Source organism: Silene latifolia, chromosome 11, assembly GCF_048544455.1.
Source record: "Silene latifolia isolate original U9 population chromosome 11, ASM4854445v1, whole genome shotgun sequence".
Taxonomy (NCBI): Eukaryota; Viridiplantae; Streptophyta; class Magnoliopsida; order Caryophyllales; family Caryophyllaceae; genus Silene; species Silene latifolia.
Window position 1 is genome coordinate 20,076,819 of NC_133536.1, and position 72,089 is coordinate 20,148,907.

Genomic DNA, 72,089 nt, shown 5'->3' on the forward strand with positions numbered 1-72,089 from the left:
AATTTTTATTTATATTACTGCAGATGGCTGGAGCAGGTCGAGGTAGGAAGCGTGGAGGCGGCTCAGGTTATGGACAGAGTACGCGTGCGGAGGAGGAGGAGTTTGTGCGTGAGGATCCGATGCAGACAGACGGTGACGGTGACGGTGACGAGACTGACGCTACCGACGAGGCAGTACAGGTGCCGATACGGTACACTTCGGATCATCGGATGATACTTGAGCCGGCGGGATTATGGTAAGTCTTATTCTTTATTAGTCTATTATTATTATTATTATTATTATTATTATTATTATTATTATTATTATTATTATTATTATTATTATTATTATTATTATTATTATTTTGTAAAATAATAATTGTTTCTAATTTTACATGTTCAAAATAACTGCAGGTTTATGGACGATTGCGTGATACGAGGTGTCACGAAAAGCACGAAGACTAATTTCGTGGGTCCAATTCCTACATCGTGGACACAAGCTTCTAATGCACAAAAAGAGGCGTGGTTCAATAACTTTCGGGTATATATTTTCCGTAGTTATTTGTTTTAGAAACCAAATAATTAATTTTGATAAATTTTTTAAGAACCAAGGTTAGACTTTTATTTTATACTGAAATGAAATTTTGTCGCCTTTTTTTTTGTAGCTATCATTTTCTTGGGAACCGTCTCAAGAACAGAATGTCCGTAACAGGTACAATGAAGTCGGTACTCGACGATATCGGGACGTGATCTGGAAGACGGTCAGGCGTCCGAAGGAGACAGAGAACATGAAAGGTATTTAATTAACTTGTTTTGTTATTTGTATTAATTAGCATATACTCTCTTATATTATAAATAATATCATTAACTTATTAGTTATGATTTCATATGTGTAATTGCAGGTGAGAAGTATGAAGGCTTAATAAAGCATACCAAAAGTGAAGCTTTTCAGAAGAAGTCTAAGCAAGCATCCCTCAACAAAAAAGGAGGAAAGGAATATGCCGTGGTCGAGCCTACTCATTACGGGGGATCACGATCGTTCTGGGATCGTGTATTGGGTGTAAGTTTGTCTATTATTTCACACTTTTTTTGGTTTTCAATGCAACATGTTTATTTTATGTTAGATTTTTTGTTGATTTTCTAATATGTATGTTTTTTTTTCATTCAGAAAGGAAAGAAGAAGCTAAAGCCGATTGCGACGATACCGGAACTGTTTCTGAACACGCATTCCACGGTTGACCACAAAGGGGTTAGAAGTTGGACTAAGCCAAAAGACAAGGAATTATATGTAAGTTTTCCCTAACACTTAATTTTTATTAATTTATTCTCTTTTAAAATGTCTTATATAAGCTGGTTACCATATTAACTTACTACCATTTGTTTAATATTGTAGGATGCATTTGAACATGAAAAAGCCGTCAATCAAGAAAAACCGGATAATGACATATGGTTTGAGTTGGTGAATGGCTTCAAGAAAGGGTACGTGTATGGTACCGGAAGTTCAATACCGGCTTTCTATGAGAACACGCGTAGGATATCGACTTCAACAATTCCCAGCACCACGTATCAACCGGGAATTATTACTCAACTTCAAGCTCAAGTAAGAGAGCGTGATAAACGTGAAAGAAAACGTGATGAAGAATTCCGCCAAATGAAGGAAAAAATGACAATGTTTGAGACTTGGTGGCAAGGTTGTAACCCCGAACCTAGACCCGACTACGATCCAAATGATCCGCATGGTCCACAAGGGGGGAGTGGAGCCGGTGTTGGCTTCCACGTAAGATGATTTTAGCATGTAAGTTTGTAAAACTTGAACTTTAGACTTGAACTTTAGAATATCTTAGCTTGTAAACTTTCATTTTCAATATATGAAATGAAGTTTGGGAAAATGTGTGGTGTTGGGTTGAAATTTGAAATGTATGGTGTTGTGTGTGTTGAAGTTTAGGATGTATGGCGTTGTGGAACATCGGTTTGTATGCAGGTTGTAAATATTTGACTAGCAATGAAAACGAAAAAAACCACCAAAACATACAGCGGCTTTGGCGACTGAATGAAGGTAGTTGCCAAAATGGCGACTGACTTTCAGTCGCCAAATACCCTATCAGTCGCCAAATTTGACTCAGTGATATTGGCCTAGTCACCCAAATTTGGCGACTAAAAGGGATTTTGGCGACTGAAATGCAGTCGCCAATTTGGCGACTACCTTTAATCAGTCGCCAATTTGGCGACTCCCTTTTCAGTCGCTATTTTAGTCATTTGGCGACTGATTTTTCAGTCGCCAAATTTGGCGACCGACATTAGTCGCCAAAATTAGAAAAGGCGACTAAAATCTGCGACTGGCGTTTGGCGACTGAAATCAGTCGCCAAATTGATTTTAGTCGCCTTTTCTAATTTTGGCGACTAATGTCGGTAGCAAAGTCTATATTCCCCGCATCACCTTGACACCTTCCGACACTACCATGTTTCCAGTTAAGTTCGAAAGGAGACAATTTCCTTTAGCGATTTGCTTTGCCATGACTATTAACAAAAGTCAAGGACAATCTCTATCCCGTGTTGGACTTTATCTTCCTAGACCAGTCTTCACCCATGGGCAATTGTACGTTGCCTTATCTAGGGTTACAAGTAAGAAAGGTCTAAAAGTCCTTCTTCTAGATGAAGACAAAGGAGTGACTAATAAGACATCTAATGTTGTTTACAAGGAGATTTTCGACAAACTATAAATTTGTCTTAGATTTTCGTGATTTGATACACTATTCTATTTTTGTTTGTATTAGAACCTTATTTAAAGTAATTTATCTTTTATTTTAATTAATTTGTTCTTTCATTTTCCTTTCTCATTCGTCTTATAAATCTACTAATTTGATGCAACTAATATAACCACAATATTGACTATAATGTTACATTACGAAAAGCTATACTGGCAATAAGGATGAGCTAATAGAACATATAACAGAGAAGATTACCTTCTCTTATTTGTAAGGCGGGATTGACAATGCTTCTTATACCAGCTCTCCAACACTTTTTTAAAAGTATCACCTCACCTCATTACAAACACAACAACAAACATTTACAATTCTATTCACGACCATAATTTAAAGCTTATTTACAAACTAAAAGTATTGGAAACAGATATTATTACCTCACAAATTGTTGCAGGTTCAGGAAAAGTACAATTAAAATAAATCTAACCCTGCAAATGACAATACTATTATCGATCAATCACATTAAAAATAATAATTATAGTACAAATTAAAAAAACAATTATAGTGTTGGCAGTGTAAAATTGTCACCCAAAAAAAATCTGAAATATTCCTTTATATTCAGCAACAAAGTTAAAGATTTAATTACCATCCACTCCAAGCTTCAGTCCACATTAGTGGTTTGTTGGTTTGTTGGGCTTGAAATAATCACAGTAGAAATCATTGCATGTGTTTATCTATCAGCAATACATATGTAGAACCCGGAAAAACTAATCAGTTGATCCATCTATTAAAATACACTTTATGAAATCGCATTAGAAATTTGAAAGTGCCAAACTTCTGTTAATAACTCTATATAGTTTAAGAAGTCACATGAGAAAATCATCTTACCATTGGGTCAGGAGCATCATCTTCCTTGCACATCAACCACGGAACTCCAGAATTCAGACCAACTGCCATTTTTGCAGCCCAGTTTCTATAGGCTTCGCCTGCATCCCCAAATTCCTTATTTTCTGATCCGTATTCATTCTCAATCTGACATTACAGTTGATGTATGTGAGCATTTCACATATAAGTCAGTAAATCAGGAAAAACAAAACACAATCAAATTAATCACAAGTAACTTGTGAAATGTGAATACAATCAAAATCTAGCCAAAACAAACCCATTACTTCATAGTTGTGAGTTGTGACATCTTCAAAATAAAGCACCATCTATTCTACAATTTACACAATGAAAGAATTATTCTTTCCTTAATTAGCAAATCAACAAAAATATATTAAAAATCAATCACATAAATATATAGACGCCTAAAAATCAAATCTTTACTACACCCAACCAAACAAAATACCAGAATAAAACAATAAATAAACAAAAAATAATACAAAACACATGAAAATAATTAAATGATTACCTAAAACTCAAGCTAAAATACCATTTTCACACCAAAAATCAAATATTTTCTCCAATCACAAAACAAATTCAAACTAATACAATAATTAAACAAAATTAATACAAAACACATGAAAATAAACATAAAAAAATCAAAACTTTACTAAACCCAATCAAACAAAAATCAAAAGAATACAATAATTAACACAATAAATTAATACCCATTTAACTTAAACTCACATACAAGAATAAAATCAATCAAAAACACGATCTGGGTATTCTAATTTTTTTTGATCATATCTTAAACTACCTGAGGAGATTGATTCTAACTACTTTCACTATTTAACTATCATTTGTGTCAGTCTCACGATAATATTATCAAGAGACCGTCTCATATGAGAATTTGCGCAACTTCTGTGAAAAATAATGCCAGACATGAGATAGAATTATAGGACCTCCTCGAGATGCAAATAATCTCTCACTCTTCATCATCTGAACAATCTTCTGAGTGAAACCTTGCATTGCTTGCTGCACAATGAAAAAAAAAACACCCAAAAGAATAAAATGATCGTTTATTTAATCAAAAAGTCTCAATTGCTATAATAGCCCAGATCACGAAAAGTTTACTTCTTCCGTCCCAGTGAGAATACTTAAACAAAAATGCGAAATTTCAAACAACAAAAAGATAAAATCGTATATCAGAAAAAACTAACCTTGATCTACAATAATAACCTTAATATCAACAGATCCATCATTTTAGAAGATCTGGAGTTCCTATTCAACAACTTCCAACAACATGCAATAAAAAAAACAATTATAGTACAAATTAAAAAACGTGGATTGCTACTTTACCGGAATTAAAAAAAATAAAAAAAATAAAAAAAATAAAAAAAATAAAGACAAAATTGTATATCCGAAAAAACGAACCTTGATCTACAATAATAAATTAATAACCTTAATATCAACAGATCCATCATTTTAGAAGATCTGGAGTGCCTTTTCAACAACTTCCAACAACATGCAATAAAAAAAAAAAACAATATAGTACAAATTAAAAACAACTACTACTTTACCGAAATTAAAAAAAAAAAAAAAATAAAGACAAAATTATAGATCCGAAAAAACGAACCTTGATCTACAATAATAACATAATGAATCAACCATTTTCACGATTTTTATTGTCATTTTTCAATGATTTCGTAAATTAATGAAGAATTGTCGAATCTGGTTGAATAATCTTCAATCGTAAAGTGGTGACTGAGATGGATCGAGTTTGAGAACGAAGGATAGAAGAAGTTTGATCGAATTCATTAAGTTGATTTTGATGATGATTTAAGTGAAGGTTGAGGACGAGTGAAGGTTGAGGACGATATCAGAAGGGTGATGAAGAAGATGATATTGATTTTCATAATTTGATTGTAAAAAATGATTGTGTGTAATGAACTCTCGAGAATTATTTGTTTGGGCTGTTCAATTTGGGCTCTAACCACGACCCAATTTGAAATGAAAATGTTGCATACGTATGTCCGACCTCTAAACACGACACATAAACTGTTATTTTTTTTTGTTCTTTCAATTAAAAATTCATTATGAAAAGTTTTTTTTACTTAAAGTACTTAAATTTGTAAGTTATAATTTCCTTTTTCAACTATGTCTTAATTGTTTCATTTTAATCCCGTCTTACAACTTTTACTCCTATTAACATTATCATGTGTTATTTTATTAATTTACTTATCTTAAAGTTCTCAAATTTAAATGTTATAATTTCTGTATATATATTTTTAAATAGTACACATGTTCAGTAAATAAAATTGGTTATATAATTATTTTCACTACGCCCTCGGTTAATATTGTTTTTTACTACTCTTTTTTTTTTTAAGATTAAATTCATTATCTCTTTAATTTTATCAAACTCGAAACCGATCCCCAACTCGACCCGTTATGGACTCGATTCAATTTATAACCCGATTATTATTAAGCTCAATATCGATCAATTTGAAAGCGAATTACTGGTTACTCCTATTAACATTATCATATGCTATCTTATTAATTAATTTACATATCTTAAAGTTCTGAAATTTGAATGTTATAATTTATATTTTTATATTTTAATATTTTTAATGATATTATATTATTTCTTTTTTATTTTTAAAAAGTACACATGTTCAATAAATAGAATTGGTTATATAATAACTAAAATTTATAGTCATCTTTAGAAAAAAAATGTACACAAACCCGTGATTTTTCACGGGTGTTACACTAGTTATCTTTTTATTTTTATTTTTATTTTTATTTTTATTTGAGTTCAGTTCAGTTTAGTTCAATTCAGCTTCATTAAGTTCAGTTTAGTTCAGCTTCATTAAGTTCAGTTTAGTTCGAACAATTTCAGTCCAAAAGAACATGGCCTTAATGTAACAAAGAATTCTTTTCGAATCGATGAGTCGCCATCCGTGACATAAAAACACACAAACCGAAGTGTCGGACCCTAAATAGAACCTGGAGTGGTCGACCGATCGAGTCTGGACCCTCGTGGCCTTGTTCTTTTGTCTTGCAACTTTCCAAGTCGCATTATTTTCCCTTTTTCTTTAGTTTCCACAACCGACCAATCAAAATCAATCACTGCCGTAAAAAACTACGCATTACATTTCCTCCAAATTCTTTCATTTCTTTCTTATTTTTCCAATCAATCGTCAAATAATTTCTTCGCAATCACCAACAATGGCAACTTCTGACGATTCTTCCGACACTACGACCACCGCCGCCGCCGCCGATGAATCCACCACCGGCGACGGCGGAGATGAGGTTGCGGTGAACATACGGTGCTCTAATGGCTCCAAATTTACCGTAAAAACAAGGCTTGATTCATCTGTCCGAGATTTCAAGGTTGTTGTCGCACAGAATTCCGATGTTCCTGCCGAACAACAGCGATTGATTTACAAAGTTCGCATTTTAAAAGACGATCATACCCTAACTAGTTATGGTATTATTTCTCCCTCTTTTTTTTATTGTTTTTTTGTATTTTTTGTGATGTTTGGATATGATGATGTCGCGGATTATTCGTCGTCTGGATGATTTTCGCTTCGAATCGAGTTTTGATAGCTGGTTTGCGAACTGTGCGATTCGGCGATAGTATTTGGAAGAGTTTGTTTGATAATACTCACTCTGCCCCGATCAATTCTTTACGTTTGCTTTTGACACAATGGCCACTGATTTTGGAGAGGACATGCTTTATAAATAAATGACAAAAAGTGAAAAAAACAATTTAAATATGTGAAGGATTAAAACGAGATGCTAGAAAATGACTGAGATAGCAAAATAAGGAAAACGTAAAGTACTGACCGGGACGGAGAGGGTATGTTTGACCTTTGAACTGCTGATATGTTGGCAAACTCTTCATTTTAGTAGTTCTTGATTTTAAGCATTGGAAGGTTAGTTGATTGACAGTGAAGATGATGTTTTCCGGTTCATCTTAATTGGTGAGTGCAGGAATTTCTTGTGACTTATGGAGTAGGAGTATGGTGTGTTCTTGTAAATGTAATGATTGTGACACTTGATTGTTGACGAACTTTAATGACATTTTACTCGATAGTGATAAGAGCTTGCATCTACACTATGCTGTTTAGCCGTAGTAGCAATCTGCCAACTTTTTTAATAAAGAGACTACATTGGAGGAGTGCTTGGTATTGGTGCGTTTCAGACTTTCAGTGCCGTGTCTTGGGCCGAAATCATTGCCTTTTGAGGATAGTCTACATGTCAAATATGATGTAGAAGAATGATAATTCTGAATTCTGAGTAGTAGTCAACATTGTTCTTCAAAATGCATTGCTTAGACGTGAAGCACAGACTCAATCGTCTTTTTATCGTCTTATAATTCTTTCCGTGAAGAAAGGCTGTATACTGTGTTGTCTGGTATGGAACATTTGTGTTTCATTAGATGTCACGTTCTCACTTGTGCCGTGAAGTGAATAGGTTGAAATAAATTTGCTTATACCCCTGCTTTGGTTATGCGCGGTCAAAATCTCCTGTTTCTATTTTTTTAGGGTTTCAGCTTACAACAAAGGCAATCGACTCTTCTGTGTAACTAAGAACAAAATGCCAGGCAGTGGTCTCGTGACATCTAATCTTATGATTGTCCTTTTTTTTTTTTTTTTTGTAGTACCAGTAATCAACCAATTCATTTCAGTACTTGAATTTAATTTTCTTTTTCCTCATTGAATTTAGTACATTGAACTGCATTCATTGTCTTCGACATTCCTGTAGTATTCAGTTTAATTGTTTTCTGGTGAAATTTCCTCGATATTTTGTGGGCACACATTGATAAACTTCTCCCTATTCCTTGGAAGGTTTACAGGCAGATCATACAATTCATATGGTTCGTGGCTTTGCTTCGTCTGCTTCCACCACATCTTCTGGTGCTCCAAATTCTGGGACACCTGGCCAACTTCCACTGAAGCTGCACGTAGTGCGGCCCCTACTGAAGGGAGAGGTTTGGGAGGTCCTGGTCTTGAGTCAAACTTATTTCCTGGGCTTGGATTGGGTGGCCTTGGTGGGACAGGAGCTTCTGGTTTACTCGGAGCTGGAATTCCAGATTTTGGACAGATGCAACAACAACTTAACCAAAACCCAAACATAATGAGAGACATAATGAACATGCCTGCCTTCGAGAGGTTGATGAACAATCCAGATATTATGCGTAACCTTATTATGAATAACCCTCAAATGCAGGAGATCATTGATAGAAATCCCGAGCTTGCTCACATATTGAATGACCCTAGCATTCTCAGACAAACCCTTGAAACAGCTAGGAATCCTGAGCTCATACGCGAGATGATGCGCAACACTGATCGAGCAATGAGCAATATTGAATCTTCTCCCGAAGGATTTAATATGCTTAGGCGCATGTATGAGAATGTGCAAGAGCCTTTTCTGAATGCAACCACAATGGCCGCGGATTCAGGCAACAATCTGAATTCAAATCCGCTCGCCGCTGTTTTTGGGACTCAGGCAGCTACTGGTGGACAGCAGAGAGATGGGTCGAACAATCCATCTACTCCTGGATCTGATTCTGGTGCTCCAAACTCTAATCCTCTGCCAAACCCATGGAGCAATGTGCCTGGTTAGTTTCTTTCTTTTTTCCCTTTTCTTTTTCCCATTTACTCTCGTCGTGTTAGCTCTTCGGTTTTGGTTGCTTTCTATGTTTAGTTGCACTTAGGGCTGGATTAAGTATCTTGTAAAACCGCTGACGTGGCGCAACAATATTTCAGAAAAGTACTCTACAAGGCCTCTCCTTTACTCTCACAATTTCAGTCTTTCTCAGCCAATCACATTGCCATGTCAGCGGTGTCAAGTTATTGCCTTTTGAAACCAATTTTCTATAAAAAACGAGTAATTGCAATGCACATAATAACCGTGTGAAGTTAACCCAATTTTCCATAAAAAACGAGTAATTACAATGCACATTTTCTATAAAAAACGAGTAACTGCAATGCACATAAAAACCGTGTGAAATTATTGCCTTTTTAACCCAATTTTCCATAAAAAACGAGTAATTACAATGCACATATTAAACCGTGTGAAATTATTGCATTTTTAACCCAATTATCCATAAAAAACGACTGATTCAAATTCACATAAAACGTCTCCATTCTTCACCATTCAGATTTCAATTTTCCACAAAAAACACAATCATCACAATACCCATTGCAGTACCCAATTAAAAAAAAACCTATTTTAAAAAGCGAGACAATTAATAGACATGAAATTACACATTAAAAAAAAAAACAACCTATATAAATTACATATAAAACAACAAACAACATAAATTACACATAAAACCCTTAATCTACCCTATTAAAAAACCGTCAAAAAAAAAAACAGCCCATATAAATTACATATAAAACAACAAACAATATAAATTACACATAAAACTCTTACTCTACCCTATTAAAAAATCGGTCCATAAATCTTTATATTCTCCATAAACTTCTCGGAAATCACAGTTGCCATAAACCTCTTTATTTTCCTCTTAATTCCCCTTCACTTCCTCTTCATTCGTCCTCCATCTTTCAACCTGTAAAAAAATTTCTAAAAAGCTATTCTCAAAAATTTCTTCTCAATTTCTCAAATGGCCATGACAAATGTTCTTACTATTAGTCAACTCAAATACGGAGTTAGACTTACTCAAATGAATGTTAGGGTTGTTCACAAATGGTCTAGGCTAGAATTTAGCAACAAAAACAACAAAGATAATAAGAAGAAACTCGATGCCATTGAACTATTATTTGTTGATTCAGAGGTATGTCTATTTTCTTTTCAAAATATAGAGGTTGATTATGTATATAACCAAATTACTACCTTAGTTTTCAAAACCCTTCATCTACACAAGAAGGCCAAAAACCTTCATCTACACAAGAAATGCAAAAACCGACAGGAAGGGCAAAAACCGACAGGATAGGTACCGAAGAAGATCATTTGTAAAAACCTTCATCTACACAAGAAAAGCTAAATAAATGCACAACAGTGAAAACGTACCTTTACAATTCTTAAAATATCAGCATCATTAGTATTTTTTTTTTGTTAACAATTTTTTTTGGCAATTTTTATTATTACAGAATGAGGTTATCCAAGCAGCTATTCGGAAACAATTAATTTTCCATTTCGGATCACAACTGTCTGTTGGTGGGGTGTACACCATTCGCAACTCAACAGTAGATAACAACACCGGCCTAGACAAGGCAACCCCTCATCCATACCGTTTAAAGTTTGAGTATTCAACAAAAGTTCATTCCACAAATGATCCAACAATTCCAATAAGACTATCGATTTGCAAGTTGCAACGACATCTTGGAGGGTAAAATTCCCAATACACATTATATAGGTATGACTCTCCAAATTTAATATTTATCATCAATTTTTTTTTATTTTCGAGCTGCTGTTTTTTTTTTTTATAAAAAAATATTTCATTTTTTACCTTTGCAGATGTTATAGGAAAGCTATATGAAATTGGTCCGATAACAGAAACTCCAAACAAATATGCATGCCGTACTATTAAGCTTGAAGATTTTCAGTAACCCTCATCTCTATTTATCTTGAATTCGAAAATATTTCACCTTCATAAATTTTATATATCTTAAACTAAAATTTTTTTGTTTAAAATTTTAGGGGAACAAAGCTTTCATGCACATTATGGGATCTTTTCACGGTTCAAATACCCGATATCATTTCCAAACTTCCCAATCCAGAACAGTCAAAGGTCATTGTCATCCAATGTGTTCAAACAAAAAATATGAAGGTACTGTAATTCATACATTATATGATCAAAATAATTTTAATGTTGATATAAGACTCTAATATTGAACCTCTTATACTTAATTTTTTAGGTAATTGACGCCCAAACAACTTTCAACGCGTACGTGTGGAAAGACTTAACAAAATAAGTTAGCGTAAAGGAACCATAGAGTTCAGGTAACTGCCACAAAATCTTTGATTTCAAATTATTTTAATCATATAATAGTTGCTGGTAGTTAAAATTGTGGAAAAAAAATATAAAAGAGCGATACTTTTGCTCTCTTTGAGTTCTGGTATGTCGGGATTGACTTGAAAAACAGTAGCAGAGTTACCTGAACTCTATGGTTCCTTTACGCTATTGTTTTTTAAGTCAATCCCGACATACCAGAACTCAAAGAATTTGAGCAAAGGTATCACTCTTTTATATATATATTTTTTTTTTCACAATTTTAACTACCAGCCACTATTATATGATCAAAATAATTTGAAATCAAAGAATTTGTGGCAGTTACCTGAACTCTAGTTCCTTTACGCTAACTTATTTTGTTTAGTCTTTCCACACGTACGCGTTGAAAGTTGTTTGGACGCGCCAATTACCTAAAAAATTAAGTATAAGAGGTTCAATATTAGAGTCTTATATCAAGATTAAAATTATTTTGATCATATAATGTATGAGTTACAGTACCTTCGTATTTTTTTGTTTGAACACATTGGATGACAATGACCTTTGACTGTTCTGGATTGGGAAGTTTGGAAATGATATCGGGTATTTGAACCGTGAAAAGATCCCATAATGTGCATGAACGCTTTGTTCACCTAAAATTTTAAACAAAAAAATTTTAGTTTAAGATATATAAAATTTATGAAGGTGAAATATTTTCGAATTCAAGATAAATAGAGATGAGGGTTACTGAAAATCTTCAAGCTTAATAGTACGGCATGCATATTTGTTTGGAGTTTCTGTTATCGGACCAATTTCATATAGCTTTCCTATAACATCTGCAAAGGTAAAAAATGAAATATTTTTTTAAAAAAAAAACACAGTAGCTCGAAAATAAAAAAAAATTGATGATAAATATTAAATTTGTAGAGTCATACCTATATAATGTGTATTGGGAATTTTACCCTCCAATATGTCGTTGAAACTTGCAAATCAATATAGTCTTATTGGAATTGCTTGATCATTTGTGGAATGAACTTTTGTTGAATACTCAAACTTTAAACGGTATGGATGAGGGGTTGCCTTGTCTAGGCCGGTGTTGTTATCTACTGTTGAGTTGCGAATGGTGTACACCCCACCAACAGACAGTTGTGATCCGAAATGGGAAATTAATTGTTTCCGAATAGTTGCTTGGATAACCTCATTCTGTAATAATAAAAATTGTTAACAAAAAAAAAAAAAATTACTAATCATGTTGATATTTTAAGAATTGTAAAGGTACGTTTTCACTGTTGTGCATTTATGTAGCTTTTCTTGTGTAGATGAAGGTTTTTACAAATGATCTTCTTCCGTACCTATCCTGTCGGTTTTTGCATTTCTTGTGTAGATGAAGGTTTTTGGCCTTCTTGTGTAGATGAAGGGTTTTGAAAACTAAGGTAGTAATTTGGTTATATACATAATCAACCTCTATATTTTGAAAAGAAAATAGAAATACCTCTGAATCAACAAATAATAGTTCAATGGCATCGAGTTTCATCTTATTATCTTTGTTGTTTTTGTTGCTAAATTTTAGCCTGGACCATTTGTGAACAACCCTAACATTCATTTGAGTAAGTCTAACTCCATATTTGAGTTGACTAATAGTAAGAATATTTGTCATGGCCAATTGAGAAATTGAGAAGAAATTTTTGAGAATAGCTTTTTAGAAAATTTTTTACAGGTTGAAAGATGGAGGAAAGATGGAGAACGAATGAAGAGGAAGTGAAGGGGAATTAAGAGGAAAGATGGACCGATTTTTTAATAGGGTAGAGTAAGAGTTTTATGTGTAATTTATATTGTTTGTTGTTTTATATGGGCTGTTTTTTTAATAGGGTTTTATGTGTAATTTATGTTGTTTGTTGTTTTATATGTAATTTATATGGGCTGTTTTTTTTTAATGTGTAATTTCATGTCTATTAATTGTCTCGCTTTTAAAATAGGTTTTTTTTTTAATTGGGTACTGCAACGGGTATTGTGATGATTGTGTTTTTTGTGGAAAATTGAAATCTGAATGGTGAAGAATGGAGACGTTTTATGTGAATTTGAATCAGTCGTTTTTTATGGATAATTGGGTTGAAAATGCATTTCACACGGTTTAATATGTGCATTGTAATTACTCGTTTTTTATGGAAAATTGAGTTAAAAAGACAATAATTTCACACGGTTTTTATGTGCATTGCAATTACTCGTTTTTTATAGAAAATGTGCATTGTAATTACTCGTTTTTTATGGAAAATTGGGTTAATAAGACAATAACTTCATACGGTTATTATGTGCATTGCAATTACTCGTTTTTTATAGAAAATTGGTTTCAAAAGGCAATAACTTGACACCGCTGACATGGCAATGTGATTGGCTGAGAAAGACTGAAATTGTGAGAGTAAAGGAGAAGCCTTGTAGAGTACTTTTCTGAAATATTGTTGTGCCACGTCAGCGGTTTTACAAGATTCTTTTATAAGTAGGTGCTCCAAACTCTAATCCTCTGCCAAATATTGTTGCACCACACATGATGTTATAGTGTTTGATTTCACGCAAGTATTTCAAACACCTCCACATATCCAACGGCAAACATCAATTCAACAAAGTAAGGGTAAAACACCGTTGTATAACTCCCTAAATGGTATGTTTCTCAATTAAGGATTTCTATAAAAATAAGTACGTACCAATCACTCTGATTTTTATGTTACTAACTTATTTATTTATTTATTTATTTTTTTCCTCATTATCTTAAATTGACTAATTTTACTCAAACACTTCAACCGCATCCAAATATTCAAAGTCAGTTGTCAATTCAGCCACATAAGGGTAAATCACAATTGTATCAATCTCAAACTGGTATGTCTATCACTTTGTGAATTTGTTTTTAAATAAAGTATAGCTGTGAAAATGAAAAATTATTCTTTTTCGTTATCTGAATAATGTACTCAACAATTTTTGTTGTTTTAAAAAAGCACCAGATAGGACGAAAAATAAACTAATGGCAGCCTCTATAAGCAACTTTTGGAATGGTAATCGACTTACTAACTCTTTGAGAAAAAATCAACTTATAACTATTTGATTTTTTAATAACCCAAATGTGTACCTTAATTTTGTCTCATAGATTATAAGTTGGGAAAAGGTGTAAACGACTACCTACTTGCACAAACCTCAAGGAAACAACGGAAACAAAAATTGTCCGTCAAAAGATCCAATGCAAATTTGGTAGTTTTTACGGGCCATAATATTTATTTAACCCAACAACAACAGGCAGCAAAGTTAGCGAAGGAAAAGAGAAAGTTTATCTTACGTCAAAGAAGGATTGCTAAAAATTCTTCCAGCTAAAGAAACACAACTCCATCCAGCACTATCACATTTGGTAAATTTCATCAAAACCTTACACTTTATTCAAATAAAGGAAAAAAAATTAACATTTACAAAATTTATACATTTGTACAGATAATATTGAACAGCAACTTTCGGGGAATGAAAATGAGATCACCGATAACACTTCACTACAGCGGCATTTTGAAAAACAAAACATGATCCGAGATATAGCAAGGTATCTTTCATCAGCATATGAATCTTATGAAGCTAATAATCGTTTAAGAATGGAAGATGATGACCTTCAAGGTCATATTATTTTCATATTTCAAGCACAATTATTTTTCATTCTTTTCTATTGACATTTCTCTTTACTAACAGATCTTGAAGGATACGATGATATCGGGGACCCTATTTACACTTGCACTAAATGCGGAGCTCAGATGTGGTATGGTGAAAGGGATCGTATGGATAGCAAGCCCGTGGTGCCCTCTTTTACTATGTGTTGTAAAAATGGAATAGTAGAACTTCCGTTTATAAAAAAAACCTCCAAAGTTGTTATGTGATCTCTTAATGCGAAAACACCCCAAAAGTAAACATTTCATTGAGAACATACGTAGTTACAATAATATGTTTTCATTTACATCTATGGGTGGCAAAATAGATCATTCAGTGAATCGAGGTAGGGGTCCTTACACATTTAGAATAGGTGGGAAAAATACACATTTAATTGGAAGTTTCTTATCTAATAATGACGCACCGCCCAAATTTTCTCAACTTTATATTTACGACACCGAAGAGGAGTTCAAGCACAGGAAGAACGCTCTAAGGTTAGCCTTTTTTTTCTATTTCAAAGTTTTAGTCAATTTTTCTTCTATTTAATATTTTAATATTTAACAATTATATATGCAGCTCTACTAATAGTATTCAGTTTGACGATGGTCTAATGAAGGATTTAAAATAAATGGTTGATCGTTATAATGTTTTGCCAAAATTATTTAGAATGGCTAGAGATCGGCTACACCAAGGTGTTGATGATGAGGTTAAGGCTCATTAGTGCACGTAATACAGATGGGAGGACATATAAGTTATCTACTGTCTCAGAGGTGGCTGCCCTTATTGTGGGAGATATGGAGAACACAGTTGATAGTAGGGACATTGTGGTTGAGGAACGCTCTAGTAGACTACAACGTATATCAGAGCTACATGCTTCTTATTTAGCCTTGCAGTACCCCATTCTCTTTCCGCGTGGAGAGGATGGTCATAGACTTGATATCCCTCATAGTCAACATTCTATAGCATCTTCAAGTAGCAATGAGAACACTAGGGATAAGTTAACCTTGAGGGAGTGGTTTACTTTTCGCATTCAAGACAGATATTCGGCCAAGGAATATCCAACTATTTTGATGGGAGGTATATTCTTTTGGACCTAATTAGTTTTTTTGTGCTTATTAATTTTTTCCTTTTTTATTTAAATTTTTTATTATTTTAACCTTCAATTAATTTTGTGTTTAAATATATGGTTTCTTTAAAAAAAATTGTTCTAACTTTATTTTTTTGTGAGGAAAACTATTTCAATAATTCGTTGCTGACGGTTGCACGATGATAGAATCTGACCGCTTAAAGTACATCCGTTTCAACCAACCAAAGTTGCGGTCGGAGAACTTCAAGAATCTAGAAAATGCAGCCGCTATAGAACAAATGAATCCGTCCTCCGCTGGTGTTCGTTTCATTGTCCCCTCATCTTTTAAAGGGAGTAAGGGTTACATGAGAGAAACATATCAAAATACAATGACCATTTGAAGGTGTTGTGGGTATCCTGATTTGTTTATTACCTTCACATGCAACCAAAAATGACCTGAAATTACTAGGTTTGTTCAAAAGAGAGGACTACGGCCAGAGGATAGACCTGATATACTTACTCGAGTATTTAAGTTGAAACTCGACTAGCTCATGCGGGACCTTAAAGAACGACATATTTTTGGACGAACAAGGGCAGGTGAATTTATCATTTTAATTATTTAGTTTACTTTTTAAACATATCTTTTATAATCTTTAGCTGGAATAATTTTGATAATTAACTCCATTTAATCAACTAATTTTTTTTTCGGATTTTTTTTTCCAGTTGTTTACACTATTGAATTCCAAAAACGTGGCCTCCCTCATGACAAGTTCCCAGAAGTCGTCGATGTTGACCGTATTATAAGTGCTGAAATTCCAGACCCCTTAGAAAACCCAACCCTTTATGCAGCAGTCAAAGATTGTATGATTCATGGTCCATGTGGAGAACTTAACCCAGATGCGCCATGCATGATTGATGGAATTTGCTCTAAAAAGTTTCCAAAGAGGTTTAATGAAAGAACTACTGTTGACGGTGATGATTATCCAGTTTACAAGAGAAGGGAGAATGGAACAACAATTGAGAAAAATGGTAAAACGATTCATAACGGATATGTTGTTCCATACAATGCAGATTTATTGTTGAAATATCGTGCTCACATTAACGTTGAATGGTGCAACCAAGCAAGATTCATCAAGTACTTATTCAAGTATATTATTAAAGGATATGACCGTGTCACTGTTAGTGCAACTCGCAGCAATAATGGTATTCAATTTTATTCATTTATTTTCTATTTCATAATTTTTGGCATAAAAATTTACACTTAAATGTCTTATGATGCCTTTTTTTTTAATAGGTAGTCAAGACCCAAATCAAAATGATCAAATACATACGACTGCCGTTATATTTCACCATGTGAAGCAATTTGGAGAATATTTGCCTTTCCTATTCACTATAGGATCCCCCTGTTTTAAGGTTGGATTATCATCTACCTAATGAGCAAAACGTTATTTTCCATGATGACGATCCATTTGACGAAGTGGTAGAAAGGTCTTCAGGAGGTAGGACAAAATTCACAGCTTGGATGGAATATAACAATTTGAAATCTGATGGTATAGATCTAACATATTGTGAGTTTCCACAAAAATTTGAATGGAAACAAAAGGAAAAGGTATGGAAACTGAGGGAAAAAGGATTTACTCTTAGCAGAATGTATCATATGTCTCCAAATGTTGGTGAGAGGTACTATTTGATAACTCTACTGAACTTTGTAAAAGGCAAATCATATAAAGATATTCGAACTGTAAATGGAGTCCCTCACACAACTTTCAAAGAGGCCTGCTACGCTTTAGGCTTACTTGGTGATGATAAAGAGTACATTGATGCCATTGAGGAAGCGAGTCATTGGGGGACGGGATTTTATCTTAGGAATTTTTTCACAACCCTTTTGCTCACAAATAGCTTAGTGAAGTCGGAATTAGTGTGGGAGAAGACGTGGAAGTTATTATAAGATGATATCTTACACAGAAGACGAACGGAACTACGTAACCCAGGTACTTGGATCCATAATTTACGTTATTCAGTAGTTCCATATAGTAACGTTCTCTTCCATTAACCGAAATTTTTGTATTTTTCGTGATTACAGATCTGCAACTCACAGACGAGCAGTTGCAGACTTACGCACTATCCGAGATTGAATCTTGGTTGCAAAGAAATGGTAGTTCCCTGCGTAAGTTTGACAACATGCCATATCCGGACGTTGACATTCTTGCTACGTGCTCGAATAGGCTCTTGGCAGATGAGTTATCTTACGATAAAGATGTTTTGAAGAAGGAACATGAAGTGCTTACTTCTTCAATGACAGTGTCCGCCCTCGCCCGACTAAGCATACCTATTAATGTCGATGAAAACTCCACGTGTTATGGAATACGACCAGGAACCGATTTGATAGAGCTATTAAAAAGGGCAAAGCTTATCATATGGGACGAGATACCTATGGTTAATCGTTATTGTTTTGAAGCTCTTGATAGAAGCTTGAGAGATATCATGAGAACTTCACCGGAAGGAGACCTTGAAAAACTATTTGGAGGAAAAGTTGTGGTCTTTGGCGGTGATTTTCGACAAATCTTGCATGTTATACCTAAAGGAAGCAGGCAAGATATTGTTGGTGCTGCTATCAGTTCTTCTCCTTTATGGAGATATTGCAAGGTTAGAACATAATGTCTATTTTATTTTACCATCAGCTTTTACTATAATGCTACTATAGTTACATTTACTTCGTAATTCAATTCTGACCCTCTTATTTAATTATTAAATTTAAGGTTTTAAAACTCACGAAAAATATGAGACTCCAAGTCGGAAGTGCAGAGTCAGACGTTGATGAAATCAGATAATTTTCAGAGTGGATTCTCGAAGTCGGTGATGATTTAGCTGGTGGCCCAAATGATGGTGTATCTAACATTGAATTACACTACAAGAAAAACTAAAACAGGCGACCGAAATTTGGCGACTGATAGTGGTAGTCGCCAAATTGGCGACTGATTTTCGGATTACCAGTCGCTACTTTTTTAAAAAGGGAATCAAAAGTGGCGACTGATTTTTTACATTTGGCGACGGATTTAGGGGTAGTCGCCAATTTGGTGACTGAAATTTAGTCGCCAATATGAATTTCAGTCGCCAAAATTTTTAATAGAAACAGCCGCTCCTCTCTCTTACTTTACTCTTTACGAAACAAAAAAAAAAAAAAAAAAGAGCGACGATAGCGGCGACGACACTAGCAACGAACAACACCACACAACCACCCTTCCACCGCCACTTCCACTCTTGTAATTAGGTTAGTTTTTTTTGTTTAATTTCAGTTTAATTAGTTTAATTTGTTAGATTAATTTGTAGTTAGTTTGATTAATTTGTGATTAGTTTGTTAGATTTATTTGTAGTTAGTATATTAGATTAATTTGTAGTTAGATTTAGTTTAATTTGTGTTTGAATTAAAAGGGAATGATTAAAGGGGTTTGTGTTTAGGTTTAGGGTTATGGGTGGGGGTTGGTCGGCCTTGGGTGGGCCGTGGTGGGACGTGGGTGGGGTGGGTCGTGGGGTGGCCTTGGGTGGGTCGTGGGTGGTGTTTGGTGTTGGGTAGTTAAGTGAAACCGTCTCATTATCATTAGTATTAAGCTAAGTGGAACCGTTTTAATTAATATTATTATTACTATTATTATTACTAAGTTAAGTGAAACCGTCTTATTATTATTAATATTAAGCTAAGTGAAGCCGTCTTTTGCATTAATGGAATTAGCTAAGTGGAACCGTCTTTTGAATTAAGAGAAATTAGCTATTAGCTAAGTGGAACCTTCTTTAGGACTTGATTTTGATAAATTTAGTTTGATAATTCATGTTATTGATGAATTGAGGTTGAATAACCCTGTTTTTTTTTCTTTTCTTTTCTCCTTTCAGGGTTGTCACCGTGCTGCTGAGCACCACCGTCCGCGGTAGCTGTTGCATCTTTTTTTCTTTTCATTTTTGCTTTTAGTTGATTAGGTAACCTCCTCTTACCTGTTACCTTTTAAATTTAGTAATTTTAGTTCAAATTATGCTACGGACTTTAGGATAGAAACCTTTATTATGTGGTTGAATTGTGCTATTGATTGACTTAATTAATTTAGTACCAAGTGTGTTGTTGTTTATCTTAAACTTTAAATTAGTGTTAGTTTGATTTGATGTTGACTTAGTACCCGTTCAAGAATTACCGTTCAAGAATTACTCATTAGGAGTAATTCTTGAATAGTCCCCATTTTGGGACTGTCTTTGTACGTTTCAAGTTATTTAGGTAGTAAACACGTACTTGTGATTTATTAATGAGGAATGAGTTTGGTGGCGATCCCTTTAATGTTCTCCGAATACATGTATATGTGGAGTAATTAGATATTCTACATTGATGTGTATTTGGACAACTGAAGGGAATTGCTGCCAAATTTTTTCCCCATTAATAAATTACAAGTGTGTTTGTTAGTGACTTGAAACGTATATTGACGGATTTAGGTTGGAGTGATAAGGACCCCATTCGAAGATGGATTACTTATTGACAATATTTATATATTGTTTTCATATGTTTATTGTATAATGTTTAAATTTTGTATGTAATATTATTGTTATTTTTTAAAAATGTTTAAATTATTGTGGGGTCTTCTTTAGATTAAAATGAAGAGATTGGAACGTTCATGTATGTATGAAGGAAAATTAGACCATTCCAATAAGAAAAGACGTCTTACCGCTAGATTTATAAAGGGTGTTAGCGAGTTTATTGAATTTGCTAAACAACAAGATGAATATGACTTGGTAGACAAAAAACTTAGGTGTCCTTGTGCCAAATGCAAAAACCTGAAATACCAGCTTCACATTGTAGTAGAAGAACATCTCATTATAAACGGGTTTAAGCCAAATTATTACAATTGGATTTCACATGGAGAAGCATATTATCCAATTCATGAACAAGCTCACACCCAACAAATACAAAATGATGAGAACCCATATAGAGAGATTGTTGTTGATGCTATGGATTCCACTATTTTTAATAGTGATGACCATACAACCATTTCTGAAGAACAACCGCCACACCCACAAGCAAAAGCCTTTATTGACATGTTAAAAGCCTCAGAAAAACCCTTGTATGAAGGAAGCAGAATGACATTGTTACAAGCCGCTTCTAGGCTAGTTACCTTGAAATGTGAGTTTAATATGTCATTTCTTGCTGTTGATGGCATTGCCTCGTTCCTTGAGGAATCTTTCCCCGATGATAATATCATGACCCGAAGTTTCTACACTACCAAAAAAGTAGTTAAAGGTCTTCATTTACCGCATGAAAAGATTGATGCATGTCCTGAATGATGTATGCTATTTTGGAAAGATAATGCTTTGCTTGACAAATGTAAAGATTGTGGGGCGGATAGATATGAGACAAGTGAAGGAGATACAGTTTTGGTGTTGAAAAAAGGCAACGGTAGTAAGAGGGCCAAAAAGAGTAAGAAACCAATAACATGTAACCAATTGTTTTACTTTTCTCTCGCACCAAGACTTCAAAGAATTTATGCCACCAAAAACATTGCCGAACAAATGAAATGGCACAAAGAAAACCCACGTGCTCCGGGGAAGATGAGTCATCCTAGTGATGGGGAAGAATGGAAACGATTTGATCAGATGTATCCTGAATTTGTCAAGGAACCCCGCAATGTACGACTTGGCTTGTGTACGGATGGATTTGATCCTTTCGGTAATTTTGGGAGGAAGTATTCTTGTTGGCCCGTTATGGTCACACCATACAACTTACCACCTTGGTTATGTATGAAAAGACCATTTATCTTCTTGTCACTTATTGTTCCCGGACCAAAAAGCCCGAAACGTAATTTGGATGTTTATTTACAACCATTGGTGTAGGAGTTGAAATATTTGTGGGAAGTTGGGGTGGAAACTTATGATGTGTCTAAAAAATAAAATTTTCAACTTAAAGCTTCCCTTTTATGGACAATAAATGATTTTCCCGCCTATGGTATGCTATCTGGGTGGTCTACACAAGGACAAAAAGCATGTCCTTGTTGCATGGAGGAAAGTAAAGCATTTTGGCTTCCCAATAGCAAGAAAATAAGTTGGTTTGATTGTTATAGATGCTTCTTAGGAGAGGGAAATCCAAATAGGAGGAACAAGAAAGCTTTCAATTCACAAAAGGTAAAGAGGTGCTTGATGCCCCTCCGAAACGAGTGCCTGGGGATGAGATATGGAAGACGGTATGTGATTTACCATCCCCTGTTGATGGTACCAAAGAAGAATTTAAAGAATTGAAAAAGCAGAAAAACGGTTGGTTTAAAAGAAGTATTCTTTGGGACCTTCCTTATTGGAAGACAATGTTGATAAGACATAATTTGGATGTAATGCATATAGAAAAGAATTTCTTTGAGCAACTAATTGACATGATCATGGATGTAGAAGGTGGAAAATGTGATAGCATTGCTTCTAGAAAAGATTTGCAGAAATTTTGTCATCGTCCCAAATTACACATTCGCGGCGACGGGTCTAAGCCAACATCCATTTTCACTCTCGACAAAGCTAAGAGAAAGGTATTGTGTGAGTGGTTACAAAATTTGAAGTTTCCTGATGGGTATGCATCAGATTTTAGTCGATGTGTTGATCTTAAGAAGCTGAAGTTGCAAGGCTTGAAAAGTCATGATTGTCATGTATTCATGGAGCGATTATTAACCGTTGCTTTGAAACACCTCGTGCCGACAAACGTTTGGAATACAGTTGTTGAGATTAGTCAATTCTTCCGAGATTTATGTGCCTCTTCAATATGTGTGGATGACATAATTCGTCTGGAAGAGCAAATACCACAGATATTGTGTAAGCTTGAAATGATCTTTTCTCCTGCATTTTTTAACTCCATGGAGCATCTACCGGTTCATTTGCCATATGAAGCCAAAGTTGGAGGACCCGTCCAATATAGGTGGATGTATCCATTTGAAAGGTAATTAAGATAATCTAGCTACTTTTAAATTAAAATTAATAATAATAACTAATCTATTTATTATATGTTCAAACTTTATTATTAATAAAACTCATCATTAACTTTTATAGGTTTCTTAATCATTTGAAGAAAAAAAATTGGTAATAAAGCTAGGGTGGAAGGTTCTATATGCAATGGTTATTTAACGGAAGAGATTGCAAACTTTTGTTCTCTTTACTTTGAAAAACATATAGAAACCAAAGCAAAAAACTTGAATGTTGAGAAACCGGATGAAATAGACGGAAGTTTACCCGAATTTTTTCAAACTCAAGATGATGAATGGTGTTCATCAAAGGGGCAAACAAGATATTTGGATGATAAGGAGTATAATCGTGCCCACCTTTACGTGCTATCTAATTGTGACCTCTTGGAGTCATATGAAACACAATTTGTTAATGATTTCATTGAGAGGAATCCTAATAAGTAAGGATGATGTTTGGGACAAACATGAGGACCAATTTCCAACATGGTTTCAGAAACATGTAATTGAGTTGAATAATCAAGATGATTTGATAAGAAGTTTGACTTTTGGTCCTTCAGAAATGGTAAGAAGGTGAAATCGATACTCGGTTAATGGGTTTAATTTTCAAACATTCAACCACGGTAAAGGTAAGGCTAGGTGCAATTGGGGGGTTACTATTTCTACTCTTAATGACAACGAATACTATGGTATAGTTGAAGATATCTTTGAAATTAGTTATAATGGACGTGACCGAGCTTATAAAACTGTCTTATTCAAGGTTGACTGGAAGGATAATTCTGTGGCTGGAATGAGAGTACATGAACAATACAAGCTTGTAGAAGTGAATCGTACTAGAACATACTCTAAGTATGATCCATTTATACTTGCACATCAGGCTCATCAAGTGTATTTTGCTACTTATCCAAGCACAACAAATGATAGAAATCAAAATGCGTGGTGTGCAATCTTTAAGACAAAGGCACGGTCACAAGTTGATACAACTTTTTTCCAAGAAGAAAACGTTTCAAATGAAACACTTTTTGTCTCCACCCGATGAAATCAACTATGAGCATGAGAATAAAGATGGTGAAGACATGGAAAAGGAAGAATATTATGATGTGGAAGAGAGACTGCCGGGGGAGGATGAAGCGGAGGAGGAGGAGAGAAGGGAAGAAGAGGAGGAGAGGAGGGGGGAAGAAGAGGTGAGGAGGAGAAGGGAGGAGGAGAAAAGGAGGAGGAGGGACGAGGGGTTTGAAGATGAAGATGATTATGATGATGACGATGATGAGGATGAGGAGGAGGACAACGACGATGATGAGTATGATTAAATTGGTATAATTTTGTATTCCTCAAGAGTAAATAATTAAAATTTAGAAGTTCGTATAATTTTCATTTATCATTATTTGTGTTAATTTTTATTTATATTACTACAGATGGCTGGAGTAGGTCGAGTTAGGAAGCGTGGAGGCGACTCAGGTTCTGGACAGAGTACGCGTGCGGAGGAGGAGGAGTTTGTGCGTGAGGATCCGATGCAGACAGACGGTGACGAGACCGACGCTACCGACGAGGCAGTACAGGTGCCGATACGGTACACTTCGGATCATCGAATGATACTTGAGCCGGCGGGATTATGGTAAGTCTTATTCTTTATTAGTCTACTATTATTATTATTTTTTTTTTGTAAAATAATAATTGTTTCTAATTTTACATGTTCAAAATAAATGCAGGTTTATGGACGATTGCGTGATACGAGGTGTCACGAAAAGCACGAAGACTAATTTCGTGGGTCCAATTCCTACATCGTGGACACAAGCTTCTAATGCACAAAAAGAGGCGTGGTTCAATAACTTTCGGGTATATATTTTCCGTAGTTCTTTGTTTTAGAAACCAAATAATTAATTTTGATAAATTTTTTAAGAACCAAGGTTAGACTTTTATTTTATACTTATATGAAATTTTATCGCCTTTTTTTTGTAGCTATCATTTGTTTGGGAACCGTCTCAAGAACAGAATGTCCGTAACAGGTACAATGAAGTCGGTACTCGACGATATTGGGACGTGATCTGGAAGACGGTCAGGCGCCCTGACACGTCTGTCGTGTACCTGTTAAAAGTAAACTAACTAAACTAACTATATAGCTAGGGAAGTCAGGTCGATCTCCTCAGGGAGGCAAGATATCTGTAGAAGTCCGTCTATTTGGTCACAAATGAGGGGGGAGGGGTTGTTTGAATTGTTTTTTAAACTACGAAGTATAAAGGAAAGAGAAATAAAGGCAGGAGCAATAAAGGCAAGAAATAAGGATTAAACTATCAGATAAAGAGGAACATGTCGGGAATTCAGTTCACTACGGTAGTCCAGTGACTCAGCTGTAAATGACTCAGACGAATTAATGTAAGACGGATGTTGAAAGGTCCTTTCGGTCCACTTTCTATCCTAAAATATCACTAACTTAACTTTCATTCTCGTCAGGGTAGTCTACTGTTCATAGCAGGCCTATTTTGTCCAATCTTTCGATCTAGGATTAATTTTAGCCAGATTAAAGAGGTAACTCAGAAGCGTGCACTCAACTAAGTTGATAAATACAATTAAATTGCTATGGTGACAGAATCTCACAATTAATTCATCTATTTCATTTACTACATCGTCACATTCCTACCGCAGATTCCTTAATCCCAACATGAAAGGGGTTTAGCTACTCATGTCGCTAATTAAACTAACAATACTAACAGCAGATAAATTACCAGCATTCAACATATTAAAACTATAATAAAATCGCATAAAGAGTAAATTAGGGCAAAGGAAATAAATGAAGTAAATAAAGAATTAAAGCAAACAAACGATTAATTATTATTAAGAGGAGAGAAAAGGAATTACAATCTTGCGAATCCGGCGTAAAGAACACAAAATCCGAGCAAGATAAATCCGAAGAACAAGGTTACAGTGAAGAAGAATGTTTAACGCAGTAAAGTTTGATAAAAGCTAAGTAGTGAATAAAATCTGATGCTAATGACCTAACTAATGCATGCTTAAATAGGAAAATAAGTAAGTTTTGCAAAATAAAACAAAACACGGGCTAATTAAAGCCCATAACAGCGAAAACCACTCGATCGAGTGGAATAAAACCACTCGATCGAGCAAAACCTCAGCATAATCTACTCGATCGAGTAGATAGTTACTCGATCAAGTAACCTCTCTTTCAGCATCTTAAGGATCGAGTAGAAAACTACTCGATCGACCATCAGAGGACGTAAAACCCACTCGATCGAGTGGTAAAACTGCTCGATCGAGTCCTTTGTCTTCAAATCAACTCAAGTCCGTGCCCGACTGCCTCGTAAACCGTGCCTCGACGCCTCCCAACGCAGTATCTCACTCTGGAAAATCCCGTCTCCTCTAAATGCATGCAAAAAGGACTAAAAAGAGTACGATTCCACTACTTTCGCGTTCATTTCTACAAGATGGACAAAACGAACCAAAGTAGCCAATTCGGGGCAAAATACTATAAAAACAGTATAAAAATACATAGAAATACGTGCTGAAATAGGCTAAAAAGACTATACAAAATGCACGTATTAAATCTCCCCAAACCGAACCTTTACTCGTCCTCGAGTAAACTAAAATGCAACTAATGGAACGGAAATGATAACTCAGAGCTAGCTTAACTTGTCTACTTGAACCAATTTAATGCAACAAAAACTAACAGTTAAAGCTAAGCAGTCAAAACGCAAACGAATTATAAGCTGTTCAGAAATATAGCCAACCTATCGACCTTGCAAGACCAACAAAATCGGACTCTCTCGTGGCACTCTTCTCTCATGAAGCAAAGGGTAAATGTTATATGTAAAAGAGAGAAGAAAAGACAGACACTCACCTAACTGCGACCTACATAGCATACATGCAACAAAAATGAAAGACAATTCAAGTACTAATGCACACACTCCAACCAATAATGTTCGTCACAGCCGAGGGCTTACAAATAATATGGGAATAGTGAGGTTCAGGTGAGAAAAGGCAAAACAAGTTATGGAAATGTGGAGGTAAAAGCGTCAAGCTAGTTCCTAACAGGACCATAATAAACCATCCGAATCTCAACTGACTGAAAAACTAAGTATAAGTGCCCTTCATTTGGCACACAACTCACTAAACTCAAACACAATCTCCTCAAAAATATAGAATAAGAATGGAGGAGTCAGACGGTCACAACTTTCCTTTTTTTTTTACCGTCCGAATGAACTAACTGAAACAAAACAAACTTTTTTTTTCAAACTTTTTTTTTTCTTCTTTCTCACGTTCCAGCTTTTTTTTTTTTTTTTTCATTCTTCATTTTTTTTCTTTTTCTTTCCTTTCTTTCACGTCTTTCTTTTTTTTCTTTTTCAATTCGCTTTTTTTTTTCTTTTCTCCTTCCATAATTTCCACCAACTCCAAACAAAGAAATACGGGCCAAATTGCAGCCGAAAAAACATACCACAAAAGACATGCTAACTAGCTTGACTGGGCAGGCTTAGTTTGGGATGTAGCTAACGGGTCAAAAAGGCAAATTTTGGCTTATGTGGAGCTAAATGGGTGAAAACTATAAGGGAAGGGAAATTTGAAAGCACCTCCCTGCATGTGACAACAACCACAAACCCGAATATGTGCATTTGACGAGAAATTGAATGTCATAAAAGTGCAAAAAAAGATGAACATGCTATGCAAGGAGTACTACTCTCAATTCCTATGAAAACTGGTCATGAATGTCACCAGTTATGGCTCTAAAACTCATAATTTTTCAAATAGTTTGCCAATTTATCAGGTCAAGTCTAAACAGTCAGCTATATTTGAACAGAAACTCGTAGATATGCGCAAGACTCAGCTAATAACTGTCAATAAAGTGCAAGATTCAAGTAAAATGACAAGTTATAGTGCATTATCATCACGGAAATCTACCGTTCCGACTCAACCTATATGCAAAAATAAACGTGAATTTTTTGAATTTTTTTGAAATTTTCTAATTTTTTGGATTTTGATTTTTTTAATGAAATAAACAAACAATGCAAGCTGAAGAATAAACGTGAGTGCAAAACAAATACAAATGCAGACTCAAAAAGATGCAATACCCTCCCCAAACCAAAACGGACAACGCCCTCGTTGTCCTCCAGCATACACCAGCAGATATATACAGGGGAACGAGAATAAACAACCAATAAGAAAAAAGCAATAAATAAAAAGGAGACAAAATAAAAGAGTAAGAGATACATACAAAATGCGAACTTCCCCAAACCAGCCAGAAAACTGGGGAAGTGAGTAGACCAGTAGCTACCCATCAGCGTCGTCGTCCACCACCGTGTACTCCGGATCTCTCTCCTCCTCTGCTCCTCAGCGCGAGCTCTCTCCACAGCCACCTCAGGGTCCTCGTCCTCCTCCTCCTCCTCAGCAGACTCCGGGTACCCCTCAGCTGGGTACCGGTAGAAGGAAGGGTGTGGCCAACCCTCTGGGATCGGACGGTGTCACCGCAAGTGGTACTCGTACAGAGGGTGCAAGGCTAGAGTCATGTCCCTCTCCATACGAGCCTGACGCTCTGCAATCTCAAGCAACAAACCGTCACGGCGCCCTTGGTCCATGACCGCGGACGCCACAAAGGGGGGAGATGGTACGAAAGTAGCCGGTAGGACCGGCTGAGCCTGTGTCTGGTCAGTGGGAGTGGGAGTAGGAGTGGTAGTAGTAGTGGGAGTAGGGGTTAGGATGAGAGTAGCCGTGGAAGGCTGGGTACTCCCTGAAGGTGTGAGCCCCTCTCCAGTCTCAAGGCGCCGCTTCTTGGCGGCGGGTGCAGCGGGAGTAGGTCGGAGTGGAAGGTGAAGGTCAGGCAGTGGTGGAAGTCGGGCACCCATAGCAACAGTAGGCATGGGCTCTAGACGGGGGAGAGTGTCACAGGGTAAGTCAACAGACAATGAGCCGTCTATCTTCCATGTCTGGTAGTGTGGGATAAGCCAATGCTGAGAAAGCATGGCATTCAGACTCAATAGCCTCTCTCCCTCGAGGTATTGCAAGTCACGAGGCCAAACGGGGATAAGGGAACGGACAAGAATGGTGGCTATGCGCCACCGCAGGCAATGGTCCCCGTCTCCTTCAGCCCCTGGCTCTGAAGGTACTGGGCGGTTAAGTAAGCTATGTTGAGGGTAAAAGGACCCTCGCAGTCAACGTTCAGGTAACCACCCAGGATGGAGAGCTCGGTGTTTGTGATGTTGTTCGGCTCCTTTCGGCCGAAGATAGTGCTCCCCATCAATCTAAGAAAACAACGGACAGGGAGAAGGTGGACCAGTTGGAGCTTTCGCTCCGCAAAAGTGGTCTGGGCCAGGGTCCGCCAAAGCTGACGAAAGACCCTCCTAGGGGGTGTAGTCTCCCCCGTAGAAGAGAGGCCAAGTCTCCTACCGAACTCCTCTAAAGTCATCTGAAAAGTCCGGTTAAACAACCGGAAGGACACTGAAGAAATAGTGGGGTCAGCATCGTGTGCCCCTGAGGAGAAGGTAAAGGAGCTGAGAACCTCAAGGCTCAGCTCCGGAAAGGTACGGCCGCTCATAGTGATGAGTCCGGCCATCCCCGTGCCCCGTAGTAAAGCACAAACCGACTCGTAGATACCGAGTCTCTCAAGTGCCGATTTCTCTAGAAATCGGGAAGGTACTAACACGCAACCTAGCAGGTGATAAAATTTCTTGCGATGTAAAGCGTTAACAAAATGTACCTGCGGATAGTCTGGGTGAGGGTCGAGGGAAGTGTCCCCTCGAACTGTGACCGTGCCAGAAGTAGAAGGAGCAGCAGCTGAAGTAGAAGTAGCAGCAGAAGTAGAGGTGACAGGAGCTGGCGTAGAACGGGACTGTCTACGAGCTTGGCCCCGGCCTCTGGAACCCAAAGCAGAAGCCCGTGCAGTGACGGTGTGAGGAAGCAGGGCTGCTCTAAAGGCAGCTGCAGCTGCTGGCGAGTCCACCACAGGTGTAGAAACAGCGGCTGTTGTAGAAGTAGTGGCTGATGTGGCCACCACTGAAGAGAGACTAGCAGCAGTGCTAGCAGAGGTAGTGGCCGTAACTGAAGTGGCAGCCGAAACTGAGCTAGCAGCAGAGCTAGCTGGAGCGAAAACTGTACTTGCAGCTGAAACTAGGAACACTGGGGCTGCGGTACTGACTAAAGTGGAGGCGGTGGCAGCAGCAGGGGCTACCGTCTCACTCAAGGACGGGCTAGAAGTGGTGCTAGTAGAAGGTAGTGAGCTAGATTTCATCCTGTGAACATAGGGCAGGGGGTATGATAAGAAAACAGCGGCTAACAGCATGAAAACCAGCAGTATACAGCATGATAAACCCCTAACAGTCGAAATTTCGACTTCAGCCCTAAAAATTCCCAACAATCCTCGAAAAATTCGAATCACAGCATGCAAACGGCGATAAGGCGGGCATAACAGGTAATGACAACAGCAATTGAGCAACAATAAAGTTACTAGGCAAATTACAGCAACAAGAACCATAATGACAGTCGAAAATTTCGACTGTCCTGAACCCATATCGCAAATTTTGCGTAAAATTCGAATTGAAGCATGCTAAACAGTGAGAAGTGGGGATGATCATCAAGTAAGATAAGTAAGGGCAAACGAATACAATTAAAGTCGAAAAATTCTACCAACAGTGGATTTTCGAACCCTAATTCCAAATTTACCTCATAAAATTCAAAATAATCGAAATTAAAATGCATAGAGGATGAAGGAATCACTTACTTGACGAGAAAAACCTACAAATTGCAATTAATCTTCAAAGAACAAGCAAGAAAAGGCGATTTTTCGATCTAAAAACCGCGAACCCTAACCCGCTTTTAAACCGTGAAAACGAGCACAAATCAAGAGGGAATTAAGGGGCTTTGAAAGATTAAGTAGCAAGCAACAATTTGTAGGAGGCGGATTTGGTATTTAGAGCAAGAAATTGGAGATTTGGGGGACTTTTCACAATCAGAGGGGAAGAGGAACGAAAATTAGGGGAAAATGGGATTAGAAACAAAACAAAAGAGTTTAAGGAAGAAAAACTCCCTGTGTCCTTCCAAATTTACTCGATCGAGTGGTTTTAAACTACTCGATCGAGCACTTTGATGGCCTATTCACTCGATCGAGTAGAATTCTACTCGATCGAGAAGTCCCTTTTTGTGCTTTACTCGATCGACTGGGAAAGAAGTACTCGATCGTCCACATTTCACTCGATCGAGTTTAAAAGTACTCGATCGAGCTCTTTTCTTGCGTAAGCTCTTTAATTTCGTCATTTCTTCCTTTGGAATGCGTAAAAATTCCCCAAACCTGCATAAAAACACGTGCAAAAATATCCCAAAATACCAAAAACGCATAAGAAAAGTCTATAGTCTTAAATCTACGCTAAAAATTGTCTATAAACTAATTGTCCTAATTAAAAGCAATAAAAGAAATTCAACGGAAATTTTAAAAATTGTTTATTACAAGGTGTTACACGGGGCATTTCCCCGCTCACTTTCCAATGCACTTCAGTAGCCTCTGGGAGGGCTCCTGACTGGAGGACGTCATTTCAGCAACGTTGACTGTCCTCTTCAGCTTCCATGAGCTTGAATTTGAATCGTTTAATTCTCTAGGAGGGGAATAGTTCACATCCACATAAGCATGAACTTTCCTCATCCTTGCTCCTTTATCACCGTCCTTAGCATCCTTACTCCCAATTTGATTGACAGTAATTGCACAACACCCTTTGACAACTCCTTCATTGCTTTCATCTGTACCTGCAGCAAAGAAAACAGACGAACTTTCCTCCTTTTTGCTCTCAATCTGAGGCGGAGGGGTAACAATAGCAGCACAATACTCCAAATTTTCATCTGGAGTGTCAATAATAGGGTCAATAAAAGATAGAGCATTGCAAGGCTGAGCTTGCATAGGAGCCCTCCGGAACTTAGACTGATGAAAAATCAGCTCCTCGTCCCCTACCTGAAAGGTCAAAGTCTTCCCCCCGACATCTATAACTGCACGGGCAGTAGACAAAAATGGTCTCTCTAAAATAATAGGGGTGTGTGCATCTTCGGGGATGTTTAAGACAACGAAATCAACGGGAATAAAGAACCTCCCGATCTGAATAGGTATGTCTTCTATTATACCTAGTGGCCGTGATATACTACGGTCGGCCATCTGGACAGTCATGTTGTTGCAACTCAACTTTGTCAAACCAAGTCTCTTAGCCAGAGATAACGGTAAGACACTCACGCTAGCGCCTAGATCGCATAGCGCGTTATCAATCAAATGGGTACCGATATGACACGGAATTGAAAAACTACCCGGATCTGACTGTTTTGGAGGTAACTTATTTTGAAATAGGGCTGACCCCACCTCAGTCAAAGCTACTGTCTCATTATCACTAATATTCCTCTTACGCGATAAAATTTCTTTCATAAATTTAAGGTAAGAGGGTACCTTTGTCAGCAACTCGGTGAATGGCACAGTGACTTCCAAGCTTTTCAGAAGTTCGACAAAATTGCCGAATTGTTGATTGGCTTTAGTACTCTGCAGACGCCTCGGGAAAGGAACCGTGATAGGTATCTCGAGTCCCTTGTTTCTCTCTTCCAATGTATCACCCGAAGCAAGCTCTGTATCTTTTGGACGATTCTTACCTCTCGAACGAGGTCTTTCCGGTGATTTATCACTTAATCGAGCACTAGCAGGCTCTTGAATAAGCTTCCCGTCATCAAAACTACTCGATCGACCAAATTGCCCATTCGATCGAGTAGAATCTTCAACAATATCACTCGATCGAGTGAAAATATCACTCGATCGAACAACTCCACTTTCCTGTTCACTCGATCGAGTAGAAAAACTACTCGATCGAGCACTTTCATCACCAACCTGCTCGATCGACCCCCAGAAACCAGTCGATCGAGCACTTTCTTTGCAGTCAGCTCATTTTCTTCGGCAGAACACTGTTCACCATCAGTTATAGCCTTCCTTGGGTCTGATTTTTACATTTCCGGTCCCTCATATGAGCGACCGTTTCTCAAATTTATCAAATTTACCGTCTCATGTGGATTCTTCTCATTTTGAGTCGGTAATTGACCCTGCTTTCTTGAAGATTGATTCGTGGCTAATTGGGCAACTTGAGTTTCAAGTGCCTTAATGGACGCATCTTTCTGTTGATCACTCAGCTACCACTGCTTTGTGAAGGACTGCAACATAGACTTAAGCTCACCTATTTCACTCACCCCACTGGAAGATGATGCACCGTGATTAGGAGGAGCAAAGGAAGGAGGCTTCTGATAGCCTTGTTGATTCTTATGTGGAGGGACATATGGCTGTTACTGGTGCGGAGGAGGAGTAGGATTGAGCACATTTTGACTAGTCCACCTCAAATTGGGATGGACTGCCCCTTGGTTATTGTAATAGGAACCCTCTCCTTGCCTATATTGCTGAAAGGTAAGGACTTGTTCCTTCTCCACAAGACAGCCAACAGCAGTGTGGCCATCATTACTCCCACATCTCTCATATGAAACAGTCTCACCTCTAGTAAGAACATGGACCGTCTGAGGCTCCCCAGCAGCTTGTAACTCCAACTTGTCAAATCTAGCATTCATGGCCTCCAGCTGAGCCACAACCTGCTTATCTACTGCATGAACTGTTCTAATCCCATCCCTCGGTTTTCCATACTCAGCACTATGATTCGCCATCTCTTCAATAAGGGACCATCCCTTATCATCATCGGTGTTTTCCTGGAATCTCCCACTAGATGCCGCATCAAGTATGGCTCTGTGGTCGTCATACAGCCCATTGTAGAACTGATTAGCTATAAACCATGGGTCAAAAACATGGTGAGGAATAGACCTCACCAACTTCTTGAATCGTGACCACGCCTCATATAAAGTCTCATCGAGAGCCTGTCTGAAACTGGTAATCTTAGCCCTCAGCAGATTGGTGCGTTGTGGAGGGAAATATCTCTTGTAAAAGGCAAGAGCAAGAGACTTCCAATCTGTAACTCCTGCAGCTGTGCGGTCCAAGTCGATCGACCACTCCCCAGCCGAATCGCAAAGAGAAAGGAAATAAAACCTCCTTAATCTTATCTTGAGTTACCCCCTTAGTGGCGGGGATAGTAGAACAGTAGTCTGTAAAGACCTCCATGTGCTTCCTCGGGTCTTCACCAGCCACACCTCTATAGATATTTCTCTCCACCAGATTGATATAAGAAGGACGGATGTCGAATGTATTCCCATCCTCAGTCTGGAGATTGAAACCTTTTGGAATAGAGGATGCTTTAGGCACCGAATGACTGGAAAGCTTTGGCATCTTTACTGTAGAAATCGGACTGTCTTCTTCGAAAAGAGAGTGATGTAGCTCTGGCTCGAAAGTACTCAAGTCTTCCTTTCGTGATTTTCTCTGCAGACGGAGTCTATGCCTGAATAATCTCTCTGGTTCAATCACCAAACTAACTCAAACCCGTCTCGACACAGGCATAAACAACACTGAAAGAAAATGAATAAGAACTGCCTCAAGGAATAAAAATTCCCAGAGACGGATAAAATAAACGAAACAAAAACAGATAGGGCAATTGCCTCCCCGGCAACGACGCCAAAATTTGACACGTCTGTCGTGTACCTGTCAAAAATAAACTAACTAAACTAACTATATAGCTAGGGAAGTCAGGTCGATCTCCTCAGGGAGGCAAGATATCTGTAGAAGTCCGTCTATTTGGTCACAAAGGGGGGGGGGGTTGGGGGTTGTTTGAATTGTTTTCTAAACTACGAAGTATAAAGGAAAGAGAAATAAAGGCAGGAGCAATAAAGGCAAGAAATAAGGATTAAACTATCAGATAAAGAGGAACATGTCGGGAATTCAGTTCACTATGGTAGTCCAGTGACTCAGCTGTAAATGACTCAGACGAATTAATGTAAGACGGATGTTGAAAGGTCCTTTCGGTCCACTTTCTATCCTAAAATACCACTAACTTAACTTTCATTCTCGTCAAGGTAGTCTACTGTTCATAGCAGGCCTATTTTGTCCAATCTTTCGATCTAGGATAAATTTTAGCCAGATTAAAGAGGTAACTCAGAAGCGTGCACTTAACTAAGTCGATAAATACAATTAAATTGCTATGGTGACAGAATCTCTGTGGACAGCGGGCCGCCCACAGGGGCGCTTGGTGAGAAACGAGACAAGCGTTTGCATTTTGTATGGAGTCGCCACCAATTTTTATGGGAAATTGGAACCGTTCGAATACCTCGTGTCATGTCAAGACACAAAGTAATGACATGAACACTAAGCAATCGTTACCCTTAGCATTCTATGTCTAGAATGACTCTCGTGGATGCCAATGAACACGGGTGCTCACGGAGATCTGGAGTAAGGGGTGAGGGTACGTATTAGGAAGCTCTTTTGATCGAACACTTAATCCCGCCCGCCTCGATAGCGGCCTCTACTAATGATTAGGGAAGTTATTCGTACTCGATATATCGTCGATTATATGCATGCAATGCAACATCCAAGTTTTAATCCTAGCATGTGAGAACTGGACTAAGTCGGTTGACACATAATTAGCAAACAATTTAGTCAAAATTGGATTTAAGGTTGATTTACATGTGAGAACATACAAACAATAAAAGAAATACAATAATTATGAATTACGATAATGAAAATTACATTAATTACAATGGAAAAGGCGATTTATGTCGAAAATACCGCTAAAACGGATGATTTGAGAAAAAGAAATAAAAGAATAAAAGAATAAAATTAATGAAATAAACGAACAGGAATTAGCGTGATATTACGGATAATAGTTAGTTAATACGCTTACTAAACAAACTAGGTCAAGGCAGAAACGGAGTTGGAGCGTAACTCATCCTGAACAGCAAGCAGAGAGATCTGCGCCCTCTGGAAGAGGCGCAGCAGACGCTGCGTCTGTTCCAAGGGTGAGTTCTGGCTGTGAAGCCGGAATTGCAAACCGTTAATGTCGATTGGTAAATTTAATGATTGATTGATAATATTTACTCGGATGAAAGTGATTAATAGGTTATTTGACATATGAATGGGTCATAAAAGCAGTAAAGCATGAATGAGACGGATGCAAACGAATTAATTACATGATGGAACGATGTTAATGAATGAGTCCTCTATTGAAATCGATTAACCAACATTAGATACGATGAATTAATGACGAATATGACAAAAGACAGATTAAAACTATGTCAATGACGAATTCCAGAAACTCAATATGAACAAATTGAATTTCTACAACCCGGGTTTGAATTTAATGACGAAAACCCGCAAATATGATTTATAAGGGATTTAAGTCGGATTAAAGATAATTAAAGCATGATAATGATGATGATTAATATACATGTGAGTTATATGCTATCACGATGAAGGATTAACGAAATAAACAAAAGAAAACAAGAATCAAATAACAAACGAATTTACGAGGACGGAGGAAGAAGAAAAGAAGCGAGAATCTGCGGCAGCCTCACGAAGAGGCGCAGCAGGTACTGCGCTCCTTCGAATAGGCGCAGCAGTTGCTGCGTCTTTTCTCGACGTCTGTCTACTGGAAATCCGTAAAAAGGAGTTTTAAAGCACGGTTTTAGAAATCGGTTTTAATGGTGTTTTCGACATAAATCTTACAATGGTGATACGATAAATAAAATACAATAAATAAAAGGAGAGATTACACCCTCAGACTTACATGTTGACGAAACGAGATGAACTAAGATATCGACTAGTGAATGCTCGACGCGAATGCAAAGAGAGTGCCCTCGTAGGAGGAAAACGATTGATTAATTAAAGTTGATTGAGTGTAGTTGGTCAAATTGGTCGGTCATGCAACGGAGAGGCTGGTACCCGGAAAGATCCGAGCTTACGTGGTCGGAAGTCCAAGCACGTAGGCGCCAATTAGTAAGAACGAAGTCTAGAATGCAAAGGGAGAAGAGAAGAGCGGACACTCGCGTGAGAAATATGAGGAACGAAAGCTCCTATTTATACTAATCACGTGAAGGAATAGGGTTTCGGAGACTCTTTGGAAGTGAATCTCGGAAAGATATGAAAAAGATACGTAAGACATGCAAAGAAGGGCACGGGAAAAGGCGCGGCAGCCCATGCGTCTCTTGGAAGAGGCGCAAAGACTGGCCTTGCGTCTATTCCCGAGAGGTTTCCTCTGCTGAAGAAAGATTTCCGCGTTTGAGTTATGGTAGGACGGAAATAATTCGATTATCTTATGAATATTACGGGATATTATTTGCCAAAAGATAAAATTTGTGAAATATGGAATAGAGATATCCGGAACATTCCAGAATATTCGACTCGGGATTTAACATTATCGAAATGGAGACGGTTTTTGACCGGACTCGAATGTACTCTAATTACTGCCAAAACGACCGTATCGGGACGTAGATGACAACTAAGAGGTCGACATTAATATTTGAGCAAACACTTGACGATAATCTTACGAACTGTCACAAATCATTCCGCGTATCAAACATGCGGCCCAATCATCACCGGGTGGTTTGCGGGAGGTGCAGAAATGAGGTATCTACAGAGCCCCCACTTTGACTGAGGCTTGGACAAGGCGAAAGTCAAAATATAGCCATCAGGTCAATCGAAGATTACAACCTGACGACTATGGCGACGCGAGGCGGCTCAAGGGGTCTGAGCCAAGGACCTGTCGTCGGAACATTTTAGAGTCTGTCGACTATCGGAGAGGGTCGTTTAAAGTCCATTAGACTACGTAAGGAAGCTCTCCAGCCATAAGAAGAGACCATACCTGAGATACCCCTGGGTGAAGCGGGACTGAAGACGCTTCGGCAAAACTCTTTGGTCTGAAGATAACTTGGTGTCTGAAGGCATTAGGGGTCACAGGTACTTTGGTCGAACTCTGCTCGGAAACAAGAAATATTGAAAGCGGCAGGACGTCGGTAAAATGCTGGGAAATCCGCTTGCGTCGGTCTCAAGCGAACTCCGGCAAAACTTGAGGTTGAATCTGCTTGCGTCGGTCTCAAACAAACTCTTGCTGGGGAATATTTTGACGACTAGGAACATCTAGATCGTCGTGGGAGAAATCTTGAGTGAGCAGTACTGCAAAATACTACTGCGCTGGATATAATGATCTTGAGCAATACTGCAAAATATTGCTGCACGGGATAAAACGTGGGCCGGAACGAAAGAAAATCATCGAAACGGACCAAAAGAATATAATAGCGTCGAAGAAGAGGCGCACCAAAGATGGGCCCACAAATAACGAACTCATAACGAATTTTTGAAAATCCGTATGGAGGGAACACAAGGAAGAGGCGCAGCAAGAGCTGCGTCTCTTGGAAGAGGCGCAGCAAGAGCTGCGTCTCTTGGAAGAGGCGCAGCGCCTGCTGCGTCTTTTCCCCAATTTGGCTATTTCTGCGTAAAAACGCGAACTCAGGAGGATTGTGTTTCATTATTTCGAAACACAATTCTTGCAATTTCTCTCTCAAATCTTCACCACTTCCGTCAAGGTTTGATCCAAAAGCTTGCTTTGAACATGACTAAACGAGGTATGTGTCTTAATCTTGCATTAATCTTCTGCATTTGTCGAATTTTGAGCCGCGAGATTTAGGGTTTTCGACCCTTTTGATCGAAAATTTGGGGCTTTTCCCCCAAATGGATTTGCCTTGCCAAATTGATGCTAGAAATGGATAGTAGGTGATGTTAGGAACATAATCATGTATTTACTTCGAATTTTCATCAAGTTTTGAGCCTTTGAACGAATTTGAGACGGTTTTACAGCTAGACCGTAAATTGCTTCGAAAATAGCCTTAGGATTGCCCATCTGCGATGAAACTTGTTATTTGGGATCCTTGGATGATGGGTAAACTTCCTACCATCTCGGAATTTTGGTTTGTGACAACTTTTTCAGGACACCTTTTTAGGGCATAATCGCCGTTATAACGAAATGCTGCCGAATTTTCGACTCGAACCCGGAACTAGGCCTTGAACTGGACTTGACTTGACCCAATTTATCACATGAGTGATTGGGTTGGCGGGAATATGGCCAAATATGGCCAGAAAGGGGCGATTTCAGGGCCTTGAGGGCTCGAAAATCCCTTAACAAAGGCTTGTCGTCGTATGACGCGGCCTGAATTTATCTTAATGTTGCAGGTGATGAGGCTTCTACTTCTGGGAGAGCTCCCATGGAGATAGACGCCACTGTTGTTGAGGAGGCTTTAGAGCAGGCTTTCACCGCTGCGGTGATGGCTACTGGAGACGAGGCTCACGAGGAGGAGGCTGCCGAGGAGGAGGAGGCCCCGAGACGGGCCAACGTCGGGCGAGGAGGTCGACAGCTGAGAGGAGCTCCTGCGTGGGCTGAGACCTGGGAGAGTAGGCACCTCGTGTGGGCTGCAGAGGGTCACCTGTCCTACAGGACGGTGAAGAGCTTGGTAAATAAGAATTCACTACTCATTACCTATTCTCTTTCATTCTTTTTTGTCCAAACTTCTTTCAAATTTCATTCAAAACTAAAGATAGCTTTGTTTCAAATCATAATAGGAGGCCGGGAACATCAGGTCGTTCTCGGGTTACACGACAGCGATGGAGCACTACGAGCGGCTGTCGGCGGAGGAGAGGGCCATGATCGAGCGTGGAGCGTTCGGTCCTCTGGTTCAGGTCTGGAGGGATATCGTGAAGAGGAAGTTGCGGGCTAACCTTAGCCCCGCGCTTTCTTGGATCGATTCTGGGATACGACTTCCACGTTTCACCTTCCTTTTGGTGAGGTGGGAGTCACTCTGGAGGATTACGGCATGATTTCTGGTGCGTGCGGGATCGAGGAGATGGTGTGGCGGAGACGCCATGAGGGCGGATTCGGCCGAGGCGAGGAGATTGATCGGTTGGAACTTGTCGCCGAAGGTCTGTTGCGATCTCTGGGTTTGGTACCCGACTTACGTCCGAGACTACTTTGCGGGGAAGACCCCGGCGCTGGTGACGATCGATGGGAGGGAGACAGCTCCTCCTCTTTGTACAGCCGAGCAGAGGGCTCGTCTGTGGCTTTGGTGGTTCCTGTCTTCGATTTACCTCGGAGACAAGGGCGAGAGGCTATCGACGAAGCTTCTTCCCTTCCTTTCGACCCGAGTTCCCTAGGGCGTTGGGGCCCGGTCATCACGCTGTTTTGCGGTCCTCATCCGCTTCATGAGGGCCATGGTTCGTCCGGAGTTGATGGAGAAGGGGACTTCTCTGGCGCCGTCGGACACAGGATCGCTTGTTGGAGGTATGAACCTTCCTTTAGACCAAAGTAAATTCCTTTCTTTATCAAATCACGAAAGATCATTATTGATTATTCTGTTTTACAGGCGTGGGTGTACTCTTACTTCCCGAGTCTCGCGCCCAAGAGGACGGAGCCACTGGAGAGGGCCTATCCCGTGGTGAGGGATTGGGTCATGTGCCGGACGAAGAGCAAGCGTTATTCTCACAACGTCTACCGGCGGGATGTGAACGCCCTTCAGCTGAGCAACGTGAGTACTCCATTTACTCTTCTTATACTTTGCTTTTAATTGATCATAGGAATGATCTTTGCCTTTATATTGTCGCAGTGGGTGCCCAGACCTTGGGCGGAGTACGCTAGAGCGCCTCCTTTTGTCGCTGAGGTCCTTCGACCTAGGAGCCCGAGCCGGCTGCTGCTGCGGACATCGATGGGTCCTGTGTGGTATCTGGGCGAGCGGTTGGCTCGTCAGTGCTCTCGGGACGTGTTGACGGTTCCCGTCGATCCTCCCAGACGATGTTTAGGAGCCTTCGAGGCCGAGAGGAGGCGGACTTGGGCGGTGCCGGGCGACGACCTTCTTCTGCCTGGCGAGGACTACTCGGCGTTCCTTTACGGGAGGTTGGCGTACTGGCCGGTAGTGGTGAGTATCTTTTACTTTTTGCTTGATTTGATTTCGAGAACTGTGACGAAAGATCATCGATTAACGAGAACTATTGGTCTTTGCAGGAGGTTGAGGCGGCGGGCATCGAGCCCCCAGAGTACCCCGAGACCCTTGAGTACATGGACGCGACTGGGAGGACGACGATCTCCGAGTTGCGTGACTTCGACGTAGCTGTGACGGATGCTGGCCTAGATGATTGGCAGCATCTGATCCGGAGGGTGAGCCTCTGGCTTGCATGGTTTTCGTGTAAGAACACATTTGATTGAACTTGTTCAATTTGCTGAGAATTTCTTTTGAAAATGCAGGTTGCGCCGTCTCGGTTCGTGGCACTATGGAGGGTGGCCAACCGGCTGCGAGCTATTGCCATCGAGGCACTCGTCGGTGGTCGAGGTCGTCAGGTATGAACCTCATTTGATTTCTTTTGATTTTTTTTTGATTTCCGATTTTTGATCTTGCTTGAATTGATTGACATGAGCCAATTTCTTGTTTACAGGGTGACCGCGAGCTGGAGCGAGAGTTGGCCCAGTCTCGGGAGGAGACGGCTCGCTTGCTGAGGGAGCTCGAGTTTCGGGATGCCGAGAATGCCGTTCTTGCGGCCAGAGTTGCCGAGTTGGAGGGCGCCCAGCAGTAGTTTTGTGTAGTTTTGTAGACTTGTACATTTTGGACATTTGATTTGAACATTTTTGGACTCTGTTTGGGGCGCAAGCCCCCAGTTTGCTTGGACTTTTGGACTTTGTTCGGGGCGCAAGGCCCCAGTTTGCTTGTACATTTGCTTCATTTGGTGTATATACGGTGGCCTGAGTGCCTTTGCTGCTGGGTTGTGTTGCTTGTACCTGCAGGTTAGTTCTTGAACAGGTTTGGTAGACAACGGTTTATGCCGTCATGCTGCCGAAATTTACATGGAAATTACGCAAAACATATATTTTATATACATAAGGCCTTTAATTAGCGCAAAATGAGACTCAAAAGAGCACAAAAATGCAAAAATTTGCCGTAAATGACCGGACGGTAGGGAGGGTTACCCCCTAAAAAAAAAGAAAAAAAGGAAATTTATAAGTGTAGAAATGAAAACAAAAGAAAATTATTTCCAAAAAGAAAATGAAATTTACTTCCTAAAAATGAAAAAAAAAATGAATATAATTTCCTAAGAATAAATAAATGAATTAAAATAATGAAAAAAAAGAATTAATTGTGATTAAAATGGCGAAGGTGTCGACGTCGCCTCGAAATGCGTGCCCGTGAATTTAGGAAGCTTGAAACATGGTAAACTGCTCGTATTTACCAAAATAAAATCCCGTAGGAATAGGAAATTATTCGTTATAGAATTAGGAAAGATCCAAACGCGGAAATCACAGAAAGTGAGCACGAGGAAGAGGCGCAAAGATGAGTGCGTCCCTTGAATAGGCGCAAGAGGGCGCTGCGCCTGTTCCCAAGCCGGTCTGTTCTGGCGGATATTTGGAAACAGCAATTAGTATAAATAGAAGCGTCGACGAAGCTTTAAATCATATAATTCTTCCGTCTCTTCCTCGTCTATTCACATAAAACTCTCAAAATAAATCTTCAAGAGAAATTAGTCATCATGAATACCTTGGAGATCCGCTTGAAGGAATGGACCAATGAGTTTTCGAATATGGAGAAGCACGACATGGGTGCTTATAACCTTGGGTCTTTATTGAGTTTGAAACTCATTAAGATAGTAAAACCGTTCTTGGATGCTTGCCTTGACTATTGGGACCCGAATTATCATGTTTTCGCGTTCCCGGGAGGTGATATTTGTCCGTTTCCCGAAGAAATTGCTGCTATTGGTGGGTGGGACCCCGAACATTTACCTGCCATTCCTTCCACTTCACAAGGGTATAAGAGCAAATTCAGAGACTTGCTTGGACTGACCAGACTTGAGGTGGATCGCTTAGTTACCCCGAAAGGCGTGAGAATGTTGGACTTTGTAGACCGATTCATTAACGGGCCGACCCTCTGTTTCCTATGTTGCCAGGAGGAGAGCATTTGGCTTTTGTTTGCTGCATGTGTATGTCTTCCAAGGACACGTTGATGAAGACTTGCGAGGTGATCCCCGTTTTTTGGGTCTTATCGAGCAAATGGAGTCACGCAGAGCCCACTTTGCTTATGCTTAGGGGAGATCATCTTGGGTTTGGATAATAGGAAATCCAATCGCGATCTGCCGTTTTTGGGAAGCCCCGTCATTTTGCAGGTAAGAGACATCTTTTTTTTTTTTTTCGTTTGTCTTTTTTCGATGTCTAATACCTGCTTTTGGTAGGTTTGGCTTATGGAACGGCTCCGATTGATCGAGCCCCCAGTTCATGCACTTTCCTATCATTCCCGTATGATTGCGATGAGGACGCGGTTGTACATGGTGGACTTCACTCGGGTCTGCGACTATTGGAAGAACAAGCTGAAGAATGATGATGGTCCGTTGATTAGGTGGGTCGTACCGTGGTGGCACCTCAAGTCTGTCACTGGAGTGTCTTCTTTGGATCCCACTAGGTCCGTGCGCATTCCGGGATTGGAGTTCATGGTATGCATCTTTCCGGAAAGGTTGATGAGGCAAGTCGGGTTGAAGCAGACGATCCCTAGGCTTGATACTGTTCCGCAAACTGCTGTGGCGCTTACTACAGAGAGCCGAAGAGAGTGGGCCATTAAATGGGCCCAAAGAAACATGTGGTTCTTGAGCTTCTCCGCCAATGCTTTGTGGGTGTCGGATTCCTATCTGAGGTGGAGAAAGGCTGCAACTCCGGAAGAGCGCGAGAGACTGAGGAAGCGTGAGCCGGTTGATTACAAGGTGCGCGAGGGAGAGAAAGAGAAGGAGAAGCATCTGACAGAGGGAGAAGAAGAAGCTGGATTTCAGGTCATTCATCCTTCGAAGAAATCAAAGACTACTCCTGTTGCGGAAATGGTGGTTGGCAAGAATGGGAGAGTCAGGCCTCGAGAAAGACCGTTGGTGATAAGGTCTGAAGTGGTGCAAGAGCGTCCGGCTCGAGGTCGTGACAAGAAATATGACAAGAATGACAAGGGCAAGGGGAAGATGGAGGAATAGCCCGAGTCTTTATTTATTATTTGATTATTATTATTATTGTTGTAATAAAAAAGGAGGGATTTTTAGAATCCTAGCCCATTCTATTTTTATTATTTGTCGTATTATTATTATTAGAAATTGAATGAAATAAAAAGGTTAAGTGGTTATGAAACCGCTGGTGTTTTCTATTTATTATTCTTGTCGAATTTCAAATGCAATGCAGATGTCCTTCTATTTACATTTTAGATATAATGGGTTGAATCCCGTGAAGGATTGCCTACGTATTCACTTAAAAAGCGAAATCAAACCCTTGCGCGTAGTTCAAGTAAATGTAAAAGAATAATTGTTCGAAGCAAGAGCTTGTAATGAACATAGAAAACAAGCATGAGCTTTTGCTTACTCTGAAGGTGCGAATTTAGTTTGTTTGATGATATGAGGATGACAAACTTGTCAAAATGCAAGAGCACGGTGACTTTTAGCTTATTTCACTTGCAAGGGCCGTTTATTTAGTGCCACAAGAGCGACACATGGGTTTACGCGAGGCGCGTTTTTGTCCTATTCTAGGCATAGTACCGCTTCAATTGGTCAAGGTTTGTGGGGTTTGAAAACTCATTCCCATCTAGGTCTGTGATTCTAACCGCACCCCCTGGGAGTATGGATTTGACTAGGTATGGTCCGGCCCAATTAGGTTTGAATTTTCCCCTTGGGTCGAGAGGTAAAAGAGCTCTAACCGATTTGAGTACTAAGTCTTCTTCTTTGATGTTTCTTGGCCTAACCCTTTTGTTGAAAGCTCGTTTGATACGGGCTTGATATGTTTGGACATTATGTAAGGCACGTAGCCTACGTTCATCCAGGAGGATGAGTTCTTCATACCTATCCTTCTTCCAATCGGCTTCTGGGATTTGACTTTCGAGTAGAATACGCAAGGATGGTATTTCTAGCTCCACTGGTTGTACGGCTTCCATCCCGTAGGTCAAATAGAAAGGAGTAGCCCCAGTGGGCGTTCTAACAGATGTACGATACCCCCATAAAGCAAAGGGTATCTTGCTTGGCCAATCTCTATAGTTGTCAGTCATTTTCTTGAGAATTGTGACAACGTTCTTGTTTGCTGCCTCTACCGCGCCGTTAGTCTGTGGTCTATAGGGCGAAGAGTGGTGATGCTTAATCTTGTATTTGGCTAGCAATTGCTCCGTTTCAGCCTGAAAGTGCGACCCATTATCGCTAATGATCTCATGTGGGCAACCATATCGACAGATGATGTTGTTTTGTATGAACTTGGCCACATTTTAGCCGTAAGACCAGTGTAGGAAGCCGCTTCTACCCATTTGGTGAAATAGTCAATTGCCACTAGGATGAAACAGTGACCTCCTGTTCCGGCTGGGGTTATTTTCCCGATTATGTCGATTCCCCATGCAGAGAATTGCCAAGGAGATGTCATCGTGTAGAGCAACGAAGGAGGGACATGTTGTACATTCCCGAAGATTTGACAATTGTGGCAATGTCTCACGTATTTGATGCAATCGGATTCCATTGTGGTCCAATAATACCCTAAACGTGTGATTTTCTTTGCCATCATGGGCCCACTCATGTGAGGACCGCATTCTCCGTCGTGGACTTCTTCCATCACCTTTCGTGCCTGTGAATGATCGAGGCAACGTAGGACTACACCAAGAGGTGTTCTTTTGTATAATTCTCCTTGCATCAGGACGTATTGGGAAGCTAATAGGCGTATAGCACGTTGTCCCCTCTTGTCCATATCCGGCGGATAGGTACCATTAAGCTTGAAATTCAGGATTGCTTGGAACCAGGGTTCCTGTGCGATTTCCTCTTCATCGGTGATTTGATGGACATAAGCCGGCTCTGACCGTCGTTCGATACACAAGGGCATTTCCACCATGTGATCTGGCATATTTATTAGAGATGCAAGTTTCGCGAGAGCGTCTGCAAATTGATTTTCCTCCCGAGGTAGGTTTAGGTATGTTACGTGATCAAATAATTGAGCGACTTGGTCTATCCTAGCCTGATAGGGTGCGAGGCTTTCACTTCGGATTTTCCAGGATCCTGTAACTTGGTTGATGATCGGATGAATCCCCATGTACTCGGAGGTTTTGATACCTAAGCTTACTCGCCGCTTGTAGCCCAATGAGGCAAGCTTCGTATTCTGCGGCGTTGTTTGTCACCTCGAAGTCGAGTTTGACAGCAATCGGTGTATGCTCACCTTCAGGAGAAATGAGCAACACTCCTATTCCGAATCCTCTTAAGTTTGATGCTCCGTCAAAGTATAGGTCCCAGGAGTCTACGTCTGTTTGAAGTATATCCTCGTCGGGAAATGACCAAGTATCTATGGTTTGTGCGTCGTTGATGGGATTTTCTGCGAAGAATTCGGCGACGGCGCGACCTTTATGACTTTCAAAGGCACATATTTAAGGTCGAATTAAGAGAGCATTAGGGTCCATCTTGCCGGGCGTCCGTTGAGGACGGGTTTCTCGAAGAAGTATTTGTTGGATCCATTTTGGAATATATCTTGACGGAGTAGCTAAGCATGTAGTGACGTAGCTTCTTCGTTGCCCACACAAGAGCGAGGCATGTCTTTTCGAGTTGCGAGTATTTGCACTCATATTCCAAAAACTTCTTACTTAGATAGTAAATAGCTCTTTCTTCGCTTCCTACAGTTTGAGCCAACATGGCACCCATGGCGGTTTCGATTCTTCGTGAGATATAAACCAAGAGGTTGATCTTGTTGTGGCGGCATGAGCACTGGTGGTTTAGCCAATATCTCCTTGATTCGGTCAAACGCCTTTTGACAATCATCATCCCACATGGTGTGGTCTGTTTTCTTGAGTTTCTTGAAGATAGGCTCACAAATCATCGTGAGTTTCGATATGAATCGACTTATGTACTGTACTTTTCCCAGGAATCCTCTGACTTCTTTTTCTGTTTGGGGTTGTGGCATTTCAATCAGAGCTTTGATTTTGGAAGGATCTATTTCTATACCGCGTTGGCTAACGACATATCCCAGGAGTTTTCCGGATGTTACCCCGAATGTGCATTTCTGAGGATTGAGCCTCATGTTGTACTTTCGTAGCCTTGCGAAGAATTTGCGAAGGTTTGCAATATGTCCCTCTCTTTCCTTGGACTTGACAATCATGTCATCTACATATACCTCAACTTCTTTGTGCATCATGTCATGTAGGAGTGTAGTTGCGGTGCGTTGGTATGTAGCTCCGGCGTTGATCAATCCGAATGGCATTACTGTGTAGCAATATGTTCCCCATTGGGTGACGAATGCGGTCTTATGCATATCTTCCATGGCCATATTGATTTGGTTATAACCCGCATATCCATCCATGAAGGATAGTAATGCGTGGTCCGCAGTATTTTCCACCAATATGTCAATGTGAGGTAGAGGGAAGTCATCTTTTGGACTCGCTTTGTTCAAGTCCCTGAAGTCAACACAAACACGGATTCTCCCATCCTTTTTGGGTACGGGTACTATGTTAGCTACCCAGTCAGAATACTCGGAAACTTTGATGAACCCGGCTTTGAATTGTTTGTCCACTTCTTCCTTGATCTTTAGAGCCCATTCTGTTCTCATTCGTCGAAGCTTCTGTTTTACAGGTTTGAAACCCGGCTTAATCGGAATCCTATGTTCGACAATGTCTCTGTCGATCCCTGGCATGTCTTTGTAGGACCAAGCGAAAACGTCTTTGAATTCATTTAGGAGGTCTATGAAATCGGCCCTTTCGGTAGAGCTCAAGGTAGTCCCTATCCTAAGTTCTTTGGGTTCTAGTTCGGTTCCTACATTAATGGGTTCGGTGTCCTCTATTACTGGTCCCCCTTCCCCTTCTTGTAATATTTCTTTGGCTACGTAGGGAGGTATTTCGGTCAAGTCTGGGTCTTGGTCATCCTCAGTATCATCATAAACCGAATTGCACTCGAAAGAACACAGAGAGTAAGCAGAACCTGATTTATTCATATTAAGATTTGAGTAAAGTTGAAACAAAGAAGCCAACTGATCCATGGTCAGTGGCGGCAAAGGGACAGTAGTTGGGGCATTTCCCGAACTACCGTGACTACTCGAGGCTAAGCTAGGAGAAACGAAGGGAGTGGGGATGACAACAGGAGTAGATTCTCTAATGACTCCTCTGACTCGACTCGACTCCGACTCCGACTCCGACTCGAACTCGTCGTCTTCTGGTTCTCCTTTGAACATCTCTCCTTCTCCAGTGGTGAGCTTGAAGAGCCTTCCTTGGTTGTTGGTCCATTTGATAGATTTTATCCACCCTTTCTGCCGCTTTGTGTCGATTTCCGTGATCAACGCGTGGGGTTGAAGCGATCGTCCCAAGTATCATAGTAATGATCTCATCTCGCGCGCCCTAATGAATCGATCTTCTCCAAACAATAGGCTAACAGCTTGTTCGTCGAAGCAAGGTGCTTGACGGGTTTTGACGGTAGGAACCGTTTCGGGAGGAATGAAGTAGCAATCGTGAAAGATCTCGATTCCGGCTAACTTCCTCTCAAGATAATGCCAAGGTTCGGGAAATCCATGAAAGGGTTCTGAACTTCCTTCTTGGACAAAGTACCCATTTAGAGTGGGGAGATATGGCCTCATTTGGACTCCCACGTGCTTGCGATTTTGGACTTGGGCAAGCATTTCGAGAACTTCTTCTTTTGTGGGTTTGTACCCTAGTCCAAGTGGTATCCTTGTCGAGTTGCCTTCCTTGTATGGTGCGAAGGTGTTCTTCCGAATTGGGTTTAAAGGCATTCCAGGGAAGTATCCCTGGGATTTGAGTATGTGGTTGACCACCAAGTTAGAGTAGGGATTATAGTATAAGGGTGCCAACTCACTTTCTATGACGTTTACACTTTGGAAGCCCCCAAGTTCGTATATGGGATCCGCAAGGACTTGATTGTTTGATTGCTTCTCGATTATTGCCTTGATGGGTGACGAAGTGATCGTCACAACTTTGTCATTTAGTGGAATCTTGATTTTTTGATGAAGGGTGGATGTTACCGCTTTGGAAGCGTGAATCCAAGGCCTTCCCAGAAGTATGTTGAATGAAGCTTCGATGTCCACTATTTGGAAGTTAACCTTCCGTTCGATTGGTCCCGTGGCTATGGTTAGGTTAACAAGTCCTACCACTTTTCGTCGCGTACCGTCATATGCACGAACACCTTGATTTGTAGGAGTCCAATCCGACTCTTTTATCCCTAGTTTGTATGCCGTTTTGAGGGGTATGACGTTGACCGCGGAGCCATCGTCTACCAAGGTCATTGGCACATTTTTCTTTAGACAAATGACAGTGATGTATAGAGTAAGGTTGTGACTAGCGCCAAAAGGTGGCAAGTCTTCATCCGAGAAAGTAATAGGATTACTTAGCTTAGGTGATTCTTGGAAGACCAAGTTGACTACATCTTCAGGAGTGGAGTTATGTGCTACATTCAATTTGGCCAAAGCTTGCAGTAAAGCTTGGCGGTGTGGAAATGAGCTTGCCACTAGTTGCCAGACTGAAAGATCAGCCTTGGTTTTCTGTAATTGCTTGAGCAAATGATCAGTGGGGTCATCTTCGTTGTCATTTGGTGTGATGACGTTGGTTGGACCGTTTTGAGTAGTGATTTGATATGGACGACCCGAACGAGTTAGGTGATCCACATCTTGGTCTTCACCATTTTGGACTATTTCCTTGACTAGGGAGTTTTCAATGAGATATTCGTCCTCATCGTCATCGGCCCAAACCCCATTAATCGCACTAGTTCCCTCATTCTCATGATATCACTTTCTAGTCGTATGATTTGATCGACTAGCTTATCAACCACGGTGACTACTTCTTGCATAGTGGCATTTTGAGAGAAGATCAATGGTACGCGTTCTTTGGGTATTGTGTTAGGATTGCGTAAGGTCGTTACCATGTTTTCTAGTTCCCACACTTGTCTATCTACGCTCCTTGCCCATGTGATGAAGTCGGAAATGGTAGGGGAGATAGTGGAGTAGAGCCTTTCTTTCTCAATTGCATGAATTTCATTTTCGGTGGGAGAAATGAGGTGTGAGCAATCTAAGGTAGATTCGTCACTTGTAATCACTAGAACTCCAAGAGGATTCTGAGTGTTGTTGGGTTTACCTCCTGGTGGTATTGAAGCCACCATCTTCAATCATATCTTGAAGTACGTGTTTCAACTTGTAGCATTTTTCTGCGTCGTGCCCTTTGCCCCTATGGTATTCACAGTATGAATTTTCATCCCAAAACTTGGATTTCTTTTCGGGTTCGGGAGTAGGTCCAATGGGTTGGAGTTTACCTTGCTTCATTAACCTTTTTAGAGCGTTGGAGTACGTATCCCCAAGGTTTGTGAATTTCCTTGGTGGAGTAGTTTTCTTGGATGGCTCGAGAAGGTTAACTTCGTCGGTCTTGCTAGTAGAGCCGTATGAACGACTTGTGGACCCTTGATATCCTCGACCTACCGTTTTGGACAAGAGTCCTTTACGGATGTCATCTTCAATTCGTGTCCCTAATACGGTTAAGTCCTTGAAAGTCTTGATGTTTTGATATCTCAAATGGTTGGCATATATGGGCTTGAGATTATCCACAAACTTTTCCACAAGAGTAGCCTCGTCCGGGCGTTCAACTAGTTGAGTACTAGTCTTCCTCCACCTACTTAGGAAGTCGGTGAATCCTTCTTTGTCATTTTGGGTAAGAACCTCTAGAGTACGCATGTTGACTTGGATCTCGGCATTATCCGCGTATTGTTTCGAGAACTCGATTGCGGCGTCTTCCCAAGTAGCGACCTTCTTGTTATCTAAAGTGTAGAACCATTGCTTCGGGATGGTGTCAAGAGATGAAGGAAAGATCCTTAAGAACATCTCAGGTTTAATGCCTTTGATAGACATGTAATCCTTGAAGGCACGGGTGTGGTTCAAAGGGTTCTCATGTCCTTTAAACTTAGGGATATCCGTCATGCTAAAGTTAGTTGGCAATTTGGAATTGACGGCTTCATACTTGCGATTGTTTTCCCTATAAATGTCATCCCCCTTAAGGTACATCAATTGCTCCTCTAGGTATTGGAGCCTTTTCTCAGCTGCAGTCGTCCCTATGATAGGATTCTCATCCCCAGACTCGTCATCGGAGAAACGTAGTACTTCACTTTTAAGGGGAGGCAATCTTCCCTCTACATCAAAGATACGGCCTTCGATGAGCTCAAGGCGGTCATAGGTTTGGTTTTGGGTAATTTGCATTTGGGCTATCGCGGCTAGGATTCGATCATTACTATCTTGAATTTGTTGGAGATTCGTTTCATCACTTGATCCGGGCATCTTGGAAACTGGATAAGAGATCGGCGACGAATCAAAACACGATCGACCATTCTATCACACTTGCTAAAAGGGGAAAAGTTTTGACTCGTGAAGTGGGTGTGTGCCACTTGTGTTGAGTGAGTTTTGAAGAAAGACAAGGTCTTTGAAAATGTGTGTCCTAGTCAACTGTAGTGTAGTTGTAGGAGTGGACTTGAAGTGAGGTTTGAAATGGGCTTGTGGCCCGAATTTTGACACGACAAACGGACAGAGTTTTGACCGGATTTTTGCGCTAACTGAAGGCCCTATTTTTCGAAATTCTTGTTTGAAAAAAAGGGGTTTGATTTTCGAAAATTCGTCATGATTTGTTTAGAAATGGCGATCACGTAAGGTTTACACATTTATACAAGCATTATAACGGGATGCTGAGTGCATTTAAAAGGGTTTTGGTTTAAAGGGTGGGTTGCCATACCGAACCATCAAACCCGAAGTCTGTGGAGAGGCTCGTGCCAAACAAGAGTAAGGCCGATTCCTAGTCCATTTCCTCAAGTAGTGAAGGCCCTTGATACAAACAAGAGTAAGCATCATGGTATAGATGACGTCAATCGCTATTCATCCTTAGGCCCAAATAAGAATTAGGACCGTTTAGACGGGACGATTGGTCGAATGAGTTGGGTTGGGCCTAGGAAGGCCGAATAAACGATCTAGGAAGACCGAGTTATGAAAACCGACAATTGTCTTGTACAAACTTATTCCCTAACCTTGTTCAAGTTTCACCCTTGCTACACGTAAGTGTATTATCCCCAGCGGAGTCGTCAAACTGTGGACAGCGGGCCGCCCACGGGGGCGCTTGGTGAGAAACGAGACAAGCGTTTGCATTTTGTATGGAGTCGCCGCCAATTTTTATGGGAAATTGGAACCGTTCGAATACCTCGTGTCATGTCAAGACACAAAGTAATGACATGAACACTAAGAAATCGTTACCCTTAGCATTCTATGTCTAGAATGACTCTCGTGGATGCCAATGAACACGGGTGCTCATGGAGATCTGGAGTAAGGGGTGAGGGTACGTATTAGGAAGCTCTTTTGATCGAACACCTAATCCCGCCCGCCTCGATAGCGACCTCTACTAATGATTAGGGAAGTTATTCGTACTCGATATATCGTCGATTATATGCATGCAATGCAACATCCAAGTTTTAATCCTAGCATGTGAGAATTGGACTAAGTCGGTTGACACATAATTAGCAAACAATTTAGTCAAAATTGGATTTAAGGTTGATTTACATGTGAGAACATACAAACAATAAAAGAAATACAATAATTATGAATTACGATAATGAAAATTACATTAATTACAATGGAAAAGGCGATTTATGTCGAAAATACCGCTAAAACGGATGATTTGAGAAAAAGAAATAAAAGAATAAAAGAATAAAATTAATGAAATAAACGAACAGGAATTAGCGTGATATTACGGATAATAGTTAGTTAATACGCTTACTAAACAAATTAGGTCAAGGCAGAAACGGAGTTCAGAGGCAGAACTCATCCTGAACAAAGCAAGAGATCGCGCCCTCGGAAGAGAGCGCAGCAGACGCTGCGTCTGTTCCAAGGGTGAGTTCTGGCTGTGAAGCCGGAATTGCAAACCGTTAATGTCGATTGGTAAATTTAATGATTGATTGATAATATTTACTCGGATGAAAGTGATTAATAGGTTATTTGACATATGAATGGGTCATAAAAGCAGTAAAGCATGAATGAGACGGATGCAAACGAATTAATTACATGATGGAACGATGTTAATGAATGAGTCCTCTATTGAAATCGATTAACCAACATTAGATACGATGAATTAATGACGAATATGACAAAAGACAGATTAAAACTATGTCAATGACGAATTCCAGAAACTCAATATGAACAAATTGAATTTCTACAACCCGGGTTTGAATTTAATGACGAAAACCCGCAAATATGATTTATAAGGGATTTAAGTCGGATTAAAGATAATTAAAGCATGATAATGATGATGATTAATATACATGTGAGTTATATGCTATCACGATGAAGGATTAACGAAATAAACAAAAGAAAACAAGAATCAAATAACAAACGAATTTACAGAGGACGGAGGAAGAAGAAAAGAAGCAGGAACTGCGGCAGCCTCACGAAGAGGCGCAGCAGGTACTGCGCTCCTTCGAATAGGCGCGCGAGCATTCTTTGTTTTCTCGACGTCTGTCTCTCACCGGAAATCCGTAAAAGGAGTTTTAAAGCACGGTTTTAGAAATCGGTTTTAATGGTGTTTTCGACATAAATCTTACAATGGTGATACGATAAATAAAATACAATAAATAAAAGGAGAGATTACACCCTCAGACTTACATGTTGACGAAACGAGATGAACTAAGATATCGACTAGTGAATGCTCGACGCGAATGCAAAGAGAGTGCCCTCGTAGGAGGAAAACGATTGATTAATTAAAGTTGATTGAGTGTAGTTGGTCAAATTGGTCGGTCATGCAACGGAGAGGCTGGTACCCGGAAAGATCCGAGCTTACGTGGTCGGAAGTCCAAGCACGTAGGCGCCAATTAGTAAGAACGAAGTCTAGAATGCAAAGGGAGAAGAGAAGGGCGGACACTCGCGTGAGAAATATGAGGAACGAAAGCTCCTATTTATACTAATCACGTGAAGGAATAGGGTTTCGGAGACTCTTTGGAAGTGAATCTCGGAAAGATATGAAAAAGATACGTAAGACATGCAAAGAAGGGCTCGGGAAAAGGCGCGGCGCCATCGTCTCTTGGAAGAGGCGCAAAGACTGGCGTCTATTCCCGTGAGGGTTTCTCCTGCTTTGAAGAAAGATTTCCGCGTTTGAGTTATGGTAGGACGGAAATAATTCGATTATCTTATGAATATTACGGGATATTATTTGCCAAAAGATAAAATTTGTGAAATATGGAATAGAGATATCCGAACATTCCGAATATTCTCGACTCGGGATTTAACAGATTATCAGAAATGGAGACGGTTTTTGACCCGGACTCCGAATGTACTCTAATTACTGCCAAAACGACCGTATCGGGACGTAGATGACAACTAAGAGGTCGACATTAATATTTGAGCAAACACTTGACGATAATCTTACGAACTGTCACAAATCATTCCGCGTATCAAACATGCGGCCCAATCATCACCGGGTGGTTTGCGGGAGGTGCAGAAATGAGGTATCTACAATCTCACAATTAATTCATCTATTTCATTTACTACATCGTGACATTCCTACCGCAGATCCCCTAATCCCAACATGAAAGGGGTTTAGTTACTCATGTCGCTAATTAAACTAACAACACTAACAGCAGATAAATTACCAGCATTCAACATATTAAAACTATAATAAAATCGCATAAAGAGTAAATTAGGGCAAAGGAAATAAATGAAGTAAATAAAGAATTAAAGCAAACAAACGATTAATTATTATTAAGAGGAGAGAAATGAATTACAATCTTGCGAATCCGGCGTAAAGAACACAAAATCCGAGCAAGATAAATCCGAAGAACAAGGTTACAGTGAAGAAGAATGTTTAACGCAGTAAAGTTTGATAAAAGCTAAGTAGTGAATAAAATCTGATGCTAATGACCTAACTAATGCGTGCTTAAATAGGAAAATAAGTAAGTTTTGCGAAATAAAACAAAACACGGGCTAATTAAAGCCCATAACAGCGAAAACCACTCGATCGAGTGGAATAAAACCACTCGATCGAGCAAAACCTCAGCATAATCTACTCGATCGAGTAGATAGTTACTCGATCGAGTAACCTCTCTTTCAGCAACTTAAGGATCGAGTAGAAAACTACTCGATCGACCATCAGAGGACGTAAAAATCACTCGATCGAGTGGTAAAACTGCTCGATCGAGTCCTTTGTCTTCAAATCAGCTCAAGTCCGTGCCCGACTGCCTCGTAAACCATGCCTCGACGCCTCCCAACGCAGTATCTCACTCTGGAAAATCCCGTCTCCTCTAAATGCATGCAAAAAGGACGAAAAAGAGTACGATTCCACTACTTTCGCGTTCATTTCTACAAGATGGACAAAACGAACCAAAGTAGCCAATTCGGGGCAAAATACTATAAAAACAGTATAAAAATGCATAGAAATACGTGCTGAAATAGGCTAAAAAGACTATACAAAATGCACGTATCACGCCCGAAGGAGCCAGAGAACATGAAAGGTATTTAATTAACTTGTTTTGTTATTTGTATTAATTAGCATATATTCTCTTATATTATAAATAATATCAGTAACTTATTAGTTATGATTTCATATGTGTAATTGCAGGTGGGAAGTATGAAGGCTTAATAAAGCATACCAAAAGTGAAGCTTTTCAGAAGAAGTCTAAGCAAGCATCCCTCAACAAAAAAGGAGGAAAGGAAGATGCCGTGGTCGAGCCTACTCATTACGGGGGATCACGATCGTTCTGGGATCGTGTATTGGGTGTAAGTTTGTCTATTATTTCACACTTTTTTTGGTTTTCAATGCAACATGTTTATTTTATGTTAGATTTTTTGTTGATTTTCTAACATATATGTTTTTTTTTTCATTCAGAAAGGAAAGAAGAAGTCAAAGCCGATTGACGACGGTAATCAAGTTTACGGACACGCATTCCAGGGTTGACCACAAAGGGGTTAGAAGTTGGACTAAGCCAAAAGACAAGGAATTATATGTAAGTTTTCCCTAACACTTAATTTTTATTAATTTATTCTCTTTTAAAATGTCTTATATAAGCTGGTTACCATATTAACTTACTACCATTTGTTTAATATTGTAGGATGCATTTGAACATGAAAAAGCCGCCAATCCAGAAAAACCGGACAATGACATATGGTTTGAGTTGGTGAATGACTTCAAGAAAGGGCACATGTATGGTACCGGAAGTTCAACACCGGCTTTCTATGAGAACACGCGTAGGAGATCGACTTCAACAATTCCCAGCACCACGTATCAACCGGGAATTATTAGTCAACTTCAAGCTCAAGTAAGAGAGCGTGATAAACGTGAAAGAAAACGTGATGAAGAATTCCGCCAAATGAAGGAAAAAATGACAATGTTTGAGACTTGGTGGCAATGTTGTAACCCCGGACCTAGACCCGACTACGATCCAAATGATCCGCATGGTCCACAAGGGGGGAGTGGAGCCGGTGTTGGCTTCCAAGTAAGATGATTTTAGCATGTAAGCTTGTAAAACTTGAACTTTAGACTTGAACTTTAGAATATCTTAGCTTGTAAACTTTCATTTTCAATATATGAAATGAAGTTTGGGAAAATGTGTGGTGTTGGGTTGAAATTTGAAATGTATCGTGTTGTGTGTGTTGAAGTTTAGGATGTATGGCGTTGTGGAACATCGGTTTGTATGCAGGTTGTAAATATTTGGCTAGCAATGAAAACGAAAAAAACCACCAAAACATACAGCGGCTTTGGCGACTGAAAAGGGATTTGGCGACTGAAATTCAGTCGCCAATTTGGCGACTGATTGAAGGTAGTCGCCAAAATGGCGACTGACTTTCAGTCGCCAAATTTGACTCAGTGATATTGGCCTAGTCACCCAAATTTGGCGACTAAAAGGGATTTTGGCGACTGAAATGCAGTCGCCAATTTGGCGACTACCTTTAATTAGTCGCCAATTTGGCGACTCTCTTTTCAGTCGCTATTTTTGTCATTTGGCGACTGATTTTTCAGTCGCCAAATTTGGCGATCGACATTAGTCGCCAAAATTAGAAAAGGCGACTAAAGTCTGCGACTGGCGTTTGGCGACTGAAATCAGTCGCCAAATTGATTTGGCGACTGATTTCAGTCGCCAAAATCGGTCGTCTGTTTTATTTCTTTTTGTAGTGTTACCCGAGGATATACTAATACAGCCTGGATTAGATCCAATAGCTACCATTGTAGAGAGCACGTACCCATCTTTAAAAGATCACCTAGGTGACCCTCAGTACTTCACTGAAAGAGCTGTACTAGCACCTACTCATGATGTCGTCGAAGTGGTAAACGACTATGTCTTGGATCAAATTCAAAAGGAGGAGAAAGTTTACTTAAGCTCTGATGAAATCAGCAAGGAAGAGACCAATTGTGGGGTTCGGGAACTTTACTCTACTGAGTTTCTCAACTCTATCAGATGTTCTGGTTTACCCAATCACAGTTTAAAACTGAAAGTTGGAGCTATAGTCATGCTTCTTAGAAACATCGACCAAGCAAATGGATTATGCCAATGGCACTCGAATGGAGGTAAATCATCTAGGAAATCGAGTGATAAGTGCAACTGTTATTTCTAGAAGTCATGTTGGTAGCAAAGTCTATATTCCCCGCATCACCTTGACACCTTTCGACACTACCATGTTTCCAGTTAAGTTCGAAAGGAGACAATTTCCTTTAGCGATTTGCTTTGCCATGACTATTAACAAAAGTCAAGGGCAATCTCTATCCCGTGTTGGACTTTATCTTCCTAGACCAGTCTTCACCCATGGGCAATTGTACGTTGCCTTATCTAGGGTTACAAGTAAGAAAGGTCTAAAAGTCCTTCTTCTAGATGAAGACAAAGGAGTGACTAATAAGACATCTAATGTTGTTTACAAGGAGATTTTCGACAAACTATAAATTTGTCTTAGATTTTCGTGATTTGATACACTATTCTATTTTTTTTTTTTGTATTAGAACCTTATTTAAAGTAATTTATCTTTTATTTTAATTAATTTGTTCTTTCATTTTCCTTTCTCATTCGTCTTATAAATCTACTAATTTGATGCAACTAATATAACCACAATATTGACTATAATGTTACATTACGAAAAGCTATACTGGCAATAAGGATGAGCTAATAGAACATATAACAGAGAAGATTACCTTCTCTTATTTGTAAGGCGGGATTGACAATGATTCTTATACCAGCTCTCCAACACTTTTTTAAAAGTATCACCTCACCTCATTACAAACACAACAACAAACATTTACAATTCTATTCACAGCCATAATTTAAAGCTTATTTACAAACTAAAAGTATTGGAAACAGATATTATTACCTCACAAATTGTTGCAGCAGCAGGGTTCAGGAAAAGTACAATTAAAAGAAATCTAACCCTGCAAATGACAATACTATTATCGATCAATCACATTAAAAAAAACAATTATAGTACAAATTAAAAAACAATTATAGTGTTGGCAGTGTAAAATTGTCACCCAAAAAAATTCTGAAATATTCCTTTATATTCAGCAACAAAGTTAAAGATTTAATTACCATCCACTCCAAGCTTCAGTCCACATTAGTGGTTTGTTGGTTTGTTGGGCTTGAAATAATCACAGTAGAAACCATTGCATGTGTTTATCTATCAGCAATACATAGGTAGAACCCGGAAAAACTAATCAGTTGATCCATCTATTAAAAATTTAAAATACACTTTATGAAATCGCATTAGAATTTTGAAAGTGCCAAACTTCTGTTAATAACTCTATATAGTTTAAGAAGTCACATGAGAAAATCATCTTACCATTGGGTCAGGAGCATCATCTTCCTTGCACATCAACCACGGAACTCCAGAATTCAGACCAACTGCCATTTTTGCAGCCCAGTTTCTATAGGCTTCGCCTGCAGCCCCAAATTCCTTATTTTCTGATCCGTATTCATTCTCAATCTGACATTACAGTTGATGTATGTGAGCATTTCACATATAAGTCCGTAAATCAGGAAAAACAAAACACAATCAAATTAATCACAAGTAACTTGTGAAATGTGAATACAATCAAAATCTAGCCAAAACAAACCCATTACTTCATAGTTGTGACATCTTCAAAATAAAGCACCATCTATTCTACAATTTACACAATGAAAGAATGATTCTTTCCTTAATTAGCAAATCAACAAAAATATATTAAAAATCAATCACATAAATATATAGACGCCTAAAAATCAAATCTTTACTACACCCAACCAAACAAAATACCAGAATAAAACAATAAATAAACAAAAAATAATACAAAACACATGAAAATAATTAAATGATTACCTAAAACTCAAGCTAAAATACCATTTTCACACCAAAAATCAAATATTTTCTCCAATCACAAAACAAATTCAAACTAATACAATAATTAAACAAAATTAATACAAAACACATGAAAATAAACATAAAAAAATCAAACCTTTACTAAACCCAATCAAACAAAAATCAAAAGAATACAATAATTAACACAATAAATTAATACCCATTTAACTTAAACTCACATACAAGAATAAAATCAATCAAAAACACGATCTGGGTATTCTAATTTTTTTGATCATATCTTAAACTACCTGAGGAGATTGATTCTAACTACTTTCACTATTTAACTATCATTTGTGTCAGTCTCACGATAATATTATCAAGAGACCGTCTCATATGAGAATTTGCGCAACTTCTGTGAAAAATAATGCCAGACCTGAGATAAAATTGTAGGACCTCCTCGAGATGCAAATAATCTCTCACTCTTCATCATCTGAACAATCTTCTGAGTGAAACCTTGCATTGCTTGCTGCACAATGAAAAAAAAAACACCCAAAAGAATAAAATGATTGTTTATTTAATCAAAAAGTCTCAATTGCTATAATAGCCCAGATCACGAAAAGTTTACTTCTTCCGTCCCAGTGAGAATACTTAAACAAAAATGCGAAATTTCAAACAACAAAAAGACAAAATTGTATATCAGAAAAAACTAACCTTGATCTACAATAATAACCTTAATATCAACAGATCCATCATTTTAGAAGATCTGGAGTTCCTATTCAACAACTTCCAACAACATGCAATAAAAAAACAATTATAGTACAAATTAAAAAACGTGGACTGCTACTTTACCGGAATTAAAAAAAAAAATTAAAAAAAAATAAAGACAAAATTGTATATCCGAAAAAACGAACCTTGATCAACAATAATAACCTTAATATCAACAGATCCATCATTTTAGAAGATCTGGAGTGCCTTTTCAACAACTTCCAACAACATGCAATAAAAAAAAAAACAATATAGTACAAATTAAAAACAACTACTACTTTACCGAAATTAAAAAAAAATTAAATAAATAAAGACAAAATTATATATCAGAAAAAACGAACCTTGATCTACAATAATAACATAATGAATCAACCATTTTCACGATTTTTATTGTCATTTTTCGATGATTTCGTAAATTAATGAAGAAATGTCGAATCTGGTTGAATAATCTTCAATCGTAAAGTGGTGACTGAGATGGATCGAGTTTGAGAACGAAGGATAGAAGAAGTTTGATCGAATTCATTAAGTTGATTTTGATGATGATTTAAGTGAAGGTTGAGGACGAGTGAAGGTTGAGGACGATATCAGAAGGATGATGAAGAAGATGATATTGATTTTCTAAATTTTCATAATTTGATTGTAAAAAATGATTGTGTGTAATGAACTCTCGAGAATTATTTGTTGGGCTGTTCAATTTGGGCTCTAATCACGACCCAATTTGAAATGAAAATGTTGCATACGTATGTCCGACCTCTAAACACGACACAGAAACTGTTATTTTTTTTTTGTTCTTTCAATTAAAAATTCATTATGAAAAGATTTTTTACTTAAAGTACTTAAATTTGTAAGTTATGATTTCCTTTTTCAACTATGTCTTAATTGTTTCATTTTAATCCCGTCTTACAATTTTTAATCCTATTAACATTATCATGTGTTATTTTATTAATTTACTTATCTTAAAGTTCTCAAATTTAAATGTTATAATTTCTGTATATATATTTTTAAATAGTACACATGTTCAGTAAATAAAATTGTTTATATAATTATTTTCACTACGCCCTCGGTTAATATTGTTTTTTACTACTCTTTTTTTTTTTAAGATTAAATTCATTATCTCTTTAATTTTATCAAACTCGAAACCGATCCCCAACTCGATCCGTTATGGACTCGATTAAATTTATAACCCGATTATTATTAAGCTCAATATCGATCAATTTGAAAGCGAATTACTGGTTACTCCTATTAACATTATCATATGCTATCTTATTAATTAATTTACATATCTTAAAGTTCTGAAATTTGAATGTTATAATTTATATTTTTATATTTTAATATTTATAATGATATTATATTATTTCTTTTTTATTTTTAAAAAGTACACATGTTCAATAAATAGAATTGGTTATATAATAACTAAAATTTATAGTCATCTTTAGAAAAAAAATGTACACAACCCCGTGATTTTTCACGGGTGTTATACTAGTTATCTTTTTTATTTTTATTTCAGATCAGTTCAGATCAGTTCAGTTCAGTTCAGTTTAGTTCAATTCAGCTCTATTAAGTTCAGTTTAGTTCAGTTCAGCTTCATTAAGTTCAGTTCAATTCAGTTTGGACAATTTCAGTCCAAAAAAACAGGGCTTTAGTGTAACAAAGAATGGTTTTCGAGTCGATGAGTCGCCATCCGTGACACAAAAACACACAAACCGAAGTGTCGGACCCTAAATAGAACCTGGAGTGGTCGACCGATCGAGTCTGGACCCTCGTGGCCTTGTTCTTTTGTCTTGCAACTTTCCAAGTCGCATTATTTTCCCTTTTTCTTTAGTTTCCACAACCGACCAATCAAAATCAATCACTGCCGTAAAAAACTACGCATTACATTTCCTCCAAATTCTTTCATTTCTTTCTTATTTTTCCAATCAATCGTCAAATAATTTCTTCGCAATCACCAACAATGGCAACTTCTGACGATTCCTCCGACACTACGACCACCGCCGCCGCCGCCGATGAATCCACCACCGGCCACGGCGGAGATGAGGTTGCGGTGAACATACGGTGCTCTAATGGCTCCAAATTTACCGTAAAAACAAGGCTTGATTCATCTGTTCGAGATTTCAAGGTTGTTGTCGCACAGAATTCCGATGTTCCTGCCGAACAACAGCGATTGATTTACAAAGGTCGCATCTTAAAAGACGATCATACCTTAACTAGCTATGGTATTATTTCTCCCTCTCTCTTTTTTTTTTTTTTTTTTTTTTAATTGTTTTTTTGTATTTTTTGTGATGTTTGGATATGATGATGTCGCGGATTATTCGTCGTCTCGATTATTTTCGCTTCGAATCGAGTATTTGGAAGAGTTTGTTTGATAATACTCACTCTGCCCCGATCAATTCTTTACGTTTGCTTTTGACACAATGGCCACTGATTTTGGAGAGGATATGCTTTATAAATAAATGACAAAAAGTGAAAAAACAATTTAAATATGTGAAGGATTAAAACGAGATGCTAGAAAATGACTGAGACAGCAAAATAAGAAAAACGTAAAGTACTGACCGGGACGAAGAGGGTATGTTTGACCTTTGAACCGCTGATATATTGGCAAACTCTTCATTTTAGTAGTTATTTTATTTTGAGCATTGGAAGGTTAGTTGATTGACAGTGAAGATGATGTTTTCCGGTTCATCTTAATTGGTGAGTGCAGGAATTTCTTGTGACTTATGGAGTAGGAGTATGGTGTGTTCTTGTAAATGTAATGATTGTGACACTTGATTGTTGACGAACTTTAATGACATTTTACTCGATAGTGATAAGAGCTTGCATCTACACTATGCTGTTTAGCCTTAGTAGCAATCTGCCCACTTTTTAATACAGAGACTACATTGGAGGAGTGCTTGGTATTGGTGCGTTTCAGACTTTCAGTGTCGTGTCTTGGGCTGAAATCATTGCCTTTTGAGGATAGTCTACATGTCAATTATGATGTAGAAGAATGATAGTTCTGAATTCTGAGTAGTAGTCAACATTGTTCTTCAAAATGCATTGCTTAGACGTGAAGCAGAGACTCAATCGTCTTTCTATCGTCTTATAATTCTTTCCGTGAAGAAAGGCTGTATACGGTGTTGTCTGGTATGGAACATTTGTGTTTCATTAGATGTCACGTTCTCACTTGTGGCGTGAAGTGAATAGGTTGAAATAAATTTGTTTATACCCCTGCTTTGGTTATGCGCGGTCAAAATCTCCTGTTTCTATTTTTTTTAGGGTTTCAGCTTGCAACAAAGGCAATCGACTCTTCTGTGTAACTAAGAACAAAATGCCAGGCAGTGTTCTCGTGGCATCTAATCTTATGACTGTCTTTTTTTTTCTTTTTTTTTTTTTGTAGTACCAGTAATCAACCAATTCATTTCAGTACTTGAACTTAATTTTCTTTTTCCTCATTGAATTTAGTACATTGAACTGCATTCATTGTCTTTGACATTCCTGTAGTTTTCAGTTTAATTGTTTTCTGGTGAAATTTCCTCGATATTTTGTGGGCACACATTGATAAACTTCTCCCTATTCCTTGGAAGGTTTACAGGCAGATCATACAATTCATATGGTTCGTGGCTTTGCTCCGTCTGCTTCCACCACATCTTCTGGTGCTCCAAATTCTGGGACACCTGGCCATACTTCCACTGAAGCTGCACGTAGTGCAACCCCTACTGAAGGGAGAGGTTTGGGAGGTCCTGGTCTTGAGTCTAACTTTCCTGGGCTTGGATTGGGTGGCCTTGGTGGGACAGGAGCTTCTGGTTTACTCGGAGCTGGAATTCCAGATTTTGGACAGATGCAACAACAACTTAACCAAAACCCAAACATAATGAGAGACATAATGAACATGCCTGCCTTCCAGAGTTTGATGAACAATCCAGATATTATGCGTAACCTTATTATGAATAACCCTCAAATGCAGGAGATCATTGATAGAAATCCCGAGCTTGCTCACATATTGAATGACCCTAGCATTCTCAGACAAACCCTTGAAACAGCTAGGAATCCTGAGCTCATGCGCGAGATGATGCGCAACACTGATCGAGCAATGAGCAATATTGAATCTTCCCCCGAAGGATTTAATATGCTTAGGCGCATGTATGAGAATGTGCAAGAGCCTTTTCTGAATGCAACCACAATGGCCGCGGATTCAGGCAACAATCTGAATTCAAATCCGCTTGCCGCTGTTTTTGGGACTCAGGCAGCTACTGGTGGACAGCAGAGAGATGGGTCTAACAATCCATCTACTCCTGGATCTGATTCTGGTGCTCCAAACTCTAATCCTCTGCCAAACCCATGGAGCAATGTGCCTGGTTAGTTTCTTTCTTTTTTCCCTTTTCTTTTTCCCATTTACTTTCGTCGTGTTAGCTCTTCGGTTTTGGTTGCTTTCTATGTTTAGTTGCACCTTAGTAACCTAGCTTGTGTATTTGCTTTAAACATATTATTCCTTAATCAAGTTGAGATGGGCTATTATGTGATATAATCTTTTGTATCCATGAAAATGTGGTTATATTCGAAATAGTTCAGTATTTTTTTTTTGTCCTGTGGTTTGCTCGTCCAGTATATGCCATGTGATAACTTCTACTATCTTTATCAAAATAAACAAAACTGGTGAGTATATGATACTTGATGCTCAGAGCTCAGTTAGGTTATGGTTGAGGTCCCGCTCATGTTTGGGCCATCAGGAAGGTCGTTTTTTTGTTTTTTTGTATTATTATTAATGTTGGGTATTTTGTAGTGTTATGTGCTATTTATCTTGATTTTGAACAAGAATTCGAAAGTCTTGTTTATTTGCATCCTTGATCTAATGCAAATTATCTGTTAATATTTTCTCCATATTGCTTATTCATTGATATAAAGCAACCTGTACAGGAAATACTTTTGTCTTTTGAACTGTACATATTGGTCTATGTTCGGAGTTGTGAACTTCTATTTTAAACTTACATTATCATCTGAAACCTGTTTACAATTTTAGGAGGCACTCTGACAAACAATGCTCGAAGGACTACTTCCTCTGGTGACACAAGGGCTGATCCTTTGGAGGGTTTAAGTAGCTTTCCTGATTTAGGACGCATGTTTGGTGGAGTTCCAGATCTTTCAGAGGCGTCTCAGTTTATGCAAAATCCAGCAATGTCCCAAATGATGCAAAGTCTCCTCTCTAACCCGCAAATTTTCAGTCAGGTACTTCAATGACTATTGCATTATTTAGGATGTTACCATCAATCGGATAACTGACTGTCATGTTTGAAATACAGATCATTAATACAAATCCCCAACTGCGTTCTTTGACTGAATCAAACCCTCAGCTTCGAGAAATGATGCAAAACCCTGAGATCCTTCGTCAGATGCTCTCTCCTGAGATGATGCAGGTAAACTGTTGTGTTTTTTTTTTTTTTTTTTTTTTTGCTTTTGTGTCATTGGGGATCCCTTTAGAGTCGATTGTCTTTCTAGCCATGCTGAGCTATATATATACTATATACTCACCAGAATATTTGACTAGGTTGATATGTGCTTGCTTGTTGGAGTGATGTTTTGGGTTAGCTATGAGTAATTCTAGGATAGGGGTGCCTCTTTCTATGAGACCATATTAATGATGCCATGTCATCATATAAATCCTTCCCCCTTTTTTATTTCTCTCACATCATTCCGTGCACCCCACCACCCAAACACAACACTATATTCTCTATCTACTTAAATAGTTAAATCTACCATTGCCATCCTTTTTTCGCTTATTTGTCTTCCTCTTGTCCATTTACCCAACCATCGTCATGTCCGACATAACTTTCGTAATCCTTCAAATGATGCTTGAAACATAAATCTTAATTTATAACAGGTGACACAATTCTTATTCAAAAGTAACATTGTTACTTTTCAGAAAGAATTTCTGAGTTACTTATGAAAGTTATTGTTTACTTTGAAGATTTGAAAACTTTCTTTTGATTTCATACTAAAACACACTATTTAATCGTGGGATTGCAGCAACTCTCTTGAGTAGTCTTTTTATAGTCTTTGTAATATTAAGGTTGACGTTTGGTAATTTTAATAATTACATCGAGTAAAGATTTTAGATCTTGTACAATTTAAATATTTAATGTTAATTTTGTGGAATGAATTGTAAGAGGTGGTAGTATTGTGGCGGGGTTTAGGGTGGTCTTAGGAGAGTGATATAATAGGGGGCGAGATTGATTTGATGCATGGCGTAAATAAGTGTAGTGTTATACAAAAGGACATTATTTCTTTAGACTTGTAGGTAGTGAATGTGAGGCTTGAGAAGCTTCAATTTGTTTTCTTCTTTTTGTGGGTATATCTGAATGTATATAATGTATTTCCCTCATTTAGATTGCTATTTTAAACAAACTAAATCTATTTGTTGTAGTATATGAACTTCCTTTCTTTTGGTTCACAGCAAATGATGACTCTGCAGCAGTCACTTTTCTCTGCTAGGAACCGTTCGACGACAAACCAGTAAGTCAAAATTTCTTCTCTGATTGTTTGTTGAAGCCAAAATTGTCTATTTCAAGAGATAGAGATTTGCCTAATTTAGTGAAAGGTGGTACATGTTTACTTCCTCCATATCTTTGATTTCGTCCCATGTGAGTTTTTGAGTTAAAGTTTCAAAACTTTGACCATAAATATCTTTAAAATGATGAAAATACAGTACTATAATAGGTACATTTGTTAAGAATAAATTTTCCGCAAAATAATAAATTAAAAAAGGTAACACAAAACGATGGTAAAGAGATAGCAGGAATCATATTTTGTGACGACAAAATGTCAATACCAAAGAATGTCTTGGTGTCAAATGGGAAGAGATGGTCTTGGTGTCAAATGGGAAGAGATCATGGACATAAAAAAGGTGACATATTTATGTGACTGGAGTCTAAATATATAATGTTCGTTTGCACGTCATGGACTGTTATAACTTGTAAGAGAATTGTGTCTGGGACCCTGTAATCTTTTATTCAAGTCAATTCAGGCTAATCACGAGAGTTGAGAGATTCAATTAGATTAAGTTTTGATGGCCTAATACAAAATGCCACGATGGGGTGATACCCATTTACAAAATGGAAGTAAAGTAGTTGCACTCAAAGCTCATGGTGTTGCCCCCCATTTTATCCAATTGGCGAGTTTGGGTGAGGTCGTGATGTGTGGTGAGTAGGGTGGGGTCAGGGGTGGCTGGTGAATGTGGGTTGAAGGCTTGGTGAGAGGTACATTAGAAATAGGAGGTGGCGATCATAGTGGTGCTGGAGTCGAGCTGTGGCATTTTGGTGCAATAGTCGGGGTGGAATTGCCTGAACATTGTTTGGCAGTGGATTTTTTATTTGGTGGGAATATGTTTGCATTTATAGGCCGTGTTTTGTAAAACTTCATTTTTCTGCTTTCCATCAATTAAAACTATATTTTTTGCTGAACACTTTTTGTTTGATAAACTTCAGCGTTTATTCATGTTACCCTTTGGTGAATTGTCAGAACATACTAAACAGGCCAGAGCCTATGTAACACGCACTTTAGGTCTAATATTACCTCGCTGTGATTAGGGTAGATTCTCCTACATTTTCCCGAAGGTAGTATGATTGGCCCCTTCTGTTTTCTAATGCTTTTACTTGAATTTGTTAATCTATTTTGATTTTGACAGTCTGATTACCTTTTTTTTGCTTTGATAATTTTATTGCAGAGATCCCTTGCAAACTGGCGCTACTCCAAATAACATGGGGCTGGAAATGTTGATGAATATGTTTGGTGGCCTTGGTGCTGGCGGTTTAACTACACCAGAGAATTCAAATGGTTCACCTTCTCCCCTCTCATGAGCATACTTGATCATCTTCTCTGACTTCTTATGATTTCTTCAAACAATTGGTCTTTCGCAAGATGGTTTTATGCTAACATAATGTTAGACCAACCCATTTTCTCGAAAATCCCGTCCCATATGGGGTACCCCATTAACTACCAAAAACTGAAATCAAGAAATGACTAATAACTAATAATATGGTTGGTATCATGATAATATTATATGGGACAGTCTTATGATAATTTTGTGGAGATCATCTCATTTGAATATATTTCCTTCAGACTCCCTAAATAGAATTTGAGAAGTAGGGAGAAATGAGAAACAAACTGAACTTTGTCTATCAGCATCACGCCCTCTCTCACTTGCTATTCATTATTTTTCTGCAGTGCCACCCGAGGAACTCTATGCAACGCAGCTAACTCAACTTCAAGAAATGGGTTTTTTCGACACACAAGAGAATATAAGGGCTCTACAGGCTACTCGTGGTAACGTCAATGCTGCAGTGGACCGACTTTTGGCGAACTTGGGTCAATAATGTTGAGAAGTTTCCTCTAGATAGACAGGTTAATTGATATCGGTGTCTTGTTGAAGGCCGAAAAAAGAGGATAAGCTTGGACAATCGAACTCGTGTGGTTACTACATCTGGGGTCTGTGAATAAGCAAAAGACGGCACACTGTATGAGTTATGACGCTGGGTCGTATCTCCACTCAACATTAGACTCTTCTTTTCTCTTCTCCAAGCCACTCTCGTGAGTCATATGTACATACGTACATACGCATGCAATTGTAACTCTGATGATGTATGTTTGATTTGAATTTTGTAAGTGGGAAGGCACACGAATTCATATTTTTGATCCTTCGAACATCCAATCTATTGTCTGCAAGCCCTCAATATGTACCTTTAGGTCAATACTGAGGGCTCCCTCAGGACTCAGGAGGACACTCAGATTCGGTGAAGCCATTTTCTAGAACTTTATTTATAATGTCCATGGAATACGAGTCGGGAGTTGTCTAGGGCTACTGCAGTAACGGATCATTGAAGTCATATTGTGGTCTTTCATAATTCAGTCTTGCCTCTTATGGCATTCCTTGTCAGCTGAATTAAGCCTGGTGAAGTTCCAAAAGCGTTATTCTGCGTATGCTATTCAACAGTTCTAAATTAATTTTAGCAAATGAAACAGGACAAAAATACAGTTTTAATTGATGATCATAAATAAATCTTTTTATCGCGTTACGTGAGTCCCGCTTTAGAGTCTGAAAATGAAAGAAAAATTCAGCATAATCTTTTTTGTGCATCAATATATTATCTTTTTTTTTTTGGGTTTGTTTTTCTATGATATACCCTTGTATTTATTCGAATTCTATGATATATCCTCGGATTTTCAAAGACACAACTACACAAGATACCCCTAAAGTCCTAAACTCTATAAAATGCTCTAGAAATACCAAAAATGCCCAAACCTTTCCATCTAAGATATTACTCCCTCCTTGTCTCTATTTTCTTCCCTTTGTTTGTGGGCACGTGTATTAAGGCGAGGAATAAAATAAGAATAAAAGAGTTGAGTGGGGTTTGGTGATAGAAGAGAGATATGAATAATTAGGAGTTAAATAATGAATTGTGGGGCCAAAACATTAAGGAAAATAGTAATAAATATGGGTAAAAGAGTTGGGTGGGGTTTGGTGATAGGAGAGATGGATAAATAAAATAAGAATAAAAATTTCCAAAATAAGAAAGGGAAAGAAAACCTGAATAATCCGTTTAAGGAAATAAGGAAGAAAATAGTGAATAGAAGGGAGTATATTTTAGATACCTCAAACAACTGAGTCTCACTCTAAAAAAATAAACAAAAGAAAAACCCTAATCTTCTTCTCACTGCTCCGCCGTCTCCACCATCCAAGCTTGCCTCCCTTCATCTTCCCCTAGTCAATCGTCGGGGATGGGTTCATCCCTTAGCCTATCTCCGGCGATTCGACACATCTCATATCCTAAAACCCCCATTTATCAACCTTGTTTCCTTCGCAAACCACATACACCAGTCGCCACCTCGCCGCTGTTCTGTCGCGGGGGATAGGTCTGTCCTGACCTATCTCCGGTGATGGTCTGTCCCTCGGTCTTAATCTTTTAATCTCGGTACCCCTGTACTTCTTCTCCTCCGATTTGATTTTTGACCCGATTATTTATGGCCCTTCGGTTAGATCATTGGAGTTTTGTCTGTTGATGTCTCTCTCGTCGTCTGGCTATTTCGTTGGTCCCGTTGCTTGCTTCATGGTTGGAGCTGGTTCATGTTTTTGCTGTTGGCTTTGTTTCTCGAAAATTATCCACTGTCAGGAGTGGTTCCCTCCTTGTCATTCCCGTCCCGTCGGTACCTTGTCCTGTCAACGCCGTTTTCCGCTTTCAATCCAGGGGTGTTCCCCCCCTCCCCCCATTTCCCCAACCCCTGGGTCGTTTGTCTTGTCTAGGAGATTGTCTGGTTGTGTCGATGAGCTAACTCATCCGTCTGCGCTGCTGTTTGGGTTCGACACGGTGATCCCCCCATTCCCCCCCACATGTCGTGCCCTCTGCATTTTTCCTTATTTTCGACCCGTGTCGTCCCTTCTTTTAGTCTGTTTGTTTGTTTGGAGGTGGTGGTCCTGAGAGGTGTCCCTTGGTGATTTGGGTTGCTTTTTGGTGGTTTAAACCGCCTTGTTGTATTTTTGGTGGGTCTTTTTTCCTGCTCCTGTTGATTGCAAGTGCGTCTTTGATGGTTATGTGTCAGTTGAGTTGTCGAGTTGTCTGAGGCATGTTTGTTTAATAGTTTTGGTGTAAGTGGCTCCTGTTGGTTTTGGGTTATCCTGGTGGTAGTCGAGTCTTTTCTTCGTCTTTTCGGATTGATGAGTCAGGGAGCAAGGGTTTCTTTTGTGTTTTGTGAAGCTGTGTCTTGGGTGTTTCGGTTGGGTTTATTGATCCGGAGGTGGTGGTCTTGCTGGTGTCTGTGTAAGGTTGTTGGGTTCCCCTATGAGATGTGCTTGTTAGGGTGAAGTCGGGGTTTGACATTGCTGTTGGGCGGCCCGGATGCGGTGGTCTCAACCTCACTCGTCTTCATGAAAGGGTTGGCTTTGAATTAACCAAACACTTGATTTCATCTCTTCAGGTGAATAAGTAGGCAATCCTTTCTCACACAAGAAAGATACAACCATCCCCACAAAAAAAAAACAAAACAATAACCCATACAAATTTCAAAAAGGGAGAGCATTCCCTTTTTCCACAAAAAAGAAAAGAACAAAAAAGAGCATTTCTCCCTTCCCACAAAAATCCTTTTCACATATGCAATGTTTAGGACAATTCAAACCAAATTTCCTTTACAAGATGGATGGAAGAAACAATGAATGTTCACAATATTTTTTTAACACAAGCAACACTCTTATTTAATTAATAATGAGAATGATTACAAACTTGACATTAAATAAAGCTAAGCAATTCCATAACTTGCCAAGCTAGAATGTCGACTAAGACATCTCACATAGTAATACTAACACACAAACACACAATACATAGCTAATACAACATAATAAAACACACACAAACGCTAATATATCATAATAATAAAACGGGTAATGGAGGTTTTGACTCTTCCATTCTACCCTTGCCTTTGCCTTCAGGGTACATATTCCCCTTGTTCTTCTTGCTAGCCCGCCTAGCATGGGCTTCCTTTTCGGAACGGATCATCAACGGATCCACAACGGCAACGAGACCCGGTCTCTTGTACACGACCCTCTGCTCGGCCCAAGCCGAGCCCACATGCGGCTCACCGCCTCCTTGGGACCCAAGCGCCTCTTTAGACTTACCCAGAAAATTTTGTGCTTTCTCACACTCACATTTCCTTGAGTTCGCGTTTTACAAAAATCCAGCACGGTTTCCATGACGCAGCTTTAAACATACAAGTTTTTCTCATCTTTTTTTTAGGGGGGAAGGGCTATTCGCCCCGATCAGCGACGGATCGTTTCCATTCCAGTCGAAAATTTTTCGCATTTCCGCAAATTGCTCTTGCAAATCCGAGTCTTGATCTCGCAAAAATCAAAATCAACACATTGACAAAAATCAAAATTGATACATAACATCAATTT

At 38.9% G+C, this 72,089-nt stretch overlaps 2 protein-coding genes, 1 long non-coding RNA gene and 1 pseudogene across 4 annotated transcripts; 2 read left to right on the top strand and 2 right to left on the bottom strand.

Annotated features, from left to right (window-relative positions):
• Window positions 1-3,362: 3,362 nt before the first annotated feature.
• On the bottom strand, window positions 3,363-4,599 carry LOC141611318 (uncharacterized). The gene is made up of 3 exons (XR_012528583.1): window positions 4,525-4,599; window positions 3,569-3,712; window positions 3,363-3,414 (listed from the first exon to the last, which is right to left on the bottom strand). It is a non-coding gene; the product is annotated as an uncharacterized LOC141611318 (long non-coding RNA).
• Window positions 4,600-6,570: 1,971 nt separating this feature from the next.
• Window positions 6,571-15,541, top strand: LOC141611315 (ubiquitin domain-containing protein DSK2b-like; annotated as a pseudogene).
• Window positions 15,542-58,672: 43,131 nt separating this feature from the next.
• On the bottom strand, window positions 58,673-59,941 carry LOC141612780 (beta-galactosidase 5-like). 2 transcript variants are annotated; one of them, XR_012529200.1, is made up of 3 exons: window positions 59,867-59,941; window positions 58,919-59,062; window positions 58,673-58,756 (listed from the first exon to the last, which is right to left on the bottom strand). XR_012529200.1 is itself a non-coding variant. In XM_074431533.1 (3 exons), the coding sequence occupies exons 1-3, from the start codon at window positions 59,931-59,933 to the stop codon at window positions 58,694-58,696; spliced, it is 294 nt and encodes a 97-aa protein (XP_074287634.1). In that variant the 5' UTR covers window positions 59,934-59,935; the 3' UTR covers window positions 58,673-58,693. The 2 variants fall into 2 exon arrangements, 1 of the variants encoding a protein (XP_074287634.1); XM_074431533.1 differs by having other exon boundaries at window positions 59,847-59,935.
• A 1,959-nt stretch (window positions 59,942-61,900) lies between these two features.
• LOC141611319 (ubiquitin domain-containing protein DSK2a-like) lies at window positions 61,901-68,877 on the top strand. Its single transcript, XM_074429835.1, has 7 exons — window positions 61,901-62,391; window positions 63,739-64,509; window positions 65,172-65,377; window positions 65,452-65,565; window positions 66,603-66,661; window positions 67,872-67,981; window positions 68,372-68,877. Exons 1-7 carry the CDS (start codon window positions 62,130-62,132, stop codon window positions 68,518-68,520), a joined length of 1,671 nt encoding a protein of 556 aa, XP_074285936.1. The 5' UTR covers window positions 61,901-62,129; the 3' UTR covers window positions 68,521-68,877.
• The last annotated feature ends 3,212 nt before the right edge of the window (window positions 68,878-72,089 follow it).

Excerpts from the sequence above, each read along its gene's own strand:
- LOC141612780 (XM_074431533.1), bottom strand. The coding sequence starts at position 59,933 with ATGCAAGGTTTCACTCAGAAGATTGTTCAGATGATGAAGAGTGAGAGA. Across the intron at positions 59,063-59,846 it reads GTCCTACAATTTTATCTCAG|ATTGAGAATGAATACGGATC; the intron begins GTCTGGCATTAT and ends CTGTAATGTCAG. Across the intron at positions 58,757-58,918 it reads ATGATGCTCCTGACCCAATG|ATAAACACATGCAATGGTTT; the intron begins GTAAGATGATTT and ends TATTGCTGATAG.
- LOC141611319 (XM_074429835.1), top strand. The coding sequence starts at position 62,130 with ATGGCAACTTCTGACGATTCCTCCGACACTACGACCACCGCCGCCGCC. Across the intron at positions 65,566-66,602 it reads TCTCTCCTGAGATGATGCAG|CAAATGATGACTCTGCAGCA; the intron begins GTAAACTGTTGT and ends TTTGGTTCACAG. Across the intron at positions 67,982-68,371 it reads TACACCAGAGAATTCAAATG|TGCCACCCGAGGAACTCTAT; the intron begins GTTCACCTTCTC and ends ATTTTTCTGCAG.